The sequence below is a fragment of the Pristiophorus japonicus genome, chromosome 15 (assembly GCF_044704955.1).
Source record: "Pristiophorus japonicus isolate sPriJap1 chromosome 15, sPriJap1.hap1, whole genome shotgun sequence".
Taxonomy (NCBI): Eukaryota; Metazoa; Chordata; class Chondrichthyes; family Pristiophoridae; genus Pristiophorus; species Pristiophorus japonicus.
This window is the reverse complement of record NC_091991.1, coordinates 44361319-44433407: the sequence shown is the minus strand read 5'-3', so window position 1 is coordinate 44433407 and position 72089 is coordinate 44361319. Positions and strand designations below refer to the sequence as shown.

Below are 72089 nucleotides of genomic sequence, written 5' to 3'. Positions count from 1 at the left end.
CACAGAAACATATAAAATTCTGACGGGATTGGACAGGTTAGAGGCAGGAAGAATGTTCCCGATGCTGGGGAAGTCCAGAATCAGGGGTCACAGTCTTAGGATAAGGGCTAAGCCATTTAGGACCAAGATGAGGAATTCTCACTCAAAGTTGTTAACCTGTGGAATTCTCTACCGGAGAAAGTTGTTGAGGCCAGTTCGTTAGATATATTCAAAAGGGACTTCGATATGGCCCTTACGGCTAAAGGGATCAAGGGGTATGGACAGAAAGCAGGAAAGGGGTACTGAGGTTGAATGATCAGCCATGATCTTATTGAATGGTGGTACAGGCTCGAAGGGCCAAATGGCCGACTCCTGCACCTAATTTCTATGTTTCTATACTTGCAAACACTTGAGCTTTGTCTCTAGCACTGTGTGTTTGGCTGCACCATGGATGTGGATAGGGATGTTCATGCAATCTTCTCCTGTTAATTGTCTGGCTCTCCACCACGATTCTCAACTGCATGTGGCAAGGCTATTGGGTTTTTATCTGATCCATTGGCTGTGGAACTGCTTAGCTTTGTCTATACCCTCCTTTTGGTGTTCAGTGCGCAGGTGGCTGTATGGTAACTTCAGTAGATTGAGACTTCATTTGAAGGTATGCCTGGCACCCTGCTGCACCACATTGAACCATGGTTGGTTGCCCGGCTTGTTAGGAACAAGAAGAGCCCATTCGGCCCCATGAGCCTGTTCCAACATTCGATTAGATTATGTGTTATCTGTACCTCCACTTCATTTATTCACCTTTGATTCATATCCCTTAGGATTGTTGCCCAATAAAAATTTGTCGATCTCAATCTTAAAAATTTCAGTTGATCCAGAACCCGCAGCCCTTTGGGCAGTGAGTTCTCGATTTCCACTACCTTTTTGTGAAAAAGTGCTTCCTGATTTCACTCTTATATGGCCGAACTCTAATTTTAAGCTTCTGCTCTCTTATTCTAGATTCTCCCACCAGAGGAAATTTTTTCTCTATATGTACCCTATCAAATCACTTTATCATTTTAAACACCTCAATTAGATCACCCCTCAACCTTCTACACTCAAGGGAAAATAAAGCAAGTTTATGCAACCTGTCCTAATATTTTAACCCTTTAAGGCCTAGTACAATTCTGGTGAATCAGATTGTACCCCTTTCACGGCCGCTATATCCTTCCTGAGGTTCAGTGCCCAAAACTGAATACAGTGCTCCAAGGCTCTGCACAACTGAAGCATCACTTCCTCATTTTTAAATTCCAACCCCCTTGATATAAAAGCCAGCACTCTATTTTTGTACCAGAGCACTAGTTTTTAGTGATTTGTGTGCATGGACACCTAAATCCCTTTGCTTCTCCACAGCTCCAATCTCTCACCATTAAGAAAATACTCCGATTTGTCTTTCTTCGATCCAAAGTAGGTGACCTCACATTTCTGCATATTGAACTCCATCTGCCATAGTTTTGCTCACTCATTTACTCTATCTGCCCATTTGTAATGTTCTCCCATCCACACAACTTATTGTGCCTCCTAACTTTGTGTCATCTGCAAACTTGGATGTGCAACTATCTAGTCCTTCATCAAAGTCATCTGGGGAACACCTCTTATCACATTACAAATGAGTGACTTGCTAGGCCACTTCAGTAGTAATCAAGAGCCACCATATTCGGGACCGAAGTCACTTGCAGGCCAGATCGTTTAGGAGCGTCAGGCTCCCTTCCCTGAAGGATGCTAGTGAAGCAGTTGGGTTTTCAATGACAATATCGAGGTTTTAATGGTTACTGATGCTGGTGCACAAATTATCAGATTTATTTAATTCAGTTTCACAATTTGCCATGGGATTTGAATTCATTATCTCTGGGTTGCTTGTCCAGTATCATGACTACTCCACTACTTGTCAGTCATTATGTTGTTGGGAGGCTCCAAGATGACACAAGGGTAAAGATTGGAGGGAGAATTAAAAATGAGCTGATCCCTCAATTCCGAGTGGCTGGCTCAAGATAAGCATTGGTGGAGAAGTGGGATCAGGTTTCTTGGTTGCAGTTGGTGCATAGTGTAGAGAAAATAACACCTTTTGGGTGAGGGAGGAGTAGATGGGTGCATGAAAAGAAACTGTCATGACTTTTTTTTGTCAAGAAGCCCTCTTTCTCATTCAGTAGCTCACTAAATATGTCACAAGAGGCCTGCTTGTCAGTGAACCTGAAATAATGATACCCAATCAAAGGTTATAAAATGTCAAAGGCTGTTTTTTCTGGCTATGTGCTTGTCAGCAGCAAAATTGTTCGATTTCTGGATAATGAAATTAAGTCAAGTTACCTGTTTGTTGATTTGTTCTGAAGCCAAATTGGCAACCAGTTTATTATAGTTAAAATATTGCAAAATCTTTTTCAGGCTGCTCTCCATAAGCTTTGACAGAATCAACAGTGACATGACCGATTTGCAGTTTCTTTAAACTCTTGTATTGTTTATCTGTGGATTTTGATTTTTGTTTCACCCAACAATGAAAAACATGAAAGTGGATGAGTGTTCAAAAGTAAAAATAGATTCTTGGGGTGCATTTCACTATTTATTGGACCACAGAAGCTGGATAAATTAATGTAACTAGTGAATGTTTTGTATTGGGCCTACTATTATAGTATTTTGTTAGTTCTAATAGAAGCACCATTGGGCTGCCTTAGTCTGTACATGTACGTTGTCTTTTTCTGTCGCTTCATTTTTATGTTCTATTTACAGCGATTGGTCTGATTGGCAAGGTCATCCAATTTGTGCTGTTTGTCTCTTCTGTGAGAAGGCAAAAGATACAACTGAAAAACTGCAACTTCACATGAAGGTAAAAAAAATATTAGTGTGTAATTTATGTGATAAACAGTCACCAAACAAAACATCGTTAAGAAATATATGCCTTCATATTTATATTTAATTGAAAGCAACACAGTTACCTACAGGATTTTATTACATTCCCTTGATGACAGCAACAGCTAAACATCTGTCTCAATCAAATCAACGTTTTTGGGGTGTAAGAGCTTATATAAATGTGCAATGGTCGTTTCATCTAACTACAGTTCAATTAATGTTGTGAAAATGGGCTACTGTATTCCTTTAACTGACAACTTTTTCAGCTTTAATTATTCCTACCTTCCGTGAGTTGAGTTAGGTGAAACATTTGTGTATCTCACCCGGTTAACTAGCAACTTTTATTGTACGTATAAATTGATCATTTTTAATGGTATTTTTTATTTGTCTCTTTTTCTTCTCTGCCACACGCCATTTCTGTCTGAAAGGGTGCCAGGCAACTTGCTCCTAGGCCATTTAATCTAACATACTTCATTAAAAGTGACATTGGAGTGGCAGATAAGGGAAAGTTCTCTTCCAAGATCCCACCTAAAATTGTATAGGATCATGGTGAAAAATTACGGTAAAATTGGACAGTGAGATCATCAACCGCCTCGTTGACCCGAACGAGATTTCCATCTTGTAGGAACCGCCACTGACTACTCCTTGCCTTCCACACATATGCTAAGGAAGGCAGGGCCCAGATCCCTGGCAGATTTGCTTCTGTCCACCCCACTTGTTTCGCTTTCTGGGGCTGCCATGTCCAAGGTGACAATAGACCCTGGGAAGTGGTGGTACAGACACCACATTCTCCTGATGAAAGAAGAGGGCCTTGTGGCAGAATCCGACCAGGAGCCCACCATGCATATGGAATGAACCCCAATCCAGGAAAATGGGTCCGAGTTGGTTGGATACGAGGGGTGAGTGGAAGTGCTGCTCTGCTGGAGCTTCCCCCCGCCCCATCGAAACATCCGACAAAGGCATAAAAGAAACAATCAGCATGGGCAGACCCCACCATGTATCCTCATCCACCTATCCTCCTGTCCCAGGACCACCCTGAACAAGAGTGTTAAGTGCTGTACCTTGCAATCATGAAGCTGAATGACATATCTACGGAAAAAATACACGGCAACTTAGAAAACTGGAGAAAAGTCATAAAAAGAAAATCAATGAAAAGGGAATAAAATATGGTTAAAGAAAGCTGGTAATTGTTAGTTTAACATGTTGTGTATTAGTTAACATCAATTAAATTTTGTCCCTACTGTGAATTTTGAAATAATTTATATACATCAGTATTGTCATGTAATATTTTGTAAGAACAGTTAAAAAATAAAATAATTAATTTTAATATTGATGCTGTGAAGATATTAAAAGCAGCTAGCTGATTGGGAGGAAGGGAAGAGAGGAGGGAATTCGTAGGATTGTGGGCTATGTTCTTTTATCGCTCAGTCCTAGGTTTAAGTCCAGCTGAGACCTTTGTCTTCACCGATAGTTGTAAGGGTGTTGCTAAATGAGCTTGTGCAGTTTCAACCTAATTACTACTACACTTCAAACCACACCATAACATCTGTCCATAAATTAGCACTAAATTTGGAATCTCATTGAACAAGGTCCTGAAGGATTGCTGTTACACATTCAGAGAGAACCGTGCTCCCAGATATTACATTTTAAATGTTATCAAGAGCATGGCTGCAGCATCCACATCTCAGTACATTTAATAAACTCTGGATCATCTCTGCAGTAAAATCAGCTAGGCACTTCAATTAAAATACCCCAAAAATATACCTCAGTTGCACCATTTAGCTTTTGAAATGTAAATATGAAGAATCATTCTTTATTTTGTGAACTTAAAAATGTGCTTAATTTAAGGTAGTAGGAATTTTGTGCAGCATAATTGCAGGGAATTTTCAATGAACTGGTAATATGTTAGTTACGAACATAACATCTCAATTATGTTTCTAAAAATTAACTGCTTAAATGTATAAAATAGCATCTCAAAAAGTTGAATTAATGATTTGTTCTATCATTATTTATGATCCTAAAATAGAAGTTACTTCACCATTCCTCCTACCCTTTGTAAACTCTCTATTATCCAACATTTTGGGTTTAAGAAATCAGAACAAAGTAAAAATTAGCTGTTAAGTTAGAATCTAACTTTTGAACCCTATAACCTAAATAAGTATATTTTGATTAGTTGTTGTAAAATACATACATCTGACCTGCAAATATATTCAACTGTCATGGTTAACTCAAGAGTTCATAAACTGCTAGTCTGAAAATATCCCAACTGTTTGTATAATTATACATTATGTTGTACAGATGACTAAATATAATAACAAAACTGCAGACTGGATAACGATGATTTGTTTTGGCAATCACACAGATTCACATTTAACTTAGTAAATGTATTTGGAATTTTATTAGGGTGCCTTATTGATGCTTTTTTAATCTGAAAATATTTCCATTCTCACCTACTGCTGTTGTTGTTATTTATGTTCTTTGACTTTAAACTATCTGTCCTGTTTTGTAGGTGGCTCATCGCTTTGACCTTCTGAAATTGAAGTCTGAAATGGGTATGCGTATTTTTTTTAATCCATTATATTTACACACAGTATTCTCAATTTCATCATGGTGATATTTTCTGCTATTGATTTACTGACATTGGAGTGGTACAGTGATGAAACTTGTTGAAATATGGGACATAAGTGTTATGCTTATAATAATGTAATGTAACTGAGTACTGTAGACATGAGTAAGTGTGACCTTAGCTCCTTTATTCAAACTCCAGAGTGTTGGGACAGCATGGGAGGCCTGCTTATATACAATGCTCCCAAGGGATGCTGGGATCCCTTGGGACTCCCAACAGGTATGCCCTCTGGTAGCGGTGTGGTACAGGTTACCTAGGGTTGCATACATAACATCACTCCCTCCCAAAGTCAATAGTACAATTATTTACAGGGTGAGACGATCTGGGGCTTTTCACTCCCTTGTCGATCGTCTCGGTACAAATGCAGGTGTGGGTGAGTTGGTTGGTTCTTCGTTGGGCAGCTGGCCTTGCTGGGCTGCTGGGGATGGTGAGTACAGCTTCGTGGTCGACCGTGATGTCAGTTGCCACTTGTGTGTGTGTTGGAGGGTCGAAGTTGGTGGTGTCCTCTTCCGGTTGCTCGTGGCTGTTTATGAATTGCAGTTTGGTTTGGTCCAAATGCTTTCTGCAAGTTAGTCCATTAGCAAGTTTGACCTGAAACACCCTACTCCCTTCTTTGGCTATGACGGTGCCAGCAAGCCATTTGGGACCATGTCCATAGTTGAGTCCAAATACAGGGTCATTGACTTCAATATCACGTGACAAGTTTACGCAATCATGGTACATGTTTTGTTGACGCCACCTGCCCTCGACATGATCAGGGTGGACAAGTGAGAGCCTTGTTTTGAGCGCTCTTTTCATGAGCAGCTTGGCTGGGGGATCCCTGGTGAGCGAGTGGGGTCTGGTGCGGTAGCTGAGCAGGACTCGGGACAGGCGGGTCTGTAGGGAGCCTTCCGAGACACGTTTCAAGCTTTGCTTGATGGTTTGGACTGCCCATTGGATACGGGCTTGAACGGGGCAGATGTAACGTGCTTGATCCCATTGCGGGTCATGAATTCCTTGAATTCAGCACTGGTGAATCACGGCCCACTGTCACTGACGAGGACATCAGGCAAGCCATGCGTGACGAACATGGCTCGTAGGCTTTCGATGGTGGCAGTGGACGTGCTTACAGACATTATTACACACACAATCCATTTTGAATAAGCATCCACAACAACCAAGAACATTTTGCCTAGAATTTTCAAATGCATCCATCACCAAGAGCAAGTCTGCAGGCTGTGCCATTTCCACCCTGGTGGTGGGCAATGGTAGCCGACTGAGAGCATCAGCGCAGTTCTCTGCCTGGTCTGTGGCGGATTACATAGTTATATGACGTAGACAGCGTAAGCGCCCTTCTTTGGATGCGGGCAGAGGCATTGGTATTAATCCCTTTGCTCTCTGAGAATAGCAATAGGAGCGGCTTGTGGTTAGTTTCTAACTCAAACTTGAGACCAAACAGATACTGGTGCATTTCTTTCACCCTATAAACACATGCCAGAGCTTCTTTTTCAATCATGCTGTAGGCCCTTTCGGCCTTGGACAAACTCCTGAATGCATAGGCAGCCGGTTGCAATGTTCCCGATTCGTTTGCTTGTTGTAACACACACCCGACCCGGTACGGAGACGCATCACAAGCTAGCATTAGGTTATACAGTACAAGCAGTTTGTTGGAACATAACAGATTTCTCAAAAACAGCCTCTTGTGATTTCCCCCAGTCATCTCCCTTACATAGCAGCACATGTAGGGGTTCTAGCAAGGTGCTTAACCCGGGTAGGAAATTACCAAAATAGTTGAGTCCCAGGAACGATCGCAGCTCCATCATGGTCTGTGGTCTTGGCGCGTTCTTGATGACCTCCGTCTTGGCATCGTGGGTCTGATGCCATCTGCCGTGATTCTTCTCCCGAAGAACTCGACCTCAGGCGCCAGGAAAACATACTTCGAGCGTTTCAACCTGAACCCCACGCTATCTAGCCGACTTAGAATCTCTTCCAGGTTCTGCAAATGTTCGATGGTGTCGGGACCTGTGACCAGTATGTCATCCTGGAAAACTATGTTGCGCGGAACTGACTTTAGCAGGCTCTCCATGTTCCTTTGAAAGATTGCCGCGGCCAATCGAATCCCAAACGGGCATCTATTGTAGATGAACAGACCTTTGTGCATGTTGATGCAGGTGAGGCCTTTCGAAGATTCCGCCAGTTCCTGCATCTTGTCGGCCAAGGTCAGGTCCAACTTGGTGAACGTCTTTCCTCCAGCCAGGCTCGCAAATAGGTTGTCTACCTTGGTCCTGCAATGAAAAACGGTTAATCGTTACTTTATAGTCCCCACAAATTCTGACCATGCCATCGCCTTTGAGAACTGGAACAATTGGACTGGCCCACTCGTTGAACTCCACCGGCGTGATGATGCCTTCTCGTTGCAGCCTGTCCAGCTCAATTTCCACTTACTCTCGCATCATATATGGCACCGCCTGTGCCTTGTGGTGGATGGGTCGTGTACCGGGAACCAAGTGGATCTGCACCTTCGCCCCCGAGAAACTTCCAATGCCTGGCTCAAATATCAACGGGAACTTGCTCAGAACCTGGGCACATGAGGCGGCGTCGACGGACAAAAGCGCTCTGATGTCGTTCAAGTTCCAGCAGATTTTTTCCAGCCAGCTTCTGCCGAGCAGTGTGGGGCCATCCCCTGGCACGATCCATAGCGGGAGTTCGTGCACTGCTCCATCATAGGAGACTTTTACTGCTGCGCTGCCAAAAACAGGGATCAGCTCTTTGGTGTAAGTTCTTAGCTTGGTATGAATGGGGCTAAGTTTGGACCTGTGTGCCTTGTTGCACCACAGCCTGTCGAAGGACTTTTTGCTCATGATGGACTGACTCGCACCCGTGTCCAGTTCCATGGATACTGGAATTCGACTTTTCGCATGATCGGAGGACATTTCGTGGTGAAGGTGTGTACCCCGTACACTTCTGCCTCCTCGGTTCGAGTCTCTGGTTCAGCCTCATCCGCCATGGATCGATCCTCCTCTGCAACTTGGTGGTTTGCAGGGTTTGCAGCTCGTCTGCACATTCGCTGGAGGCGTCCCATTGTTCCACAGCCTTTGCACACATAGTGTTTAAAGCGGCATTGATGGGCTCGATGATCACCTCCGCAGCGCCAACAAGGTGTTAACTGCCTCGCATTAACGTTTGATGGCGGATTCTGGGTCATCTGAGGTCGTGCAGCTGCAAGCATGTACGTTCTGCCATATGCATTCCTGCCTGAAAACGACGTTACTTTGTGTACAGTACTTGCCGAAACCTCTTTATGCTGCAAAATTTGTTTCGTGTTATCGCTGGTGGACATAAATGCCTGGGCTATCGTTATGGCTTTGCTCAGGTTTGGTGTTTCAACAGTCAATAGTTTGCGGAGGATAACCTCATGGCCAATGCCAAGCACAAAGAAGTCTCTTCGCATTTGCTCAAGTAATCCATCGAATTTGCAATGTCCTGCAAGGCGCCTTAGTTCAGCGACATAGCTCGCCACTTCCTGGCCTTCAGACCATTGACACGTGTAAAATCGATACCTTGCCATCGGAATGTTTTCCTTTGGATTTAGGTGCTCCCGGACCAGCGTACACAGTTCCTCATACGATTTGGTTGTTGGTTTCACCGGAGCGAGAAGATTCTTCATGAGGCCATAGGTTGTTGCCCCACATACAGTGAGGTGGATCGCCCTTCGTTTGGCAACGTTCTCATCCCCTTCCAGCTCGTTGGCCACGAAGTATTGATTGAGTCGCTCCACGAAGGCCTCCCAATCATCCCCTTCTGAGAATTTCTCCAGGATACCAACAGTTCTCTGCATTTTCACATGATGTTTATTGTTAATTTGAGCTGCATTGTAACATTCTATGGACAGTAGGTATGTTTTGGAGCTGGAATATATTTTATCCTGAATGTGCTGGACAAATAAGTCCATTTTTTTCACTTTCCACAGGTTTGAACTTCTACCAGCAGGTCAAGTTAGTAAACTTTATTAGAAGAGAAATTCACCAGTGCCGGTGCAACAAGTGTGGGGAGACGTTTAGATCCAAAGCAGAAGTTGTAAGTCATATGACTGAAACAAACCACATTATGTCACTGCTAGACAGGTCTGCCTGGGATCAGCCACAGTAAGTGTTAAATTCAAATTGTTTAATTATTTACCAATACTGTTAACGCTGCAGAAATTTTCCGTTATCTTTTCAATGTACTTATTTATTATTCATTGTCACTGGGTCAGTATCCTGGAATCCCTTACTTGATATAATTGTAGGAGAACCATCACCACAAGGACTGCAGCGGTTCAAGGAGAAGGCTCACTACCATCTTTGTGGGGCAACTATAAATGGGCAACAAATGTGGCCTTTTATGTCTCCTATATCCTGAGAGCAAATAATAAAATAAAAATTAATGTTAACTAATAATGAAAATATTCTTGACTATAGTATTCTCTTCAAACAAAAAGAAAAAATATGCTAAGTTTTAAATGATATATGCTAATGTGCTTGCTTATAGTGGTAACAAAGCAACAATTAAGAATAGACCATGAGGTCCACATTATTTCATCCATCTTAAAAGGAGATCTTCTGTGCTCCAAACAAAATATTAAATTATTGTAGGTTTTTCAGCTCCACCACCCCACTCGAAAATATGTTCCATATATTGCTAACTCTTCATATGAAGAAGAACATCCTGGCATCAGTCCTTTTATTGGTTTGATCTTGTGCACTTTTATCCCAGTTTCAGTGTGAAGGACCATTCCTGGTTTACGTTTGTAATCTCTTTATCTTGTATACTTCTGTAAGTCACCTCCAGTCACATCCTCTCGGGGCTGAAAAGCACAAGTTTCTCCCGTCGCTCCCTTTCATTCAGTTATGTGATGCTAAAGGAACAGTCTCGTGGCTATTTTCTGAACCCAATCAAGGCTTGAATGTCTCGGTGGCCAGAACTGTATATGGTATTCGAGGTGCGGTCTGACCAGAGCACTAGACAGTCTGAGCACAGCACTCTTCAACTTGATTTCTACTGTTTTCTCGTTCAGAAATCAATTTGAGTTGTTTATTGCTGCTCCTCAGTGATTGGACATGTTGAGATTGAATCTACTCGAGCCTCCGGAGATCTTTTAACGTCATCCTTAATTATTTTGTCACCATTCATGGAATATTTACACCATTAATTTACTTCCTATCTGCAGCATTTTACATATCCATATAACATTTCACCTGTCATTGTTCCACTAACTCATTTTGTGGTCTTGAATTCTTTCCACAAATTCAATTGTTCTTTCTAGTTTGGCACAATAGCTAATTTGACCAGTGTGCAATGAACTTCTGAATCCAAATTATTAATGTGAATTAGAAATAGTAGTGATTGCCACATCCGTCCCTGACTACTGCACTGGGTACTTGCCCAACCCCCAGCCCACATAACTACTCTTGGGGAAGGCAATATTGTATTTTCTCCTATTGAGAATAGAGTAGTAAACCAAATTGAAGTAATAGAACATTTCAGATCTAGTTGTAAATTTAAGGCTGAAGTAAGGAAATGGAAGATAATTTAATTTCAGGTGAACAGACTTGAGGGAATGAAATTCTGTATAAGGAGGCCATTCAACCCATTGTACCTGTGCCGGCTCTTTGAAAGAGCTATCCAATTAGTTTTAAATGACAGCACAATTTATCCCAGAAGCAAGAAGAGTACTAAATGAGATTTAAAAACAGGGATGAAAGGGGAAGTAATGGAAGGCATTAGGGGAAAGAAAAGGTGTATAAAATTCTACACGTTATGAAGATTGAAATTACAGACAGAGCTGTGACCCTTGAGGAAAGTATTTGAGACTTTGATAAGGGATAGTGAGCATGAAGGATTATCTGGAAGGTCAGGATTTGAATTCGAGAGTCAACATGATACAGAAGGGGCAAGTCATGTCTGACCAATGTATTAGAGTTCGATAGGAAGTTTACAGATCTGCCGGATAACGGTGATGCAGCGGATGTTACCTATCAAGATTTCATGAAAGCATTTGGGACTGTTCCACATAACATAAGAAAAAGAAGCATGAGTAGGCTATACGACCCCTTGAGCTTGCTCCACCATTCAGTAAGATCATGGCTGATCTTCGCCCTCAACTCCACTTTCCCACCCGATTCCCATATCGCATGATTTCCCCAAGAGTCCAAAAATCTGTCTATTTCAGCCTTGAACATAGGGATAGAGAATTCCAAAGATTCCCAACCCTCTGAATGAAGAAATTTCTCTTCATTTCAGTTTTAAATGACTGCCCCTGTATCCTGGGACTATGCATGCCCCAATTTCTCGACTCTCCAGCCAGGGGAAACAACCTCTCAGCATCTACCCTGTCAATCCCCCTTAGAATTTTGTATGTTTCAATGAGATCACCTCCCATTCTTTTAAACTCTGGAGAGTATAGGCTCAATGTACTCAAAATCTCCTCATTGGAGAACCCTCTCATCCCAGGGATCAATCTAGTGAACCTTAGTTGCACTGCCTTTAAGGCAAGTATGTCCTTCCTCAGATAAGGAGCCCAAAACAGTGCACAGTACTCCAGATGTGGTTTCACCAAAGCACTGTACAATTGTGGTAAGACTTGCTTACTTTTGCACTCCAACCCCCTTGCAATAAAGGCCAACATGCATTTGCCTTCCAAATTGCTTGGTGTACCTTCATGCTAACTTTCTGTGTTTCCTGTATGAGGACACCTCCGAACACCAACATTTAATAGTTTCTCACCATTTAACAAATATTCTGTTTTTTTTATTCTTCCTACCAAAGTGAATAACCTCACATTTCCTGACATTATACTCCATCTGCCACCTTACCGCCCACTCACTTAACCTGTCCACATCCTTTTGCTGGCTCTTTTTGTCGTCCTCACAGCTTTGTATCGTCAGCAAACTTGGATACATTGTACTCTGTCCCTTCACCTAATTCATTAATAAAAATTGTAAATAGCTGAGGCCCAAGCACTAATTCTTGTGGCACCCCATTAGTTACAGCCCTCCAACCGAAAAATTACCCATTTATCCCTTCTCTTTGTTTTCGATCCATTAATCAATCCTCTACCCATGCTAATATATTACCCTGACCCCATGAGCCCTTATCTTGTGTAGCAACCTCTTATGTGGCACCTTATCGAATGCCTTTTTGAAATCCAAATATATTACATCCACCCTTTATCTACCCTACTAGTTACATCCTCAAAAAAATCTAATAAATTTGATAAATACGATTTCCCTTTCAGAAAACCATATTGACTCTGCCTAATCATATTATTTTCTAATTGCCCTGTTACCACTTCCTTAATAATGGATTCCAGCATTTTCCTGACAACTGATGTCAGGCTAACTGGTCTGTAGTTCTCTGTTTTCTCTCTCCCTCCTTTCTTGAATAGTGGGGTTACATTTGCTACCATCCAATTGGCTGGGACTGTTCTGGAACCGAAGGAATTTTAGAAAATCACAACTAATGTATCCACTGTCTCTGCAGCCACCTCATTTAGAACCCTAGGATGCAGGCCATCAGGTCCAGGGGATTTGTCGGCTTTTAGTCCCATTAGTTTCTCAAGTATTTTTTCTCTACTGACATTAATTACTTTAGCTTCCTCACTCATTCGTCACTTGGTTCCCGACTATTTTTGGCATGTTTTATGTATAATATTTGTTTAAAGTACCTGCCATTTCCTTATTCCCCATTATAATTTCTCCTGTCTCAGCCTATAAGGGACCAACGCTTACTTTTGCTACTCTCTCCCTTTTTACATACTTGTAGAAGCTCTTACAATCTGTTTTTATATTTCTTGCTAGTTTACTCTCATTTTATTTTCTCCCTTTTTATCAATTTTTTGGTCATCCTTTGGTCCCAATCCTCAGGCTTACTGCTATTCTTCGCGAACTCGAAGCCGACTTTAATCTAATACTATTCTGATTATATATGTAACTTGTATATACCCTGTACAGCCACCAGAGGGCTCATCCCCTGGAGTCCCAAGGGAACCCATAATCCCTTGGGAGCACAGGTACTTAAGGAGGCCTCACAGGTTGGAGATGCAATCTGGAGACCTGCAATACAAGACTACGGTCACACTTTACTTTGAGCTCACAGTATCCAGTTAGACTCTTCATACAAAACAATTCTTAACTTCTTTAGTTAGCCATGAATGAATCACTTTTCCCGTGAAGTTTTTATTTCTCAATAGAATGTATATTCGTTGAGAATTTTAGAATATTTGTTTAACAGACTGGAGCTTTCTCAGTAATTTTGTTTGTGGACTTTTAACCATAATGTTGGTTTTCCACATAAGTCAGACCCAGCTGATCAAAAATAGCTTATTTTAGTTAATGAGTGAGGGCACCATTCTTGCGGAATATTGAAGTTGAAGGAATACTCCAGTGACTTAGCTGTATCAGAATGAACCTCGAGTTTTAAATTAAATCTGTTGTTCTAGTTCTATGGGGTTTTTGTTGTTCATCAATTTCTTTGAATGAATAAGCACTACAATGAATGCATGTTAACTATATTAGATTGAACAGGGCATTTCAAGCCTTGTTAGGTTTTCTATTATGTTAAGTATTTGACGACCTCTGAACAAAACAACTAACAATGTATAATTGCAGTGGTGACACACTATCACTAATACTATTTCTAAGTGGGCTTTACGTACAACACTTTCCTCAATACAACACTTTGTGGGCCATATACAATATTGTCTATGGTTGTTAATTTATTATATCATGGTTAAAAGTTATTGTTTCTCTCTTTAGGTATTACTTTCCTACCTATGAAAATGATGCTCTGCTTTGCTCCCTGTCCGACTATGAGAGTGAATCCGTGGCTGACAACCAAACAACAAACATTCCCGTCATTGCAGAAGATATTTCAAATTTGCAAGCTTTAAAACAAAGCAGTGTTCTAAATCTTCTGCAGCATCCAGCTGCCAAGAATTAACATTCACCCTTACTCATCAAGCAAAGAAATATCCACCATTTAATAGTGGCAGCATCTAGCAATCTAGTGACATAACTGGGCAACATCAAAAGTAATATGACAATTTAATATGACAATTTAAGTATTGTGGTTAGCCAAGTTCTCTTTGCTCAAGAAAATGAAGCCACTCTGGTGGTACGATTGATGATGACTGATACTTGAAGCTGATCAGATCATTCATGAGCAACAGAATTTTAAGTGAGGTTAAATCACATCTCATTGCTGCCCTTGAGCTACTTTGTTTATACCAGAACAAAATACTTTTGAAGTAATTTATTTTATTGTAATTAGTCAAATCTTTTAATCCTTCCCATTGGGTTTGTGAATTGCTTCTCCCTTCACCCTAGATATGCCTAATGACATTTGAACGTGAAAGAATACTCCAGTTCCAGAGGAAATGCTCAAATAATATTTGTGAACTGCCAGACATTGAAATTAAAAATTATGTTTCAACTTTTTTTAAGCTTCCACTATCTCTCCCACATTTAGGGACAGCCATAGCTGTCACTTAGCAGAGTCATTTTTTGGAGTGGTACAGGACTGAGTGAAAAGTTATATTGAACAACAGAATGCTACCTTAAACATGCAGTGATTTAATAAGTTTAATTTGGTCTGTGAGCTCTCAGCTTACTGATTAACATGTTTGCATATATGCCTAACTACTACTTTAACAAAGTTGTTAACGCATTTAAATAACAATTGTTAAAATACCACAGACAGTAATCTATATATAAACAAGTTTAAATAACATAGAGGAAATTAAAGTAATTAGAGCTTTCATTCCTGTAAAGTTAAGAAGTACTGCCTATATGGTAGACAGCCTTCTATTGTAATAAAATGTTTGTCATTTTGCACTGTACATGGAAAAGTGTTGCATTTCTGTGTCATCACACGTCTGCAGCTGTGCTGTGGCATTCTGAAAATTATTATGGGAAGTGACTAATGGGCACATTATCCCAAAATGCAAATTGGTCATTGAAAGATTTAATAAACATAAGTAAGGTTTCTATTGTAATGTTAAATGTTATTTATTTGTGTCTTAGTATCAGGCAATTCAAAAGTAATGACTTTCAAGTGTTGCTTTTCTGAGTCTTTCCTGAAATATTCTTATGACAGATCCAAAAATGTAATACTTAAGTGGTCATGAATTTTCCACCTTGCTAGTTCAGTCAGTCCCAGATTTTTTTTTAAAGTGTAGTTGTTGTTCGTATTCCATCTTTTCACATTCAGCAAATCTGATGTGTGTGTTCGCAAACATGAAAGGTTACACCACAATTAATAAATACATGAAGCAGGCAGTGGTATTGGTTAGATACAGTTGTATGATCTTCAACTTTGCTTTAATAAGAACGGACTCAGAAGAAGTTAACCTAACAGTGGCGACAGCTTTTATATTTTAATGAAAGTTAAAGCAGAGAGTGCTTTACCAGGCTGTGATAGCAAGGGTTCCAGTGTTGTGATGTCAAAGCCATGAAATGAGGTTTGGCATCATGTTTTGCATAATTATTTTTAAAACCATTACGAAAGGAAACACTTGTAAATTTTAGGTACCGTGGTTAGAAATATGGAAGTGAAAGATTATGTTCAGCAAATTTGTTGTGGGATTAAAAAAGCTGCAGCCTCACTTGTTCTCTCATAGCTTGATGTAATTTAAAATTATCGTGTCTTCAATAAATTAAATTTCGTCCATCCATTTCTTGAGCTATGTTTTCCTAATACCAATAGTAACATTTTTTGTATTTAATATTAGTCTTTTGTAGAAAGGTCCCTCTGTCTAAACTATTACTTTGAAACATCTAGAGGTTTTTTTGAAATGGATGGATAAAAAGCATTAAAAACTGATGGTTTCATTTTTGTTGAGCTCTATTCAGTGAGCAAGGTCCTGATATTTTGCACAAATTCTCAACATCTGCCCGACTACAACCTTGGTTTAGCAGTATATTGTCTGAGACAAAAAAGCGACATATTGTTGGGCAAATTCCTATATTTTAAAGCGGTTAGAAAACTATCATAATGTATTCTCTAAGTTTCCTTGTACAATGATTTACAGATGCTAGAACTTTATACGATGTTTCCATTTTCAACGAAAAAAATTGAATATAGTATTCATTGTTTTCAGCTTCTGTTTTTGTTAGCAGCATAGAGTGACAGTTCTGCACTCCATAAATTTTCTTAAGATTCTGTTAAGCCTCTTTTTCCCACCAGGGAAACTCGAGATGCTTTTTCGTTTTGCATGATGAAACATATTCTTGAAATTAAACATAGATACTTTCAAAATTGAGGAGCTTGTGTATTGTCACTTTACTGCTCTTTACCACAGTATTCTCAGTTATACTTTACAGATGGATGATCATGGGTTTTGTAATCTCCCTTAAACCATTCTGTTTTGTGTGTGAAGTGAGGGAACAATATTTTCAAGGTTGGCTTAACAGTGGTTTAAAATAGTTTAATAACTTAAAACGTGTGCCACCTTAACAGAATTAATTGCATCGATGTATTGTGAAATCTTAAATTGTCTTTTGATTGTCTCTGATTTGTCATGCAGCTTGTCTTGACATCCAGTACTGATGAGTAGAAATTTCCTCCAACTAAATGTTAGGAAGATCAAAGCCATTGCCTTCAATCCCCGCCATAAACTCCGTTCCCAAGCCACCGACATCATTCCTCTCCCTGGCCACTGTCTGAGCCTGAACCAGATTGCTCGCGACTTTGGTGCCTATTTGACCCGGAGACTAAAACTACCTACTTCCACCTCTGTAACATCGCTTGTCTTCATCCCTGCCTCAGATCATTAGCTGCTTTAACCCTCATCCATGCATTACCTGTAGACTTGACAATTCCAATGCTCTCCTTCCCGGCCTCACATTTTCCACCCTTCATAAACTTGAGCTCATTCAAAACTAATTCGCTTTTCTAGCTTTCTCTCCTCCTTTAAGACGTTCCTTAAAACCTAACTCAACTGTCCTAATATCTCCTTATGCGGCTTGGTATCAAATTTTGTTTCCCGTGAAGTGCCTTGGGATGTTTTACTTCATTAAAGGTGCTATATAAATGCAAGTAGTTGTTGTTGAAAGGAAATCTATTTGACCACATTAAGCAACAGTTAATTAACTCATCAATTGTTCAACCTCCTTTATTGTTCATGTATCATAAATTTAACATTACTCCAAAATAATAAGAAAATTATTAAATATATAAAGCAGAGAGAAAAAAGTGCACTGCAAAAAGTGGTGCTTTATTATCACAATACATCAATACAAAACTATAAGAATGCAGAACTAGAACTATATAGAGCAACTCTCATTTAGAAAAATAAAGGAGAAATTACTTAAGTTTTAAATTAAAAACAATGAGTCATGTATTCTGGGCAAAACTATGGTAACATGATTGAGATATGAACTAAACTTAAGGAATAACATCTATACGCTCAATAATTTATGGAATAGACTGCCACCTAGTGCAGTAAATACTAACTCAGTTGAAGTGTTTCAATAGGAAATTACAAAATTACTAATTCTTCAAGTCGTGAGGCTATAGTTTTGGGGAAGGAAAAACATACAACAGAACCAAATGACTTGAGCGAGCTAAATGGGGCGAATCTTTTCAACCTTTCCAACTTATGTATTTTCTGTCCACTTTTTAAATTGAAAACCAGAAACTTTTCAAATGGAGGTTCTTTGGAAAGTATCACAGATTAATTTTAGTACCTATGACTCTAGGACAAGCTACCTCATGCAGGGAACAATCTGACTGCTGGTGCTACAGTGGAAGTAACTAATTCACTAAGTTGAAAATACAAAATAATATCCAAGGACAATGTTAACAAATCTATGACACAACCAGGTAAATCTTTGGAGTTCTAATTCTTAAATGCTTGACGTGGAGGCCCTGAGAAAGAGTGCCACTAGATTAATACCTAACTTAAAGGCTCTGAATTATCACATAGGTTTAGAGGCCTACTCTAGAAAAGCATTTGATTGAGGTCCAATAATTAAAGGACTGGGCTCCCATGTGAATAGACTATTTGAGTTCGATAGATTAGCGAGAACCAAGGGACATGGGTATAAATTACATAAGCATAGAACTTGCTTAAATATGGAGGAAGATTTTGTTTTTGCAGAGGGTCATTGACCTTTGGAGTAAGTTGCCGGCTCGTGCAGTGACTACAGATTCACTGCGGATTTTGAAAAGGGAGTCGGATGAGTTCTTTGCTGTGGCTGATGCACAGTATACAAAAGGTAGGTATAATATTGGTCACTGTCTCCTATTACTCGATTTGATTGCGGTCGGGTATCGGAGAGGAATTTACCAGATTGTTTTCCTCTGAATTGGCCTACAATTTTTTCTCTTTTTCTTTGTCTCTCCCAGGAGATTATGTGGCTGCCAGTAGGTGGGAGGAGGGGAAAGAAAATGGGGGCTATGATACTCAGTTGCACCGTGGCAATATGAGACTGTTTCGATGGAGAAGCTGGTCTTTTCCTGTCCGTCACTTTCGTTTGTTTGTATGAAAATTGACTCAAAGGGCCATTTTTTTCAATGTGGTTCCAGCCTCCAAAATTGAATTGATATAAGTAAAAGGTGATCTTGGCACGCATCACTTTTTACTGGAATAAAATGGTTTGTTTCAGTGTTCACATTGTCAGAGATGAAAAAAATGTTTAGACTAAAGAAATGGAAATTTCCCTAGATCTGGTGTCAGTCAAAGAATTGAAATGCACCCGGGCATTACAGGTGAACACTTCTTCCTTGTAAGTTATGGTAAAATATTTACAAAGTAAATTGGATTTACACATAACTGAATCTAAATGCAAAAATACATTGCATTAAATACAGTATTTTCCAATTGCTCGCAGACGCAAAGCAATATTTTCCAATGTAACTGGAATATTCAAATATGAGCTACATACTTGTTTTGCTTACGTGGCACATTTAATGATGGAGTATATGCCACTTGTTTATTGAAAATAGTTTCATTCGAATGGCAGGACGAGGTTTGCAAATGCACTCTCCTCATGGTCAGAGTTCCAGTATGCTGCTGAAACTGCAGAACTGACTTCACTTTGCTAATTTTTGGCAACTGGAGTAACAATTTTAAAAGTAAGTGGTAATGTTATGTCATATAACTTGTTTTATTGCTTTACACAAAAGCTATATATGAACAAAAAGAAATGTTATAAATCATTTTGAAACAGTTAAATCATCTAGGGTTCCATGCAAAGCTCTAATTCATTTCAGCTGCTGGGTTTAGCAGTTGTTAAGTGCTGTGCGGCTTTTCCAAGAATCACTTGTCGAACTGAGGAGGCAAGCTGAAGCGTACTCAATGTTTCTCCCAAATTCTTGATGTTTGGACTAATGTTCACAAAAATACATGCCTGAAAAAGAGAAATTGAAAACTTCAGTCACCACTGTACCGTAAACCAATAGAAAGTCAAAGAAAATGGATAAGCACATAACTTTACTCAAGGAATGTTTTGTTTGATTCCAGGTGTCTAGAAGCTGTTTATTACAAATTGACATTTTGCTATAACATTTCTGTCTCAAGACAATTTGATGCTACAAAAGATTCTAAATGAAATATGACCTTTTATAAACAGGTAAGTTCAAGAGATGATAGATAACGTTGGGTGGATACTGATCGTGGACTTTGGGTGCCTGTAACTTGACTTTAACCAAGCAAAGATCACCAAGATCTTCACACAGGAGAAAATGCATACTAAACAGTCATGGAAGAGATGACCTAAAGCATGTTAAATCGATAGGTTTTAAGAATGCTTTTAAAATTGGAAAGAACAGTAGCAAGGAGGAGGGTTTAACAACAACTTGTATTTTAGGGAATGTGAGAGAGATTGTGAAGGAGGACAGGATGCACAGAAGGCTCAAGGGGACAGGATGGAAGATAAACTTGAAGAGGCTGCAGAGTGAGGGTGTGATGAGGCCTTGGAGGAATTTGTAGATCGGGATGAGGATTTTGAATTTTTAATGTATTGGGAGATGGAGTCGGTGAGTGCAGTGGTAATGGGCGACCAAGACTTTGTATGAGAAGAATACCTGCCGTGGAGTTTCAGACAAGTTTGAGGTTGTGGAGAATGCACCTTGGAAGGTCAGCAAGGAAAGCATTGGATAATTTGAGCCTAGAGGTAACACAAACAGATAATGAGTTCAGTGGCTGTAGCAACAAGGCAGGGGTACAAGCATTCAATATTGCTGAGTGGAATTAAGTAATGGTGGTTAGGATATGGGATTCAAAGCTCAGCTCAGCTCTGGATCAGTTTATGTAGGAGTTGAATAAGATCAGAACTCTTTCTAATGTTCAACTGGAGGAAATTTTGGCTTGTATAGTTGAACCTAGATGAGCAGCTGGGGAGGGGGAAGGAGTTTTTGGCAAGGCCAAATAAAATGGTATTCCCAGTGTTCAACTGGAGGAAATTCAGGTTCATCTCTTGATAGCAGGCAGGCAATCTGGTAATACACAAAAATTGTCTTTGTAAAGCTAGTATCAAGGGAAGTAGCGGAGAGGTATAACTAGATATCGTCAACATATAGAAAGAAACTGACCCTTTGCATATGAATGAGATCACTGAGGGGCAAGACGTAAATGAGGAAAAAGGTACTTGTACATGCACCAGAGGTAGGAGGAAAAATTGTTGATGCCTCCAATGGGATACAAAGGAAAAGAGGATGTTGTGATTGACCATGTTAAATGCCACAGAATGCTTAAGGAGGTACAGTATGCTGTGTTCACAATACAGAGCATATTGGTGATTTTTGTTCTGGGGAGTTATGGTGCTATTGGCATAGTGGAACTCAGATTGAAAGTATTCACCATACACTGAACATCCACTGTTACATGGTAAGGGCACTGGCTATATATCCTACCCTTGTGTTACATAACATAAGAACATAAGAAATGGGAGCAGGAGTAGGCCATTTGGCACCTCGAGCCTGCTCCGCCATTTAATAAGATCATGGCTGATCTGATCCTGGCCTCAACTCCACTTCCCTGCCTGCTCCCCATAACCCTTGACTTCCTTATCATTCAAAAACCTGTCTATCTCCACCTTAAATATATTCAAAGACCCAGCCTCCACAGCTCCCTGGGATAGATAATTCCAAAGATTCACTACCCTCTGAGAGAAGAAATTCCTCTTTTCTATCTTAAATGGACAGCCCCTTATTCTGAAACTATGCCCCCTAGTTCTAGATTCCCTCATGAGGGGAAACATCCTCTCTGCATTGACCCCTGTCAAGACTCCTCAGAATCTTGAATGTTTCAATAAGATCACCTCTCATTCTTCTAAACTCCAATGAGTATAGGCCCAACCTGTTCAATCTTTCTTAATATGACAATCCCTTCATCTCAGGAATCAACCTCGTGAACTTTCTCTGAACTGCCTCCAATGCAAGTATTTCCTTCCTCAAATAAGACGACCAAAACTGTATGCAGTACTCCAGGTCTGGTCTTACCAACGCCCTGTACATTTGGAGCAGGACTTCCTGCTTTTATACAGCATCCCCCTTGCAATAAAGGCCAACATTCTATTTGCCTTCCTGATTACTTGCTATACCTGCATGCTAACTTTTTGTGTTTCATGTACAAGAACCCCCAGATCCCTCTGTACTGTAGCATTTTGTAATCTCTCTCCATTTGAATAGTAATTTGCTTTTTTATTTTTCCTACCAAAGTGGATAACCTCACATTTTCCCACATTATACTGCATCTGCCAAATTTCTGCCCACTCACTGAGCCTATTTATATCCCTTTGTAGATTCTTTGCATCCTCTTCACAACTTGCTTTCCCACCTATCTTTGTATCATCAGCAAATTTGGCTACATTACACTCGGTCCCTTCATCCAAGTTATGAATATAAATTGTAAATAGTTGAGGCCCTCGCACCAATCCCTGCGGCACCCCACTAGTTACTGTTTGCCAACCTGAAAATGACCCATTTATCCCGACTCTGCTTTCATTTAGTTTGCCAATCCTCTATCCACACTAATATTACCCCCAACCCCGTGAGCTCTTGTGCATTAACCTTTTGCTTGGCACCTTATCGAATGCTTTTTGGAAATCCAAATACACCACATCCACTGGTTCCTCGTTATCCACCCTGCTTGTTACATCCTCAAAGAACTCCAGCTTTACAAAGATAATATTTTTGCTCATGTCCAGTAATTAGAACCATTTTACAGCAGGTTTATTTTGTACCAACTACTTACAATTTTCCATAGAATCTGAGTTGAAAGTGATTACATGTAATGAGGATGCATAACTCCCTATTTGCCCTTCAAGAAACTGTTAATTAATGTTGAAATTGCTAATGTTGAGATTTCATTACCAATTATCTACAAATTAATTGACGAAGGCAACCATTTAATTTGTGGTCAGACTAACCAGATTGCAGCTTCATCTGCTGCCCTACCTGCCACCTCAATCTCTCCGAGGCTTAATATAATCAGTCATACGTTTGGTAAATTCATTATTTATCACTGAAGCTGGCCTCGAAACAAAGTGAAGGGACATTAGAGCAGCTGGATTAAATACTCTATCCCTTAATTATTCCTCAAAAAAAATTTTACAAAATTCTAAGGAACAAATTTATGTTAATTATACATTATTCAATAAAACTAATAATACCTTCCAAATAAAGCATTACCTTGGCATCTCTGCTAAGAGCTGGCTGAAGTAGCTGTGTAAGCTTGGAATTTCTATATGGCACATGAAGTGCATTATTCTTCAAGGCTGTAAAAACCTACAAGGTTGGGAGGATCAATAGAAACTAAAACATTTTAACAGTATCAAATTAATGCCAAAACATTTTGACACTACATTTCTCTTTTTAGGGCAAAATCGTAAATATGGCCAAATTTTAATGTCAGATAGTTCTGATGTGCCCTTGAGCAAATACGTTATTTTCCATAAAGATACAGGTAACGGAAAGCTGCATATCTAGATGTATAAAGTGAATGTAAATGACTTCAGTGTCCAAGTGGTCACTTTGCAGCCGATATCCAGTTTTGTCTAAAGGAGAATGTATGTGTCATTGTGATTTATTTCATTATCTTTAATACCTCAGCAACATCAAATAGAAATGTATCTCATTTGAAATGGCGAAGAAAAAATATAATATTTTTATAATGGATTTGCAATACTATTTAGCCCATTTTGATCTGGAACAATAACTTAAGCACATTTAATCAAGCAGACATTATTAAACCACCAACATAGCAACAGGAACTGGCTTATTACAGAAAGCTATTGTTTTATGTTTTTCTGGTTTGTCATGTCTCATCCTAGACTATAGGAAAGGTGAACATACCATCTCCACCAAAGAGGGAAAAAAATTAATCTAAAAAGATGACAACACATCATCATCATCATCATCGGCAGTCCCTCGCATTGAGGATGACTTGCTTCCACACCAAAAAGGGATGAGTTCACAGGTGTTTCAATGAAGGACCTAATATTCAAGTCCCGAACTACATCTTGAAGGGTGGAAAGATGCCTGTGCTTGGATTTTTCTAACGTGTGATGGCTGTTGCACATCAGCCACCACACGGGCTTTACCGAGCTAGGTCTTGGTCCAGTGATAAGGATTAACCAGGACAACTGGAGACTAGCTCTGCTGCACGGACCTAGTGCGCACACATATCGCAGTGTGGGCTGGCTCGTGCTGCCCCTGGGCACTCGCCTCTTCTGGGCCCCGAACTCACGCCTCTCCTGGACCCCGATCACGTCACTCTACAGGCTCTCGCTGCTCCTTCACCCCCAACTCCCTGCTCCTGCTGTACTTGCCCACGCTGCAAAGTTTCTGTTAATGTGGTCTCAAACATTGAAACCTTTATTTTGAACACTTTGCGTTCTTGGACAGACCTTTAGAAGTGGCTTAGTGAGTTGCAGTGAATGGTGAGACATAACGATAACCACGCAGTTGCGATGCGTGTAAAAGGAATGGTTTGGGCATTGTCAGGATGCTTTGTGGGGTGGTGCCAACCTGGCGCATCATGTGGCAGCCAGGGTGTACAGCATCAAGTGAAGTAAATGTGGCCATGGTGAGGCCATCCCTGACCTCCCAGGCAGCAATGTGGTCGAGTGCTGATGCCCTGTGTCCCATGCAGCATCAGTTGATTGCGGGGAAGGTTGGTGTTGGTGCTGCTGATGCTTCTGGTGTTGGGGCTGATCGTGATGGGATTCCGAGGACCAAGGTGAGAACGTTTTAAGGGCACCAATGCTGGTGCAATAGATGGTGGGTGAACTTGAGAAGACAGAAGCAATCTGTCAATGGTGAGAGAGGTTGTTCCAATGAGGTGATACTGGATAGAGAGTTTACTCCAAACACTTGCAACCTGCATAAAACTCAATCTGTGATCCAAATGCAGTAAGCACCAGCTTCTGAGCTTGGAAAGTGAACAGCTGTGAGATGGGAGCTTTTATAACATATTTGTAGTTGTCAAGTAATGAGATGGTTTCATGGCCATTCTACTCCTGCCCTGCTTAGCTGATGTGATCCTCAAGCAGCGTAGACCCTGTGGGTGACCTGGTAAACTCTGAAGGTGAGCTCAAAATAGTTCTTAATGGTCTGTTAACAAGGTCATAGTGACCTGAATTGCCTTCCCCGCCTCAGGTCTGTTCAACATTGACAGACCCTACATTTGGGAAAGGCGTGTGGCGGCGGTTTGACAGCGCGGTCCCGACCCGCTGTCAGAAAAAACATTTTCCCACCCGACACACCACCGATTGTGCCCGCTGTCCCCCCGAAAAATTTCCCCCTATGTTTCTCTTCTGCATTATGTACCTTATATTGTCACTGCTTAAAGTGGTGAAAAACAATTTACATTCCAAAATTTCAACTAATTAAGTTTCTTTTTATGAATATTTGATTAGAACAGCAAATCCAAGCCACCAAATCAGGTGAGTAACATTTTAAAACGTTGATGGTTTACATATAGCATTCTAACAAATACAAAAAGTATTTACTTGTCTAAGTGCAGTCAGGGATTTGTTAATGGCTGCTGCTTCTACAAGTCTCTGCCCAGTAGCTTCTGTTTTGGAGATATGCTCTGACCCTGCCAGATCACAGAGTGTGAGTGTGCCATGGTATCTGGCCCCAGAGACACTATCCATGCCAATTACACAAAGTGTTAGTATCAGATGAGAATGTGAACTGGAGATCGAAGGAAAAAGACATGGATATTAGAGTTTTCTAAAACCTGGTTGAATATCCTTTTCTGTAGTTGTGCATAACCATGTGACCAATTCTGAATTGACAATAAAGGACATTTATGCAGGTTGCAGAAAAAAAAATAAGTAACAAAGGAGGATCAAACTTGAATTAGTTCTGTAAAGTAAGTGTATGAGAACTTTAGTAATCACATTTCAGCTCATTCTCAAACCAAGCACATATCATTAGCTTAAAGTAACCAGTTCTGGTTTAATAGTGGAGATATTGAACGTAAGGATGGAGGAATATGTTGGAATTTCACGATCACCTTTGTGCTTAAGGAAGAAATGAAATAAATGTCATATGATGTGGTAGGTTGTTAATGGTCTGTATAAGGAATAGATTTGATGGACTCATTCTGTGCTTTCTTACATTCTTAACCCCTCAGCTGAATTAATTTTCTTTATATTAGCACTGTTTCCTCTTGTCAAGACAGTCTTCAATCCACTTAGAGAAGATGATTTAAGAGCAAGGTTGAGGATTTGGTACACAGGCTTAGCACTGTGGTGCTGGGTTTGAATCCCATCCAGATTGATGAGCTGAAAATCTCATTTGTCAAATGGCTGTAAAGATTCAATGGGAAATGACCTTGGAATGTCTCAACTCAGTTTCCAGTGGGCAAGAAACCAAACAGCCCCTAATTTGACAATTTAATTCAAAAAGACCACATGCAGGAAAAAAAATGCAGGAAGTGTTGAGGTTGGGGTTGAAGTGCATTATTGTGGCAGAATCGAGGGAGAGCATGTAACTGTGCTGTGCCTGACAATGTTTCATGCTGACACCAGACATCCATAATTAGAATGTATTCCATTTCCCATTAACCAACATCCCTCACTTCAAGGAGCACAAAATGCACCAAAAAATTGTAGAGCAGGGTCTCATCCCACTTATGTTTTTAAGAAACAGAAGCATGTTGTGGCACTCTCTAGAATGTGCAATAATCCACACCACAAAACTCTTAAATTCAGAATGTAATTTAACTTCCTTAATTGGGAGTCTATAGAAAATGAAAGCTGTTATTGAATACAATGAATGGAACATACTTGTAAAGTCAGCAGAGCTGATCTAACTGCTTAGTCTGGCTACTGGACGCTAAACAAGACTGTACTCGAAAGGGAGATCAGGGCAAGTCAAATCCAACCACCGACTTCAAAAATGAAAGAATTGAAGTTGAACGTTTGAGGTGAGGGCTTAATTGGGAACTTTAAAAAAAAAAAAAAAATGTCTCTGCATAGCAAAGATTCCATAGAATATCAGGAATGAAACTTATAGTTAAGAAGAGAGGATCCAAAAATTGTTTTTCTCTCCCATTGGAACAGAGGTTGTAATTGGGAAGTTAAAATACGTTTTCAAAATTAGGATCGTTTTTGAGAAGGCAAACAGCAATTGTTTATTGCAGTTGGCAAAATAGTAGCAAGAGGGGCAGGGCATAGATTGAGGGTTACCCTGTATTACGAAAAGAACAAAAGGGTTCGAATAATTGTATTCACACGGGAGTATTAGTATGTTTTACAACATTTGGTGTTTGAGGCTAAGACCACATTGGATAAATATATGAAAAGAGAGAATAAAAAACAAAATGGGTGTTAGAGTAGGCAGTTCCACTGCCGTAGGACTACCACATTAGCCTCCTTATGTGCATAAATTAATTCTATAACTCAGTGTAATTAGCACAAGAAGAATTGTTTGTCAGCAGTTCCCGCCCCCCCACCCCCCATTAAAAAAGCATTCTGTTGATTTAGCATAGTACATAAAATTACAGTATTGTCTACATTAACTAGTCATGTTGTTTATTTCAATTAGATAGTACCTCTCGGAATTCATCTCTGTGGATACAACAGTTCTGTTTTTGTTTCCAAGCTGCATCACTCTCCTAAAGTCACTTTCAGTTTTTACTTCAATCTCTCTTAATCCAGGGATGCTGACAGATTTTCCCTGGGTCATTATCTCCAAATGAGTATGTGGCTGTTTTGACAGAAGATCTTGAATTGCTTCATTGTAAATTTCTAGCATGGTTATCTGCAAGTGAAAAAGAATCCAATTTACAGAGTGAAGCTAAAAGGTGTTCTATATGTATTTTGTTATAATCTGAGGGCCTCCTATATCAAAATGTATACTATACATGGATTATTTTGGCTTCTGTCTCTAGAAACTGTGGTCGTACATCACTTGGACCTGGAGGGAAGCCTACCTTCCCGATTTATGTTAGGTATGGATTGGTTATGATTTAGTATTTTGTTCATATTGTATCAACTGCAAGTTCGAATAAAGTTCTGTTTACAGTGCAAATAATATTAGCAATGGAGCTGATGTAAAGATCTTGTCTAAAAGTTATTTTGCCACAACTAAATACATTGAAACATTAATGTTAGCATTTTTGTTTCGTTTTAGTTAGCAGCTGTTCCTTAAAATCCAGTCAATAAGCAATTTAAAAATAGAAATGGTTGCAAAACAGACTATGCCAAGCTTTTGATATTTATATTTCAAGGTCAATTCAGTCAAGAGATGAGAATCCAAGCTAACTTTGAACAAACACAGACTTTATGATTTGTTCTGTTAAATGCACGACTGCTAATTTTGAATCTGACTGTCTTTTGTGACCAACAAGCCACAGCGACTGGTGAAAGCGTTTGAATCTGTTCATTACGCTGACTTATCAGAAAGTAGTCGAACCAACCGTAAACTTGCAAGAAAATAATAAAGTAGACTAGCTAACATCCTTAGTAAGAAAATATTGGAAGAAAGGAAAGTTTGGATAAGTTATCTATAAAATGATATCTCACTAGTAGATTATAACCTATTATTCAGTCTTCTTGAGAAGTTAAATAAACAAAATTCTACTGTAACTGTAAAGCTGCTGTTAGATTATTTGCTAATTTGGCTGATGTTTTAAACACCGGTCTAATGTGATGCTCCTACCACTTTTGAAGATTAAAGTGAGATCTTATGGAAGCATAAAATAGTCCTAAAAGCAATTTCCAAACTGGATTGTTTGTTCATTTCTCTGACTGTGTTTTAGAAAGCTTATCTAGATCTCAAGGCAAGGATCGACACTCACAGGACTCAAGCATGAGAGTGATCTAAGATATGAGACTTAAAATAATCTTGGATAAGAAGATTTAAGAAGACCAAAAACTGTAACAGCTAGTAATCTTTTAACTCGTCTAGCTGCAAAATATAGGCAACATTAACTTAGACTGACAGCAGTTAATGTGTGTAGGAAGACAAGTCATCTAGAACGCACTGCAGGCATTTGGGTAAACTAAGAGAACTGATACTTGCATGCTGAGAAATTCTGAGCACATACAATTAATTCACATATACTGGTACAATTAAAACCCTAGTACCACCTTGAATGGGACTGACTGAGGCAAACCAATAGACTAAATAATATACTATCAACCTTGAATGGGTGGCGGAGTAACAATCCAGAGAACTATGGTATCAGGAAAGTTGTCTCCCTTATCATGTTTTAAGTGTGGACAAGAAAAAAGGAAAACACCTACGACAAAGGGTCATCGACCTGAAATGTTAACTCTTTTTCTCTCCACAGATGCTGCCTGATCCGCTGAGATTTCCAGCATTTTCTGTTTTTATTATGAAAGTTTGGTTCCTTGTCAAACAAATTAAAATTGAGCAATTATAGTTTCTGATGTGTTTGTCCAGTTGAATGTTCACTTGGAAAATAATCCACATCTTTCAACTGATGATTATTCTTATTAGTCATGCATGGTCATGTCCTCTGGAGGGGGTTTCCTTGGTGATTATGGAAGGTTTTTAAGGTCATACTTTGCCAATTCAAAATCAGAATGTTTGGAAGAATTTAGGGTGAAAGTTGGGAGGCTGAACGATGTTGTAAAGGCCTTTTTGAAGTAGGTCTTTAAATTCTGAAAGCATTTGAGTGAAAATGAGAAAGTTAGGTGTTTAATTGAACAGAAGTGAAGAGTGCAAAGTGTATAACAAGGTAACTATCAGTTTAAGTTTGAGCACAAAGAGAAAAGTGCAGTATACAAGTACATAACAACCATGTAATTGCCAGGTGGGTGTGCTAGGATCTGCAAATATGTTTGTTCCAATGCGCCAGTGCAGCCTTCGGCCGCCTGAGGAAAAGAGTGTTTGAAGACCAGGCCCTCAAATCTGCCACCAAGCTCATGATCTACAGGGCTGTAGTAATACCTGCCCTCCTGTATGGCTCAGAGTCATGGACCATGTACAGTAGACACCTCAAGTTGCTGGAGAAATATCACCAACAATGTCTCCGCAAGATCTTACAAATCCCCTGGGAGGTCGGGTGCACCAACATCAGCGTCCTCATTCAGGCTAACATCCCCAGCATTGAAGCACTGACCACACTCGATCAGCTCCGCTGGGCAGACCACGTAGTCCGCATGCAGACACGAGACTCCCAAAGCAAGTGCTCTACTCGGAACTCCTTCATGGCAAACGAGCCAAAGGTGGGCAGCGGAAACATTACAAGGACACCCTCAAAGCCTCCCTGATGAAGTACAACATCCCCACTGACACCTGGGAGTCTCTGGCCCAAGACCGTCCGAAGTGGAGGAAGTGCATCCGAGAGGACACTGAGCACCTTGAGTCTCAACGCCAAGAGCATGCAGAAATCGAGCGTTGACAGCGGAAAGAGCGTGCGGCAAACCAGTCCCACCCACTCCTTCTATCAACGACTATCTGTCCCACCTGTGACAGAGTCTGTGGCTCTTATATTGGACTGTTCAGCCACCAAAGAACTCACTTCAGGAGTGGAAGCAAGTCTTCCTCGATTCTGAGGGACTGCCGATGATGATGATGCATACAACCAAATGAGCTTTGATGCCTATTAATATCCTTGCCAAGCCTTCTATCTGCTTCTTCCACTCTAAGCATGAAATATTGTGATTGTGATACTTTCAAAGCAACCTGAGGTAATAGTAACGTGTCAAAGGAACATAGGGCATAGGTACATTAGACTTGGAGTCGGCCATTTCTCCCCTCAAGCCTGTTCCGCCATTCAATGAGATCATGGCTAATCTGTGAACTAATTCCATATATCTGCTTTGCCCCATATCACTTAGTTAATACCTTTGGCTAACAGAAATCTATCAATCTCAAATTTAAAATTAACAATTGACCTCTCATCAACTGCCATTTGTGGAAGAGAGTTCCAAACTTCTACTGCCCTTTGCATGCAGAAGAGATTCCTAACTTCAATCTTTAAGGGCCTGGCTCTAGTTTGTAGGCTATGTCCCCTCGTCCTAAATTACCCAACCAGCGGAAATAGTTCCTATCTATCCCATCATTTCCCCTAAATATCTTGAAAATTTCGATAAATCACCCCTTAGTCTTCTAAATTCCAGGGAATACAGTTGTTGTATATTTGTTAGATGTCATGGCACATCCCTGGATAGAATGAACTTTAGTATTGTGGGCTACACTTTAGATCTTCTTGTTGTATAGAACTCTTGGAAACAGTTTCTGTAAAGTTAGTTTCTCTGTGATATTGGTAACAATGATTCTGTTGCGCTTCTCACTACTTAAACATTCCCTGCACGGTCTAATCCAGAAAATACATAAAATATTAGCTGGAACAATTACAGTAATACACTAAAGAGTTGCAAACATTATAGACCAACCCTCTGGAAAAATGCAAAATATTAAAAAATACATGACTTTTTTTCTTTCTCTTTAAATTGCAACTTTAATCAGCTTCCCTTTAATGTTTGATTGTCAGAAAGGCCAACAGGCTTGCTAAAGGGCCTCGTTATCCTGTGGTGTGCATGGATAATTAGGGTCCTTCTAAAAATAAGCGAGAGTGAATAATACAGGCATGCAGCCGAATGACATAGAACAGTAGGGTGTGTATTAATTGGGAAGAAGCACTCGCTTCCCAATTTCCTGTCATCCTGCTCACCTGAATTCTATCAGTGGTAGCAATCAGCTTGTCAATACCTCGTGCGTATCTTTATTCAAACGCTTCATAACTGGAAAAACTTTTAAAATACTTTTATTTTCACATTGCATTGTAATATATATGCTTTGCTTTTCTACTACAAGCAATAAAATGTGAATGAACTGATTTTTACAAGTTTGTGCATGATGAGCATTTTAGAAATTGCAGAGTATATTTAAACAGTTTATTGTAGGAAAGCTGGAAAGAGCGTGGTTCACCCATCACCCCGGTACTCGCTGACCTACATCGGCTCCCAGTCCACCAATGCCTCAATTTATTTCTCATCCACATGTTCAAATCTCTCCATGGCCATGCCCCTCCCTATCTCTGTAGTCTCCTCCAGCCGTACAATCCCCTGCAAAATCTACATTCTTCCAACTCTGGCTTGGTGTACATCGTCCACTTCCTTCCCTTACCATTGGTGGCCGTGCTTTCAGTTGTCTAGGCCCTAAGCTCTGGAATTCCCTCCCTAAACCTCTCTCCTTCACTTCCTTTAAGACCCTCCTTAAAAATACTGCTTTTGACCAAGCTTTTGGTCACCTGTCCTAATGTCTCCTTCTTTGGCTCGGTGTCAATTTTTGTCGAACCCTGTGAAATGCCTTGAGATTTTTTTACGATGTTAAAAGCGCTATATAAATGCAGTTTGTTGTATGAGGCAAAGAAATCTTTGTTCTCCTAGATTCACTCATTTAATAAGATTTACACAATTCAAACAGGGCCGGTTCATAGGAACCATTATCTCCAAAAATATTAAAATCATTGGATTTTTTTTAAAAAGTGAAATTATATTTTTTTACCAATTTTGAAAACATTAAGATAATGATTACCTTTGTAGTATACTTGATGTTTTTTCTTTCCTGACATATTCGAAATAGTTCCCTGATTGACCTAAGTAAATGAACAATCATATTTAGTGATGGCCAGTTTAAACATATATCATCTTTTAAATTAAAGCATGAAAACCAGCTCATTGTACCTTTGACATAGAGTCTCCATGTAAAATAACTAACTTAAATCTCTTAAATTAACTAGTTTTAACATCAGCAAAACATTTTGGTGCTGACCTTATGTTCACTCCAGGATTACCTTCGTTACCCATCATTGTGTAAGTCTTTCCTGAGCCTGTCTGACCATAGGCCACAATGCAGACATTATATCCATCTACACAAGATGTGATGATGGGAAGTGTTCCTTCAAACACCTGCTCCTGAGATATTTCAACAACAAAATGAAACACTGGATAAATAATTGTTTTAGTAATCCTTCTGAATAATCTCCGATACATCTTGGATCTTCAGTTACAGGATCTTTTTTCATGACTCAAGTCCACAGAAGTGACAGCAGAACGGCTATTGTAGATACCAATTAGTGTTTTTGTGACTCCAGATTTCTGCATGTCAGGAATCCAGATGTGATATTGAATTAAAGGGTGAACTCAACTGAATAACATGCAAGCAATGATAATACACACATTATGATGTCACGTCTGTCTATTGGAAAAATAATACATCTAATGGATCCTGATATTTTTCTATTTGTATCGTGAAATAAATACAAATAATATATTTTAAAGTTTAGAATATGCCTACAAATAACAAGAGTTTGATTTACTGTGGATTGGGATGATGCAACACATAATGGTGTCGTAAAAACTGTGACATCTTCTCCAAGCACAGAAGAAACAAACATAATTTGTTATTGCTTTTGTTGATGCTGGGATTGTTTCTTTGGATTCGGTTACTCACTAGTCACAGAAAACACAGGGAACATTTTTGTGGCATACAAGAAATGTTGATCACGATATAGGAATACTGCAACATAAGTCTGAGTAAATGTTACTCAACTTGTTTCCAAAGCAGACTTTGGCACATATCAGTGGCCAAGAGAACAAGCTGAAAAAAATAAATTAACTGTTCATATCATGACAATTATTATATCTATATTGGGTTAAAGCTACAAGTATAGTTTTCCATTTATATCCTACATTTAAATAGGGGCAGATTATATAATAAACAGAAAATTAGATCAGTAGCAACTGTTTTACTTATTTCTTTCACTCCAAAGAAACACTTTGGATTTATACTTTCAAGATTCGTAAACTAGCAATATTTTCCATTATTGTACAGCTACAGGTGCAATAGCCTCTTAATGTTTGTGTAATTCGGTAATATGATTTGTAACAGAAAAGGAATTAGCAACCTTTGGGTTGCCATGTTCTGATCCATAACCACAATGGTAGAGTACCCAACTGTGGATTGGAAATAGAAGGAAAGAAAGATGTGCATTTTTATACCGCCTTTCACGACCACCGGCTGTCTCGAAGCGCTTTACAGCCAATGAATACTTTTTGAGTGTAGTCACTGTTGTAATGCCATGTTATTGGAAATAATGAAAACAACCACATTGTATAGCCAATGGGAGTGAATTACAGCAAGTACACTAGAATACTTACCTGGGTGGCAGTAGGTGGATAAACTTTATCAAAGGAGAACCACTTCCTGTTCCCATTCTGATTCACTGATATTTCCTCATCTGAAGGAAACTCCAGTATGGCCTGTGCCCCTGGATCCTGCCTACAGCGACAAAATATTCTGATATTTCCACAAAGCTCCTGCAGCTTGTTATAAAGCAATTTTTTTTGCGAAGCTTCCTTCTTGTACAAAGAACGTAGGTCTTCAATTTCTTGTGTTGATCCTGCTTCGATATTTTTCAACTTTAGTACAAGATTCACAAGTTGCTTTATTAGATGACTGATCTCAGATAGTTTAAGATTAAATATAGATCTAAGCTGTCTGTTGGAAATATTTAACTCACGGGTGAATTTATAAATTTCCAGTAATTTCTTTGGCTCTGACAAAGAACCAGGTGGTATCGGGATGGAATCGGAGGTCCGGCTTATTTTCTGCAAAGCCATGACTCTGTCGAGGGCTTCCTTACAATCAACTTCCAGCTCTGCTACTTTTCTGTTACGGTGCTGAATCATTTCAGATTGTCGACGGTTCTCCTCCAACAATTCTCTGGCTTTCTCATGGAGGTTTTCTACAGCTGTGTTGCTGTGCTTCAGTTTTTGTTATAGGTCATCAATGATTATGTCTCTTTCTATCAAATGACTTAGAATAAATATATGAAAATTGTTACTGGCCGCACAAAATTCACATTGACACATAATCATATATTTTGTACTAATACTATAGGCCCAAAATTGACTGTTAGGCCTTGCCCGTTTAATGTCAATGATATTTCGCGCTGCAAGTGCGAGATGGAATTGGTGAGGTGGCCTCTACAGTGCATCCTCATTTTCTTTTCACGTTGTTAAGAGGGTACTTAGACTTGAAATGACGACTTAATTTTCTGTGGCAAGTTTAGTTTGTATCTACTGTGCAAATGCAGGAACTTCACGCCACTCAATGCATTTGAATGGGGAGCCAGAAGCGACTTGCTGCTTTTGCGAAGCTGACGGGGGAGCGGTGCATCTCCGATAGCAATTTTCCATTTTCGCGCTTAATCGCACATCTGCCCTCGTCTGAAGTTGCTGTGGCATTTGCCCGTAAATAATGGTGGGTGCTACCAGCCTTGCCATTATTTTGACAGCAAAGTTTGAGCCTACATAATTTTTTTTTAGCACTTACTATCCAAACTAAGAAGTTATCCTGAAAAAGTAGAGCAGTACTTACTCATTATACCTGGTCTTTATTTGCTGAGGTCTGTTTTAAAAATCATCTGTAATCGCTACCTAAACAATTACAGGAAAGTTACTCATCACAGTAGCTCTCATTTCTCCTTCAGGGTTGGATTTCCGAGTTACACATTTCCACTTCTGAGTAATCTGCTGAAGGAGGATCAAAGAAATTGGAACCTGGAGTGATTCCACTTCACCGTTGTTTTAGTCTGTTTTTCAGCCATTTTATAAAATGGCAATTTTTAATAAGCTGGGTTGAATGTTGAAGTCAATAGCCTGGGGTTGGGGCAGAAAGTTCTCCAGGCAACACTCCACCACCAGTGGGAAGAGCTCAGCTCCCAGGATATGGCTGCAATGCTGGAAAATATTTAATGACTTCACTAGAGTTGTCAGAATTTTACCTCTCAGCTCAACTACTCTCTCCTGGCACCTGCAGCCACACAACTCACAACACTCCCCTCTCCCGGTTCCCTTCACCCTCCGACACTCACTGCACCATATTTCACTCTACCTCCTTCTTCTCCTATTCACACACTCTACACTTCTTTCACCGCAATTGTAATTTCACCACAATTATAATCCTCATACCCACCCCTCACACTGGACCATGACAGGCGCATTCTCAAAACTCGTCACATGGCTGACACTAACACACTTGTTTCTATCTTGCAGAAGAAAATTGTGCATAACATGAAGCAAAAGGAGGCCGAATCTGCCTGCACACCTTTTCCGCTCTGGAGGAGGACATGCTGGCCATCATGGGCAGGGGAAGAGTCATGGCGTGGCAAAGCTGGAGGAGACATTGAACAGGGTTTCTTCATACCTTATCGCTTTCTCTTCTCACTTCGATCTCACCCTACACACTGCATGACAAATTGTAGCTGCTTTCAGCAGCCACTCATCTCTCTCTGCTCTCTCTTCACAGTAAAAGCTAGCACTTGTTCCTTACTTTACATTTCAGGTACTGAATATGTTGAAGCCCCTGTGCTACTTCAATTCCAGAGGATCGGCCTTCTTGAAGATGCAGTGTTTTTTGATCTGACCCTAACAAACACCAGCTCAGAGAATACTGCCACATGTAGGTGAGAGGAGGGATCTTTATGTTCTGAATCACTGGCCACGCGTGCAGGAGCTATGGCAGGAGGATAGAAAGCCACAGGTGCCAGCTTGCCAGAGGACGAGATAACATACTAGCTCGACTGAGGAGGACTCGCAAGCTGGCTTTGTGCTCCCAAAGCCGGTGACAAGGCTTCGCAGATAGCATGGAAACGCATCTGTCCAACATGGAGTGATTGGTCAGCTCCATGAACATGTCAGTGGTGTCTATCGTGGTGGAGCCTCTGCTGACAGCTTCCGTGGCAGCGCTCACTGCTCCCATGGAAGCTCAGATGACTGCCATCTTGGCAGCGGGGGCTTCCAGAGCTTCACATCACTCCTGCACTCTGTTCTTGCGTAGCACTGTATGAGTGCTGAGGTGCAGTCCCAGAAGAGTAGTCTTGGCTCTTTTGGATAGGCACCTGCTGTCCTCTTTCAGGATAACATGCTTGCGCCCCTGCCACCCATTCCGTCAGTGCCCTTGGCGGTATCACATAGCCAGGTGGGCCAAACTGTCCTGGCCCACAATGAGTTGCTGCAGTCTGCAGCCAGGCCATCAAGGCCAAGAGCTGCTTGAGGTTACCCGCAGCAGCCTTCTAAAGTCCTGAGCGGCCTTCTAAGCTTCCAAGCTGTAGCCACTCAGAATACACGCCATAGGAACACTAGGCTAGCTAAACAAACAGGTTTCCACAAGGGTGATTCTTAATCATTCCTTTTAAATATACGCACATGAAATAGGGTTGTCTGAGTCATTTTCTTCACAAGATTTAGTATTGGTGTTAATATTTGTAGTCAGTTGAGGGCAAGATCCATAAGGCTGGACTGAAGGAAAGCAATCTCAGGATGGTAGTAAGGATGGTGGCAATAATGATTGGGAAACTTGGTGTATTAAGGATGGGCAGCATGGTTCATGTGAAGTTCTCTTGAATAACCTCTGATGGCGAGGGAGACTCGTCGAATCGGCTCATGCTCTTCCTCCACCTTCCCCTCCATTTCTTGTTACCAAGGTAATGGTAAGGGCTGGTCCCTCAGCGTCACAAAGTTATGCAGCATACAACCATAAATCTGGACACATGAATAGGACTGTCCTGCAGAGCTCATCCCAAGCGGTCCAGGCAGCAGAAGCATTCATTGAGCATGCCGTAGATCGTGTAATTTGATGTTAAAACCAGGCCTGAACTTAAAATTCTGAAACTGACACGTGGTCTACTGGAATCAGGTACCTCTTTTCCAGTAATGGCAAGTTTAGGTCAACCTGATGTCTTTGTAATACAGGCAAATAGCTAATTCTTTGTATTTTGGTTGCCTTAGAATGCAGCTGAAGGCAAGTAATTAGTTATAATAAAGTATATGGAAAACATTGGGGATACCATAATTACAGTCTAGCAAACAATACATCATGCTTTCAATCTATAGCTAAAATGGGCAGGAAAGGGATGCTTGTCCAATAATTATTCATTTAAAAGAATTCTTAAGCATGCACAAATGATGATTATTATTATTGTTTAGGTAGTTTGAATTGGAAACTAATGATTAACTCAAAGTGATACACGAAGGTTGAATCCTATTAGAAATGGAAATTCACTAAATTTGCGGCTGAGAAAACAGCTACTTTTTAGGTGGAATAGCAACAATTTTTTCATTTGCAATTTGGGAATTTACCAAATTTTATGAATCTTCATTATATTAAATGGTTACAGCCTTTTATTGATATTTTGAATGAGACAAAGGCAATAATAGTTGTGAATTCAAAAAATAAATGTTTGGATTGTAACTATTTCCCACGGACATACACTTTGCTAATGGATAAGTGCTTTAATACAACTGTAATTTATTTTTACCGGTAACCATTTTCTTCCTTGTAGTCCCTTTGGCTTTTGAATGGTAGCAATAAGCTGTCACCAAAGATTGCGAGAAAAACGGAAATGACTTCATCTGCATCGTAGTTGCACTGTCTAAGGGCTGCAGTGACTTCTCAGTGATCAGTTAGGCTTGGAAGGCTTTGCTAAAGTAAGAATGATGATACAATCGTTAGAACTAACTAAGAGGGCTCATCTTTTTGCACAGGTTAGAACAGATCATCTTTGAATTTAAAAGCACATAATGCATATCATTTTATACTACATTGTAAGTAAATTATTGGTTGCTATTGTGACAGCTAATGTGATTGCTGCTAAATTCCAAACACATTATTACAATGTAACTGTAAAATATGGCAAATATCACAACGCTAAAAGCTGATATCACGATGACGACAGAGTACATGGAGCTATAACAAGGTGACCTGAGTGTGGTCTAATAATATAACTTATTGATTATAAGAGCTTTTACAAATGCACAATCCTGGCATGGAGTCTTGCATGCTGCAAGCACACCTTGGGAATTCAGGTATGAAAATCAATGGCCCTGGAGGATTTTATCTCCCTTAATGTTATTGAAACAGAATATCCTGCTTTTACATAAGAAACATAAGAAATAGGAGCAGGAGTAGGCCATTTGGCCCCTCGAGCCTGCTCCGCCATTTAATAAGATCATGGCTGATCTGATCATGGACTCAGCTCCACTTCCCTGCTCGCTCCCCATAATCCTTTATTCTCTTATCGCTCAAAAATCTTTCGATCTCTGCCTTAAATATATTCAGTGACCCAGCCTCCACAGCTCTCTGGGGCAGAGAATTCCACAGATTTACAACCCTCTGAGAGAAGAAATTCCTCCTCATCTCAGTTTTAAATGGGCGGCCCCTTATTCTGAGACTATGCCGCTTAGTTTTAGTTTCCCGAGTGGAAATATCCTCTTTGCATCCACCTTGTCGAGCTCCCTCATTATCTTATATGTTTCGATAAGATCACCTCTCATTCTTCTGAACTCCAATGAGTATAAGCTCAACCTATCTTCATAAGTCAACCCCCTCATCTCAGGAATCAACCTAGTGAACCTTCTCGGAACTGCCTCCAATGCAAGTATATCCTTCTTTAAATACGGACACCAAAACTGTATGCAGTACTCTAGGTGTGGCCTCACCAATATCCTGTACAATTGTAGCAGGACTTCTCTGCTTTTATACTCTATCCCCCTTGCAATAAAGGCCAACATTCCATTTGCCTTCCTGATTACTTGCTGCTGTACCTGCATACTAACATTTTGTATTTCTAGCACAAGGGTCCAGGTCCCTCTGTACTGCAGCACTTTGCAATTGTTCTCCATTTGAATTATAATTTGCTTTTCTATTTTTTATGCCAAAGTGGATAACCTCACATTTTCCCACATTGAACTCCATCTGCCAAATTTTTGCCCATTTACTTAACCTGTCTATATCCTTTTGCAGATTTTTTGTGTCCTCCTCACAATTTGCTTTCCCACCCATTTTTTGTGTCACCAGCAAACTTGGCTAGATTACACATGGTCCCTTCATCCAAGCCATTAATATAGATTGTAAATAGTTGAGGCCCCAGCATCGATTCCTGCGGCACCCCACTAGTTACTGTTTGTCAACCGAAATATGACCTGTTTATCCCGACTCTCTGTTTTCTGTTAATTAGCCAATCCTCTATCCATGCTAATATATTACCCCCAACCCCATGAAGTTTTAACTTGTGCAGTAGCCTTTTATGTGGCGCCTTATCGAATGTCTTCTGGAAATCCAAATACACCACATCCACTGATTCCCCCTTATCCACCGTTACATCCTCAAAGAACTCCAGCAAATTTGTCAAACACAATTTCCCTTTCATAAAACCATGCTGACTCTGCTTGATTGAATTATGCTTTTCCAAATGTCCTGCTATTGCTTCCTTAATAATGGACTCCAGCATTTTTCCAATGACAGATGTTAGGCTAACCGATCTATAGTTCCCTGCTTTCTGTCTGCCTCCTTTCTTAAATAGGGGTGTTACATTTGCGGTTTTCCAATCCACTGGGACCTCCCCAGAATCCAGGGAATTTTGGTGGATTACAACTAATGCATTCACTATCTCTGCAACCACTTCTTTTAGGACCCTAGGATGCAAGCTATCAGGTCCAGGGGATTTGTCTGCCTTTAGTCCCATTATTTTACCAAGTCATCATCATAGGCAGTCCCTCGAAGTGAGGATGACCTGCTTCCACGCCAAAAAAGGATGAGTTCACAGGTGTTTCAATGAAGGACCTAATATTCCAGGTCCTGAACTACATCCTGAAGGGTGGAAGATGGCTGTGCATGAATTTTTTTAATGTGGGGTGGCCGTTGCACACCAGCCACCACACGGGCTTGACAGAGCTAGAACTAGGTCTTGGTCCAGTGATGAGGGTGATCCAAAATGACTGGAGACCTGCGCTGCTGCACAGACCTAGTGTGGGCTGGCCCGTGCTGCCCTGGCCCCGAACTCACTCCTGGGCCCCGATTACATCCCTCTCACAGTCTCTTGCAGCTCCTTTGCCCCGATCTCACCAATCCTGCTGTTATCTGTCTACGTTCCAATCACCGACCTGGACCTTGATGATGTCACTCTTCATTGCTGTCGCCCTCCTGCACCAGCTCACACTGCTCCCTGAAGTAGTATGCCTCCACGCTGCTCCCGAGGCCGCTTGCTGCTCCTTTTATGGCCCCGACCTGCCGCTGGTGTTCTCACGCAGGTCGGGGCCTCCACGCTGCTCCCAAGGCCATTCGCTGCTCCTTTTATGGCCCCGACCTACCAAGTACTTTACCAAGTACTACTTCTTTTGTGATTGTATTAAGTTCCTCCCTCCCTATAGCCCCTTGTTTATCCACTACTGGGATGTTTTTAGTCTTCTATCGTGAAGACCGATACAAAATATTTGTTCATAGTCTCTGCAATCTCCCTGTTCTCCATTATTAATTGCCCAGTCTCATTGTATGCCCTTGTTTTCAATTTGATACCATCCCTTATTTCCTGAGTTAGCCATGGCTTTCCTTCTCATTGGGATATATTTTTGCTGAGAGTTATGAAATATCTCCTTCAATGTCTGCTACTGCTCATCAACCGTCCCACACTTTAATCTATTTTCCCAGTCCATTTTAGCCAACTCTGCCCTCATACCTTTGTAGTCCCCTTTATTTAAGCTTAGGACACTGGTTTGAGATCCAACTTTCTCTCCCTGCAACTGAATTTGAAATTCAATCATGTTATGGTCACTCATTCCGAGAGGATCTTTTACTATGAGATCATGTATTAATCCTATCTCATTACACAGAACCAGATCTAAGATAGCCTGTTCCCTGGTTGATTCCACAATGTACTATGCAAGGAAACTATCCCGGATACACTCTATGAAATCTTCCTCAAGGCTACCCTGGCCAATTTGCTTTGTCCAATCAATATGAAGGTTAAAATCGCCCATCATTATTGCCGTTCCATTTTTACAAGCCTCCATTATTTCTTGATTTATATTCCGTCCAACAGAGTAGCTACTGTTAGGGGGCCTATGCCCACCAGCAACTTTTCCCCTTATTATTCCTTATCTCCACCCAAACTGATTCAACATCTTTATCTTCTGAGCCAATATCGTTTCTCACTAACGCACTGATCTCATCCTTTATTAACAGTGCTACCCCTCCTCCTTTTCCTTTCTGTCTGTCCTTCCGAATTGTCAAATACCCCTAAATATTTAGTTCCCAGCCTTGGTCACCTTGCAACCACATCTCCGTGATCGCTATCAGATCATACCCATTTGTACCGTCAACTCATCTGTTTTGTTACGAATGTTGCCTACATTCAGATAAAGAGCTTTTAAATTTGTTTCCTTACCATTTTTGCCTGCTTTGACTCCACTTTCTGATTCACTTTTATGTTTATACATTCCGTCCCTTCCTGTCACGCTCTGGTTTTCATTTTCCCAGAGCTACCCTGCGCTATTTCCTTCTCCTTATTCACCTGAACCCCCCCCCTCCCCCCCCCCCCCCTCCCACCCCCACTAATTAGTTTAAAGCCCTCTCTGCAGCCCTAGTTATTTGATTCGTCAGAACCCTCGTCCCAGCACGGTCTAAGTGGAGCCCATCCAAATGGAACAGCTCCCTCTTACCCCAGTACTGGCGCCAGTGTCCCATGAACCAAAACCCATTTCTCCCGCACCTGTCTTTGAGTTACGTTTTTAACTCTCTGATCTTATTTACCCTATGCAAATTTGCTCGTGGTTCAGGTAGTAATTCAGAGATTATCATCTTTGTGGTTCTGCTTTTTAATTTGGCCCCTAGCTTCACACACTCCCTCAGCAGAACCTCTTTCTTTGTCCTACCTATGTCATTGGTACCATTGTGGATCACGATAACTGGATCTTCTCCCTCCCGCTCCAAGTTCCTCTCCAGCCCAGAGGAGATGTCCTTAACCCTGGCACCGGGAAGGCAATACAGGTTTCAGGACTCACGCTCTCGGCTGCAGAGAACCATATCTGTCCCCCTAATGATACTGTCCCCTATCACTACAACATTTCTTTTTACTTGCCCCACTTGAATGGCCCCCTGTATCATGGTGCTGTGGTCAGTTTGCTCATTCTCCCTGCAGTTCCTGCTCTTGTCCACACAGGGAGTAAGAGCCTCGAACCTGTTGGACAAGAGCAAGGGCTGAGGCTCCTCCAGCACTACATCCTGAGTCCCCATACTTTCCTCACTCATAGTCACACCCTCCTGTCCCTGACCACGGATCGAATTTGAATTAATTAATCTAATTGGTGTGACTAGCTCCAGGATCGCAGCATCCAGGTAACTCTCCCCCTCCCTGATGTGTTGTTGAGTCTGCAGCTCGGACACCAGCTCATCAACACGGAGCCGAAGTTCCTCGAGCTGCAGACACTTGCCGCAGGTGTGGTCGCTGTGGACCTCAGTGAGGTCAACCAGCTCCCACATGCAACAGCAGTGACGCATCGTCTGCCATCCCGAACATATTTAACTCATTAAGTTTTCATTTTGTTCTTAATCCCAGCCCTTAATTCAAACCAATGCCACAGAAAAGCGAGAGAAACTCACCAGCCAATCACTTCCCTTCTTTCCTGTGATGTTACACTTTGATTCTAGTTCTTTTTACTTCTTGTCTTCAGCTGGGTTGGTGTTTGGGCCCTAATATCCCGCTGCTTGTGGTGCTGCTCCCGACTCACGCGCCCTTTTATTTGGGCCCCAATCTCCCGCTGCTTGTTGAGAAAGCCATTGTGGGAGAGTTAGGAGAGGTGGCGAGCATTATTCATTTCAAGCTAATAATTTTAGCTTGGGGGATACTTTGGAACCTCAACCATGACAGTAAATATTCTGTCACACTTGATAGCATTATTTGTGGACAATATATTAATAAGGCACGACTGTGCCAATACATTAATTATAGTATAGGATTTCTAATTTTCACTACTCATAGTGAAATTATGAACAGGTTCTTGAAACAAATGTTTATATTTCACTCTAGATAATGAACAGAAGAAATCTACCCGAAATGTTTTTTAGGATTCGTCTGAGCCATGTAAATTGTCCTAATCTGCAGCAACACAAATTGAAGTTTTGAAAGCAGCATATTATAGAATTCATTTTGCCCACTGTTTTTGTCGGTATAGATTTTTGGACAGCAGACCCTTATGTTTCGACTATGAATATGTATGACTGACGCAATGACATGTTAAAACTGTATTTATGGAATAGAATGCAAAAGATGAAAATATAGGCGTGGTGTACAAATGCAAACCTAACTTATGTACTGTTTGACTTGACGACATATTCATATTGTGGTCTGAGGATAGGAATACAGGAACATCAGAAAGTACATGGCCCCACTGGTTCCAGTGAGGCGGCGCCATCCCAAGCTGGTTGGAGACACCGGCAGCAGCACTGGGGATAAAAGGAGCAGCTAGCCACCGCACGGAGCAGTGCGAGCCGTCCTGAGAGCGGGGGACAAAATCAGCATATCTCTGAGCGAGGTCAAGGCCCAGAAGGTCGGGAGGAGCAGCGGGGTCCGGAGGAGCCGGGCCCGGGAGAGGCGCAGTGATGTCGGGGTCCAGGAGTGAGGTCAGAAGGAGCAGAGCCCAGGACAGGTGCTGCGAGGTCGGGGCCCAGCAGTGGGATTGGGGCCCAGGGAAGGTGCAGCACAGGCCAACAGCGAGGTCGGGTGGACTACACTGCACCCCATGAAACCCAGGGAGAGAGGACCTGTGGGAAGGAGGGAGAAGGACAGTAGGAGTAGGTTTGTGTGTGTGTACTGAGCTGATGTAGCAGAGCCTGGTCTCCAATCATCTTGGATATCCTTGCCATTGGACCAAGACCTTGCTCTGTCAAGCCCGTGTGTAGCTGCTGTGCAACAGCCACCCCACAATAAAATAATTCGCGCACAGGCATCTTCCATCTGTTAAAATGAAGTTCGGGACCTGAAACATCAGGATCCTCATGGACAAACTCAACAGCGACAGACCGGAACGTCGTACTGCTATCGTTGCCCGAAGCTCAGACATTTCAACGTAGATATCGCCGCCCTAAGCGAGGCTTGGTGGGCAGCGGAAGGCCAGCTCAAGGAGCAAGGTGGTGGTTACATTTTCTTCTGGAAAGGTAAACCAGAAGAGGCGCTGCCTCCATGGGGTGGGCTTCATCATAAAAAATGAGCTAGTTGGGCATCTCAGAGACTCCCCCTGCGGGATAACTGCCACATGACCCTTCGGCTCACCGTTGCGTGGAACCAGTGTGCTATGGTCATCAGCGCACAGGCCCCAACACTGGAAGTTACAGTCGAGAGCAATGAGGAATTCTACTCCAGCCTTGAATAATCCCTGTCTCAAGTCCCAATGGACAACAAGCTGATCCTCCTTGGCGACTTTAATGCCAGAGTTGGAAAGGACACAGACCTATGGGGAGGTGTGATCGGCAGAGAGGGGGTAGGAAAACCAACTCCAACAGTACCCTCCTCCAGACGAAATGCTTAGAACATGGCTTTGTCATAACCAACACCTTGTTCCATCAGAGAGACAAGTACAAGGTTTCATGGCAACATGCTCGCTCCAAGCACTGGCATCTGCTAAACTACGTCATCATCCAAGCGAGGGACTGGAAGGACATCTACATCACCCATGCCATGACAGGAGCTGGTGACTGTCAAAGCGGATTAGGTGGTAGTCCGTCTGTCATGTTCATCAATGTAGCCCAAAAACAGCGGCGGCAACAGAAATGATGCCCGCAGGAAAATCAACGCTAGAGCACTCAAAGACCCTGCTAAGAAAGTCCTATACAGCCAGTGTCTCTCAACCAACCTGATGACTCCCAGTAATCCAGAGACGCAGAGTGTCCACTGGGCCTGGTCTGTCCTCAAGGCCTCCATAATTAGCACCTGTGAAGAGATGCTCGGTCACTCGACCAGGAAACACCAAGACTGGTTCGACAAGATTCAGGAGCTAATAAGCCACAAGCGAAAGGCATTCTTGAATTGGAAACAGCAACACAACTCAAGAGCAAAAAAGCAGCTCTACTGAGACCCAACAAAAAACTCGCAACCTAAAGAACAGATGGTGGGTGGAGAAAGTGCAGGAGATCCAGCAACGAGCCTACAACCATGATGTGCGTGGATTCTTTAGTGCAGTCAAGACCACCTACGGCCCAAGCACGCAAGGTCCTACCCCACTGCGGGCCAAGAACGCAGAGATACTCATCAAGGACAGAGAGGCGGTTAGTGCCCACTGGAAGGAGCACTTCGAAGATGTGCTCAACTGAGACTCTATCTTCGACATGAGTGTCCTCGACTCCGTCCCGCAGCATGCTACCTGCCACCACCTCAGCACAACCCCAGCCCGGCATGCAGTTGAAAATGCCATCCAACAGCTGAAGAACAACAAGGCCTCAGGAGCAGATGGAATCTCTGCCAAGGCGGAGAAGCACTAATGGCTATTGCCGCGAATCCATGAACTCATTTCTCTTATTTGGAAGGAGGAGAGCATGCTCGGGGATCTCAGACACAGTAATTGTGACCATCTTCAAGAAAGGTCACAAGTCCGATTGTGGTAATTACAGAGGAGTTTCCCTGCTGTCTGCCACAGGGAAAGTCATCGCAACAATCTTCCTCAATCGTCTTCTCCTAGTGGCTGAAGAGCTCCTCCCAGAGTCGCAATGTGGATTCCATCAACTAAGGGGCACAATGAACATGATCTTCACCGCGTGTCAAATTCAAGAGAAATGCAGAGAACAGCACCAACCCTTGTAAGTGGCCGCCTTTAACCTCACAAAAGCCTTCGACACTCAACCATGAGGGATTATGGAGCAGCCTCCTCAAATTCGGCTGCCTTCAAAAGTTTTTCACCATCCTCCATCTGCTTCACGATGACATGCAAACCTTGATCTTGAACAACCGATCCACCACAGACCCAATTCACGTATGGACCGGGGTCAAGCAAGGCTGTATCATTGCACCAACGTTCTTCTTGATCTTCCTTGCTGCAATGCTCCATAAGAACATAAGAACATAAAAATTAGGAACAGGAGTAGGCCATCTAGCCCCTCGAGCCTGCTCCGCCATTCAACAAGATCATGGCTGATCTGGCCATGAACTCGGCTCCACTTACGCGCCCGCTCCCCATAACCCTTAATTCCCTTGTTGGTTAAAAATCTATCTATCTGTGACTTGAATACATTCAATGAGCTAGCCTCAACTGCTTTCTTGGGCAGAGAATTCCACAGATTCACAACCCACTGGGAGAAGAAATTCCTTCTCAACTCGGTTTTAAATTGGCTCCCCCGTATTTTGAGGCTGTGCCCCCTAGTTCTAGTCTCCCCGACCAGTGGAAACAACCTCTCTGCCTCTATCTTGTCTATCCCTTTCATTATTTTAAATGTGTCTATAAGATCACCCCTCATCCTTCTGAACTCCAACGAGTAAAGACCCAGTCTACTCAATCTATCATAAGGTAACCCTCTCCATCTCCAGAATCAGCCTAGTGAATCGTCTCTGTACCCCCTCCAAAGCTAGTATATCCTTCCTTAAGTAAGGTGACCAAAACTGCACGCAGTACTCCAGGTGCGGCCTCACCAATACCCTGTACAGTTGCAGCAGGACCTCCCTGCTTTTGTACTCCATCCCTCTTGCAATGAAGGTCAACATTCCATTCACCTTCCTGATTACTTGCTGCACCTGCAAACTAACTTTTTGGGATTCATGCACAAGGACCCCCAGGTCCCTCTGCACCGCAGCATGTTGTAATTTCTCCCCATTCAAATAATATTTCCTTTTACTGTTTTTTTTTTTCCCAAGGTGGATGACCTCACACTTTCCAACATTGTATTCCATCTGCCAAACCTTAGCCCATTCGCTTAACCTATCTAAATCTCTTTGCAGCCTCTCTGTGTCCTCTACACAACCCGCTTTCCCACTAATCTTTGTGTCATCTGCAAATTTTGTTACACTACACTCTGTCCCCTCTTCCAGGTCATCTATGTATATTGTAAACAGTTGTGGTCCCAGCACTGATCCCTGTGGCACACCACTAACCACTGATTTCCAACCCGAAAAGGACCCATTTATCCTGACCCTCTGCTTTCTGCTAGCCAGCCAATTCTCTATCCATGCTAATACATTTCCTCTGACTCCGCATACCTTTATCTTCTGCAGTAACCTTTTGTGTGGCACCTTACTTAAGGTCATCTCACCCTCAGTGAGCTCTCCGCTGGAGTGGAGCTAATCTACAGAACAAATGGGAAACTGTTCAACCTCCATCAGCTCCAGGCCAGATTCAAGGTCGTCCCAAACTCTATCATTGAATTACAGTACACAGATGATGCTTGCGTCTGCGCACGCTCGGAGACTGAACTCCAAACCATCGTCAACACCTTCACAGAAGCGTACGTTTATTAAGGCCCATGTTTAGTATGAGCCTTACACTAAACATCTGTAAGACAAAGGTCCTCTACCAACCTGCCCCCGCCACACTGCATTGCCCCCGATTATCAAAATCCACAACGAGGCCTTGGACAACGTGGACCATTTTCCATACCTTGGGAGCCTACTGTCGTCAAGGGCAGACATCGACAATGAAGCCCAACACTGCCTTCAATGTGCCAGTGCAGTCTTCGGTCACCTGAGGAAGAGAATGTTTGAAGACCAGGGCCTCAATCCCTGCACAAAGCTCATGGTCTACAGCGCAATAGTGATATCCGCCCTCCTATATGCTTCAGACACATGGACCATGTACAGCAGGCACCTCAGAAGAAATGCTTGAAGGACACCCTCAAACCCTCCTTCAAAAAGTGCAACATCCCCACCAACAACTGGAAATCCCTGGCCCAAGTCCGCTCAAAGTGGAGGAGAAGCATCCGGGAAGGCGCCAAACACGAGTTTCTTCACCAGGAGCAAGCGGAAACGAAGTGCAAACAACGGAAGGAGCGCACGACAACCCAAGCACCCCAACCACCATCTTCCCCACCTGTGACAGAGACTTGTAGGTCCTGCTTTGGACTCATCAGTCACCTGAGAACTCATTTCTAGTGTGGAAGCAAGTCATCCTCGACTCCAAGGGACTGACTAAGAAGAAGGTGGTTCCAGTGAGCTTTCCACCAATACCCCCAGGTTCTTCTCCTCTAGCTGACAGCCATTCATCTTATAGAAACGTAGAAACAGAGAAAGTAGGTGCAGGAGTAGGCCATTCGGCTCTTCGAGCCTGCACCGCCATTCAATATGATCATGGCTGATCATGCAACTTCAGTACCCCACTCCATACCTCCTGATCCCCTTAGCCGTAAGGGCCACATCTAACTCCCTCTTGAAAATATGCAATGAACTGGATTCAACAACGTTCTGTGGTAGAGAATTCCACAGGTTCACCACTCTCTGGGTGAAAATGTTTCTCCTCATCTCGGTCCTATATGGCCTACCCCTTATCATTAGACTGTGACCCCTGGTTCTGGATTCCCCAACATCGGGAACATTCTACCTGCATCTAACCTGTCCAGTCCCATCAGAATTTTATATGTTTCTATGAGATCCCCTCTCAGTTGAACAAATGCTTTGGTTCAGTCTTCACGAAGGAAGACACAAATAACCTTCCGGAAGTACCAGGGGACCGAGGGTCTAGAGAGAAGGAGGAACTGAAGGATATCCTTATTAGGCGGAAACTTGTGTTAGGGGAAATTGATGGGATTGAAGGCCGATAAATCCCCAGGGCCTGATAGTCTGCATCCCAGAGTACTTAAGGAAGTGGCCCTAGAAATAGTGGATGCATTGGTGATCGTTTTCCAACAGTCTAACGATTCTGGATCATTCCTATGGACTGGAGGGTAGCTAATGTAACACCACTTTTTAAAAAAGGAGGGAGAGAGAAAACGGGTAATTATAGACCGGTTAGCCTGACATCAGTAGTAGGGAAAATGTTGGAATCAATTATTACAGATGAAATAACAACGCATTTGGTAAGCAGTGACAGGATTGGTACAAGTTAACATGGACTTATGAAAGGGAAATCATGCTTGACAAATCTTCTGGAATTTTTTGAGGATGTAACTAGTAGAGTGGACAATGGAGAACCAGTGTTTGTGGAGTATTTGGACTTTCAAAAGGCTTTTGACAAGGTCCCACACACGAGATTGGTGTGCAAAATTAAAGCACATGGTATTGGGGGTAATGTACTGACGTGGATAGAGAATGGTTGGCAGACAGGAAGCAGAGACTCGGGATAAACGGGTCCTTTTCAGAATGGCAGGCAGTGACTAGTGGAGTACCGCAGGGCTCAGTGCTGGGATCCCAGCTATATACAATATATATTTGGATGAAGGAATTGAGTGTAATATCTCCAAGTTTGCAGATGACACTAAACTGTGTGGCGGTGTGAGCTGTGAGGAGGACGCTAAGAGGTGCAAGGTGACTTGGACAGGTTAGGTGAGTGGGCAAATGCATGGCAGGTGCAGTACAATGTGGCTAAATGTGAGGTTATCCACTTTGGGGGCAAAAATACGAAGGCAGAATATTATCTGAATGGTGGCAGATTAAGAAAAGGGGAGGTGCAACTAGATCTGGGCGTCATGGTATATCAGTCATTGAAAGTTGGCATGCAGGTTCAACAGGCAGTGTAGAAGGCAAATGGTATGTTGGCTTTCATAGCTAGAGGTTTTGAGTATAGGAGCAGGGAGGTCTTACTGCAGTTGTACAGGGCTTGGTGAGACCTCACCTGGAATATTGTGTTCAATTTTGGTCTCCTAATCTGAGGAAGGACATTTTTGCTATTGAGGGAGTACAGCGAAGGTTCACCAGACTGATTCCCGGGATAGCTGGACTGACATATGAGGAGAGACTGGATCGATTGAGCCTTTATTCACTGGAGTTTAGAAGGATGAGAGGGGATCTCATAGAAACACATAACATTCTGACGGGACTGGACAGGTTAGATGCAAGAAGAATGTTCCTGATGTTGGGGAAGTCCAGAACCGGGGGACACAGTCTAAGGATATAAGGGGTAAGCCATTTAGGACTGAGATGAGGAGAAACTTCTTCACTCAGAGTTGTGAACCTGTGGAATTCCCTACCACAGAGAGTTGTTGATGCCAGTTCATTGGCTATATTCAAGAGGGAGTTAAATCTAGCACTTCCGGCTAGAGGGATCAAGGGATATGGAGAGAAAGCAGGAAAGGGGTACTGAGGTGATGATCAGCCATGATCTTATTGAATGGTGCAGGCTCGAAGGGCCAAATGGCCTACTCTTACACCTATTTTCTATGGTTCTGTTTCTTCTAAATTCCAGTGAGTATAAGCCTAGCCGATCCAGTCTTTCTTCATATGTCAGTTCTGCCATCCCACGAATTAGTCTGGTGAACCTTCGTTGCACTCCCTCAATAATAAGAACGTCCTTCCTCAGATTAGGAGACCAAAACTGTACACAATACTCAAGGTGTGGTCTCACCAAGGCCCTGTACAACTGCAGTAAGACCTCCCTGCTCCTATACTCAAATCCTCTCACTATGAAGGCCAGCATGCCATTTGCTTTCTTTACTGCCTGCTGTACTTGCATGCCTACCTTCAGTAACTGATGTACCATGACACCCAGGTCTCGTTGCACCTCCCCTTTTACTAATCTGTCACCATTCAGATAATAATCTGCCTTCCTGTTTTTGCCACCAAAGTGGATAACTTCACATTTATCCACATTATACTGCATCTGCCATGCATTTGCCCACTCACCCAACATGTCCAAGTCACCCTGCAGCCTCTTAGCATCCTCCTCACAGCTCACATTGCAACCCAGCTTAGTGTCATCTGCAAACTACATATTACATTCAATTCCTTCATCTAAATCATTAATGTATATTGTAAATAGCTGAGGTCCCAGCACTGAACCTTGCGGCACCCCACTAGTCACTGCCTGCCATTCTGAAAAGGACACATTTATTCCCACTCTTTGCTTCCTGTCTGCCAACCAGTTCTCAATCCACGTCAATACATTACCCCCAATACCATGTGCCTTAATTTTGCACACTAATCTCTTGTGTGGGACCTTGTCAAAAGCCTTTTGAAAGTCCAAATACACCACATCCATTGGTTCTCCCTTATCCACTCCACTAGTTACATCCTCAAAAAACTCTAGAAGATTTGTCAAGCATGATTTCCCTTTCATAAATCCATGCTGACTTGGACCGATCCTGTCACTGCTTTCCAAATGGGCTGCTATTCTATCTTTGATAATTGATTCCAGCATTTTCCCCACCACCAATGTCAGGCTAACCGGTCTATCATTCCCTGTTTTCTCTCGCCCTCCTTTTTTTAAAAAGAGGGGTTACATTAGCTACCCTCCAGTCCATAGGAACTAATCCAGCGTCCATGTAATTTTGGAAAATGACCACCAATGCATCTACTACTTCCTGTAGTACTCTTAGGATGCAGACAATCAGGCCCTGGGGATTTATCGGCCTTCAGTCCCATCAGTTTCCCTAACACCATTTCCTGACTAATAAGGATATCCCTCAGTTCCTCTTTCTCGCTAGACCCTCGGTCCCCTAGTATTTTCGGGAGGTTATTTGTGTCTTCCTTAGTGAAGACAGAACCAAAGTATTTGTTCAATTGGTCTGCCATTTCCTTGTTCCCCATTATGAATTCACCTGATTCTGACTGCAAGGGACCTACATTAGTCTTCACTAATCTTTTTCTCTTCACATATCTATAGAAGCTTTTACAGTCAGTTTTTATGTTCCCTGCAAGCTTACTCTCATTTTCCCCCTCCTAAGTAACCCCTTAGTCCTCCTCTGCTGAATTATAAATTTCTCCCCGTCCTGAGGCTTGCTGCTTTTTCTGGCCAATTTATATGCCTCTTCTTTGGATTTAACACTATCCCTAATTTCCCTTGTTAGCCGCAGCTGAGCCACCTTTCCCGTTTTATTTTTATGCCAGACAGGGATGTACAATAGTTGTAATTCATCCATGTGATCTTTAAATGTCTGCCATTGCCTAGCCCCACTGTCAACCCTTTAAGTATCATTCGCCAGTCTATCCTCGCCAAATCACGTCTCATACCATCGAAGTTTCCTTTCTTTAAGTTCAGGACCCTTGTCTCTGAATTAAATGTGTCGCTCTCCACCTTAATGAAGAATTCTACCATATTATGGTCACTCTTCCCCCAGGGGCCACGCACGACCAGATTGCTAATTAATTCTCTCTCGTTACACACGCCAGGAAATCCTCCTGCACAGTATTGCTACCAGTTTGGTTAGCCCAATCAATATGTAGGTTAAAGTCACCCATGATAACTGCTGTACCCTTGTTGCACGCGTCCCTAATTTCCTGTTTGATGCCATCCCCAACCTCCCTACTACTGTTTGGTGGTCTGTACACAACTCCCACTAACGTTTTCTACCCTTTGTTTTTTCGCAGCTCTACCCATTTAGATTCCACATCATCCAAGCTAATGTCCTTCCTTACTATTGCGTTAACCTCCTCTTTAACCATTAATGCTATCCCACCTCCTTTTCCTTCCTGTCGATCCTTCCTGAATAATGAATACCCCTGGATGTTGAGTTCCCAGCCTTGGTTACCCTGGAGCCATGGTCCGTAATCCCAATTACATCATATCCGTTACCAGCTATCTGCGCAGTTAATTTGTCTACCTTATTACGAATGCTCCTCTCATTGAGACTCAGAGCTTTCAGGCTTGTTTTTTTAACACTCTTGGTCCTTTTAGAATTATGTTGTAATATGGCCCTTTTTGATTTTTGCCCTTGATTTCTCTACCCTCCTCTCTTGTTTTTCTCCTTCCTACCTTTTGCTTCTGCCCTCTTTTTACTTCCCTCTGCCTCCCTGCATAGGTTCCCACCCCCTGCCATATTAGTTTAAACCCTCCCCAACAGCACGAGCAAACACTCCTCCTAAGACATTGGTTCCGGTCCTGCCCAGGTGCAGACCGTCCGGTTTGTACTGGTCCCACCTCCCCCAGAACCGGTTCCAATGCCCCAGGAATTTGAATCCTTCCTCCTTGCACCATTCCTCAAGCCACATATTCATCTGAACTATCCTGCAATTCCTACTCTGACTAGCACGTGGCACTGGTAGCAATCCTGAGATCACTACCTTTGAGGTCCTACTTTTTAATTTAACACCTTGCTCCCTAATTTCAGTTTGTAGGACCTCATCCCGTTTTTTAACTATATTGTTGGTACCAATATGGACCACTATTACCCTTTCTCCTTCAGAATGCTCTGCAGCCGCTCCGAGACATCCTTGACCCTTGCACCAGGGAGGCAACATACCATCCTGGAGTCTCGTTTGTGGCTGCAGAATCGCCTATCTGTTCCCCTTACAATAGAATCCTCTATCACTATCGCTCTCCCACTCTTTTTCCTGCCCTCCTGTGCAGCAGAGCCACCCATAGTGCCATGAACTTGGCAGCTGCTGCTGCCTTCCTCTGATGAGTCATCTCCCCCAACAGTACCCAAAATGATGTATTTGTTTTGGATGGAGATGGCCGCAGGGGGACCCCTGCACTACCTTCCTTCCACTGCTCTGCCTGATGGTCACCCATTCCCTATCTGCCTGAGTAACCTTTACCTGCGGTGTGACCAACTCACTAAACGTGCTATTCACAACATCCTCAGCATCGCGGATGCTCCAGAGTGAGTCCATGCGCAGCTCCAGTGCCACAATGCAGTCTGTCAGGAGCTGCAGCTGGACACACTTCCTGCACACAGTAGTCAGGGACACTGGTAGCATCCCTGATTTCCCACATAGCACAGGAGGAGCATGACATGGGTCTGGGCTCTCCTGCCTTGACTTAACCCTTAGATTAACTTAATTTGGCAACAATGTCAAAGGTTTCCTACTGATAAGAAAAATTCCCTTTGTTTTTCCCTTCCCTCGTCTCCATACATTGTATTTGTCCACATTAAATGCTATTTGCCATTCACTAGCCCTTGTTCCCAATCTATCCAGTGTTCTTTGTATTGGTTTGCCTGTTCCCTATTGTTTGACACCCCCCCCCCCCACCCCGTCCTCAACACACACATACATTAAGTGTTTTCTACAAAGTTAGATCGCTTTGTTGCTGTTCCCAGTTCTTAGTAATTTATGTTCACTGTAAACATCAATGGCCCCAATACTGATCCCTGCTACCCATGCCATGTGATGCAACTTTATTCACAACTATCTTTTGCTTTCTCTGGCTTAGTCAATTTTCTATCTACCTGAGAATCCTGCATCTTACTCAATGCCGTCTTGCCTTCTGCACTAATTGCTTGTGTGGTAGTTTCAAAAGTCTAGCTGAAATCTAAATATATTACACTCTTAGAAATTTAGTTTCAACAAATTCCATGATGTCATCAAAGAACGACAGTTTTTTTACGCAAGAGCCCCCTCCCATGTGTCCAAGCTGAATCTCTCTCTCTCATTCTCTCTCTCACTTAGCATACCTTACATCTAAGTGTTTCATGAGTACATACAATCAGATTGACACTTGCCTTCTACAAGGAATAAGGTTTAAATATATTGAAAAAAACACTTGTCTTTGCAGTGTGGTTCCAGCCATAGACAGCAATTCCTCACTGATAATGGGTAAACTTCTTGGGGCCAAAATTCAGCTACCCAATAAGGCCCATTACAGCCCGTATGCGGCGGCCATGTGACGGAGTCGAACAGCCGATGATTTCTGGTTGAATGGCTGCCGCAAGCTAAATTCAGCTCGGGGGGGGTTTTCTGGCGGTCCCCACTTCTGCCCCACTGCCGCCCACTGGCCGTGCATGCATCATCAGTGCGCGCATCACCGGGACCCCCAACCTTCCGCCAAATTTAGCGAGCAAAATCTTATTGCCACTGAGCGGTGCACCCGACAGTTCTTTCTGTCAGTGCACCTTGTATGCTCTCTCTCTGCGCTGGCTGTGTGGCGGCCATTAAAGGTGAGGATCCAATGTCGCAGTTGCCATTTTTTTTTTGTCGACCGGACTATTGTGCCCCTGGGTTCAGCGGGGCCGCCAACAGGCAGCCTGACACGTCCTCTTGGGTGCCAGGCCGCTGGCCCGGCCGAAACTCTCCCTGGTGGTCTAATGTCCGATCGCGACTATTGGCTGATTATCTTCCCTTTAACAGAGGCGAGATAGATGTGATGCAGACGCGCAAGGACAGCATCACCGCTCCACTGTTGAGTAACAGCGACGGAGAATCCGTCCCACCTCCACTTCCGCCCCTCACCAGCACTTACCGCCACACTTCCTCCCCCGTTATGACCGACTTCATGGCCGATTGAAAAAAAGACAAAGAGCTAAATTTCCTGAAAGAGGGTCCTCTTCCGAAACGGCAGTAAAAAAACTTAAAAAGGGTAGGTGCACCAGTTTTCAGGCGAGGCTGAATTTCGGCCCTACTGTGTCCTAACTCGCACCAAGTCCCGCTCACCCACCACCCCTGTGCTCGCTGACCTACATTGGCTCCCGGTTAAGCAACATCTCAATTTCAAAATTCTCATGCTTGTTTTCAAATCCCTCCATGACCTCGCCTCTCCCTATCTCTGTAATCTCCTCCAGCCCCACAACCTGCCAAGATGTCTGTGCTCCTCTAATTCTGCCTCTTGAACATCCCTGATTATAATCGCTCAACCATTTGTGACCGTGCCTTCTGTTGCCTCGGCCCGAAACTCTGGAACTTCCTGCCTAAACCTCTCCACCTCTCTACCTCTCTTTCCTCCTTCAAGATGCTCTTGAAACCCTACCTCTTCCTGCCATAATTTCTCCTTATGTGGCTCGGTGTCAAATTTATTGTCTCCTGTGAAGTGCCTTGGGATGTTTCGCTAGATTTAAGGCGCTATATAAATACTTGTTGTTGAATTAGAGAATTATGGCATATATGCACTATGGACATATTTGTTCCTCTGCTTATGTATAATGCCTTTTAAAAATAAGATTTGGTTGAATATTCCTAAAGAAGCAGGATTATGAGAATCACACTAGGTACTGTCATTACATTGTTATAGTTTAAGCCCTTGTGCTTTCAATAAATCATATATGTTGCTCACCTTCACTTGATCCACACGACTTCTGATGAAATCCAAATTCATTTCCCACTGCAATGGCAAGATAAGCCAGGCTCCACAATCTGTATCAAAGTATTTACAAACATTTGTTCTCTCCTGTGAGAAATATAAAAGATTTGTATAGCTGAAGCTTTCAATTGGATAAGCAGTTTAGTTTCAAGTATTCATTAAGCTTCTGGCCTATAAAATTTCAGTAATATTAAGATTCATGAAACAAACATAATTTTACTTCAAATGTACATGTCATGACCATTCCTTTTCCTGGAACCCATAGACCTCCAGCATGTCGTTCATCTGTGAGATATGATGCAACCAGGTTTGGTTTGTTCTCGGTATCGGCTGAACTTGTCGGAATCTGCAATAAGATGTAACTGTAAATTATTTAAATTGTTGCCAATTTAGAAATTTCAAATGTTATTTCTAAATCCTTGAAGCTCAGAGTATATTAATGTTCAAATAAAGTAACTAATAAGGAAAACATATTTACACATCAGATAAATTTTCATTATTTACACCCCTGGTATAGAACTTGTATGTTAAGAACACATGTCAGGAATTTGGACATGCAATCCCAAAGAATTTCCAGCATTATTTTTATGGACTGAAAATTGTGGGGGTGAGATTTGAATGCCTGAATTCTCAAAACGTGTTTGTGATACACAAAACTCTGCACCAGGAATACTTAACCCAATTTGGCCTCAGTGATAAGGCAGCTGAGTCCTGTTTGCATTTATACTTTTCCAGTTTGTCCACACAGAGTAGTAGAAATCTGGAATTCTATTTTACCCCCTTTCTTTTTGTGCAACCCCCGCCCCCCGCCTCCCACCCCCACCAATCCTTATCGCCACTCCCTATTCAAGCCTATAAAGTCTGGTTTCTGACTCGCCCATGGTACCATAACCACCCTGGTCAAAATCACAAATGACAACCTGTGCCACTGCAATCATGGTTCCATTCTCTCCCTGTTGATCTCTCTTCCTCCTTCAACATTGTTCACTATTTCATCCTCCACCAAAGTGTCCCACTGGAGGTATGGCGAGAAATCGGCGGGACCCCCGTGTAATTTTGGCAGAGACCCAGTTGCATTAGCTAATTTCTGGGAATTTCCTGGTTTTCTTGCAAGGGGTAGAACATCCCTAACAAGGCAACCGATGGCTGGGAGATCCAGAGTTTCCACTCTTGGACCTGGAAGGGGACATGTGCAGTGGCATTGATTGGAGGTGACCGGCTCCCACAAAGTTATAAGTGAGCCAAACAGTTGTATCCAGGCCAGGCAACATGAGTAATCATGTTTGCATGTTGCCCATTGTTGCTTCCTATGTGTGATATTTTACACTTGAATTTCATCTGCCATTGTTTGGCCCATTCACATATTTTGTTTAACTCATCCTGTACTTTCAGGATTGATGCCTTCGATGCCACTGCCCCTCTGAGTTTGGTATCATGTGAAAATTTAACCAATTTGCATTGAACATCTAATTCCTTGCAGCACTAAGGACCTCTGATGAACTTCAACAACTTGTCACAGTTTTACTTTTACCCAAACACAACCCCATTTTTATTATAGTGGGTGAAGGCTTCATTTGTCATAGTTTTGTAAGATGTTCCTTGTATGTCCCGAACAAGGTCATTCTCCAGGGAAAATCAGAAGAATTTACTTTATTTCCTAGTAAATTTTGCGAAACATATTCCCATTTACATTTTTACATTTTTACATTTCTGTGCTATGTTGACCTAGCTTTCCCTCTTTGCTGCATTGGTGGCAGATAACCTGCCCTTACCTGCATCCCTAAAACAGATTATCATATTGCTCTTTGTCGGACTTTGCTGTGCTCAATTTGTCTGCTGCATTTTCTACATTACAAAAGTACTTAATTGGCTGTAAAGTGCTTTGGGATGTCTTGAGGTCATGAAGGTGCTATATAAATGCAAAACCTTTTCATCTTTTCCCTAACACAGGCTAATTTCCTAAGATCAGAGTAATTAAAATATTTACGATGGGTACTGAGGCCAGTTACGGCAGTGCGCCTGCTTTGAGGAAGAGGGGAGGGAAATTGCTGCAGTGCAGTGTAGCTGACAGTGCAGGCTGAAGGATTGTAAAAAATTACCGACAAGTTTACATTTTTGAAATTGCTGCTTTTTTGAATAATGCAGTTTAAAAACTCTGTTCATAGTCATAGTAGCCCTTTAATATTTGAAACCACTGTTGTGGGTCGTAACAACAATGGACACCAGGAAAATATGGCATTTCCTGTGCCCAGTGTTGCTAAGGCACAAATGATGGGAAATAGGTTGTTCGACATCATTTTTGCATCTTGTTATACTTCACCTGCCCATATTTGGGCGAACATATTATACTTCCAATGTCACTTTGGTCAGAAAATTTCCCTTGTGGCATTGGGTGCAAGGAAGCTGGTGGTATTGACCCCTGACTGATTTTCCAACCCTGCTCATGCAGGCCATGTAGATTAACTGGTATCTCGCAACAAGAAAATTTGCCTTAATGTTCTCACAAAGCAAATTCGGAATATTTGTATTCACTCCTGTGAGGTTTTTTTTGTGTATTATAGAATGTGCTTTGGAGTATGTATTAAATTAAAAATCACTACATTAAATTATTATTTCACTTCACTGAATAATCAAGTCACTTGCTGCAACATTAGCAGTGCAAATTTCATTAAAATAATTTTGGTACATTAATATTCAAAATGATCGTCGCTACAGGAAACATTATGTAGATTTAAAGTGCAATTATAAGGAACAGGCAATTGTATTATGATTACCAATTGTCAAAGAAATATGCTGCCATTATCATTTGTCATTCTCCAAGTTCACAATTAACACTTACTTGATATACAGATATCACATTTTGAATGAAAATATTTTCTTTAATTTCTGTTCCATACCTCATGCAATGTGTCGATAAAATTCCCTTCTTTATACCACTTTTCTGGAAATGGCACAAATCCCTATTAATGGAGACAATAGCAATTTTTCAGGTCCAGAAATATACAAGTTAGTGATTTTGTGAATATAAAAAGATACATGCAGCTTAAGTCTGTCATTGAATAAATAAATAGCACTCTGGTACTGTATTTTACCCAGGTGAATGGGTACATTACCAGTATGTGCATGTCTGTGTGTGCTGATTGTGAACGTACCTGTGGCCAAACCATTTGTGAATGTTCTGTTCCCAGTTTGCATTATCACTGTTAACAGAATATTATAGTTTATGCAATGTGAATGCAATGGGGCACTGTGAGCAAATTGTGCGCTTATTGAAGATTCACCTTCACCCACTCCAGAACATACAGGAATTCTTTTACGAGGAATTATGGCAACACAGAATTATCAGGAATTATTTCTAAAATCGATTATAAAAATAAACAAGGAATAGGCATGTGCTGTTTGCCTGTTCTTTGCTTCTAATCCTTCCATGAGCATAGCGGTGAGCTGATGGAAGTGTGTTATGTGCTTATTACTAACGTGTCTGAATATTCAGATTCTCAAATATAGTACCCATCCAGGGCAGTACATATTTTTTAACACATCGACATAATGAGGGGAATGAATATTTTCATGCATATGCCATGATTTATATACTCGCATACACAGTGACAAAAATCCAGACCCGAGCCTTGGAATAGATTTCAACCTAATTCCCACCTTTGTTTCATCCAAGTAAAGCTTGACGTTGTTCTGTGTGATGCAAGTGTAAAGAGTACCAGCATTGTGATGAAAATTCTCAAATGTCAAGGTCAATCCATCTGCTTCTGGGTTGTTGTTTTCAGAAGAATGGACCTTCAACAGAATCAAAATCAATCACTGAATGTGAATCAGACACACTTCATAGTCACGGTGTAAATAATTTCCAGGTAATACTTGGAATCATTGGGCTCAATTTTCCCCAAAGCTTTTTTTTGGTGTACTTGAAGAGTTATACCCATCTTTTTGGGGCCCAAGTGTGGGCACGATATATGCATGATGGGAAAGGTGCCAAAATACAATGGCCTGGATTTCCCTCTGAGTAACTGCCCATTTTGGGGTGGATTTGAGGATGATAAATGGAGTAAAATGTGCTTCTAAAGGCTACTGGTTCCAATCCACAATAAAAATCCACACTTGAATTATCCTCCCATAAAAAGAGCCCGATCTACCTCATCTAAACGTGGTCAGCCCATTTGCCCCAACCTCGGCCCCATTATATAAGTGGTGGTGGAAGGTGCAGGAAGGTATCTCTGATGCTCTGTCAAGGAGGCCATTTTGTGTGATTGAAGGCTAGTGCTACTTTGCCTCCATGTCGATCTCTTTGGAATTGCAGTCAGGACTTTTGATGCTGGTTTCACTCGGCTTTGCTGAATGTATTTCTTTGGATTGGGGACACCGGTTTCCCAATTAAGAGGAAGAAATTTGTTCCTGTAGGATTTAAAAGCCTGCAACAACCTTAAAGTGGCAGCAGCCTCCGGAAGGGACAGCAGGTAAATGTTGTGTTTTATCCTCTGGCTTTTGTCAGAATGTTCAACTGCAGTGATTTCTTACTTAAAGGCTTCCTTTTTTAATTTCTCTAGACTTCATTATGGCTTCAACTTCACACACTAATTGCTCGCAAGGAAGGCCTCAGACAAGTGGTGGCAGAAGAAGGCAAGCGCAGAATTTTTCAGAAACCGACCTGTCGATCCTCCTGGATGAGAACCACCAGAGGAGAGACTGACTGTTGGACTCAGACACCAGTGTCTTGTGGAAGAAGGTGGCAGTGCTGCTGAGTGCCACTTCTCGCTGTCAGGACAGTGGAACAATGCCCTTAAGAAGTTAATGGTTTGACAACAACAGCCAAGGTAAGAGAACTGCCACCTTTCCCTTTTCACTTTGGCAATGTGGAATCCCTCCGCTAATCACCCTCACTTCTTAAATCCTCGACTGCAGCTTGGAAAGTACCTGCAGCATACAAGTCAAGAGCTGTGCTGAATTTCACAGACAGTACCACTCTGTTACTTGATCAGAACTGTAACTCGTCATGGTGTCTCGGTCATCCAGGGCTTTCATAGTGAAACAAAGTTACCAAATGCAGAGCTCCTCACTCAGTTCCTTATAAGATCTGTGGGGTCTACATACTTATTCTGGGAGGGGAGATGGGGATAATAGTGGCTTAGCCTAATCCTTCTTTGATGCTGCCTCACTTTCCTTTCATCCCTTCTGTTTACCTCCTCCGCCATCAAGATAGAAAACCGGGAATCTCCATGAGGAAATCTATTCTGCTGCGTGGTATCCCTTACAGTGGGTGGTGGGTTGAGAATGTGCCGGTGACCTCCGAGACCCTCAGTCTGGCAGTTTAGTGCAGCTCAGCAGCTGCCCAAAGCAACAACAAAAAAGCCAAAATATGCCAGCATGGGAAATAGCAGAAACATTTCAGACAGTAAACACCTTTAAATAGGTCACTTCCACTGAACAGATCTGCTCATAATCTTTTAGTTATCTGCATATATAATTGCACTAATGGAAATTATATCTAATGGGGTGTAGATAATGGGAATTCTGGTTCCTCATGCATGTGTGTCATTTGCATTTGCACACCAATGGAAGTTAGATTTCGGAAATACTGCTCCCTCCCCAACTACCTCACCCCAACCAGACCAGAAATTTCAGCAGTCGAAAATAGGTTTAAAATTGGTGGAAACAGGTTCATCCAAAAATCGGACCCTCAAAATCAATGTAGATGATCAGCCACTATTTGTGTAAGTGTTCAAAAGTTGTGCTAGATTGCAAAATCAATGAAATATTTTCTACGAAACCTGCAGCATTATAAGGGTTTACTCAGTGAAATCTATGTGGAAAAGAAGGTCTTTCAAATTAATTAGGGCATTTCCAAATCCTAAAGTAGGTCTCTAGGTTCTTCTATAGCAATGCAACACACATACTATCACCAATCCTTTGATCTGTGAGATTCGCATCATTTATGCCAATTAGTATTAAATTTGGAGATGCTTTGTTTTATGCACTCGGGTGCATTTGAGCTCTGGTTGAGTCTGATGAAGTCACTGAATGAGCCTTAAGCATCAACAGAAAGATTATTTATTTTCTATAGCACACAAGCCTGGAGTGCAGATGTTAATGCAAAGTCCTCCCATGTTCTATGCTCTCTTGTAACCCCGTATGTCAACATAGTAAAGTGCAATTATGTTAGTCTCTGAGGTGGTATCATGATGATACAATGTTTTAATGAATCCTCAGTTTTGCGTCAGAACTTCCTAATATTCACTCTCTCAGGATTTCACTGAAGTTGATCTCGGGACTGGTAAATGGACTGGATTTATTGAGCTGACACGAAGCAATGCAACTCAAACTGGCAGGGAACGAGCCTGCAAAGCAGTGTTCAAATCATAAAAATCAGTCACCAAAGAGGAATTAAGGATTCTTTTTAATTTTTCTATTCAAAACATGTTTATTTATCAGACATTTTCACTGATATTAATACGACATTTAGCAACACAGTTTTCCATCACTTTTCATGCACCTTGAGTTTGATCAATTGCACCAAAGTTTGAGCACACTGGTATTTTACAATCTTTAATATCACAGAAGTACCCACAGAATCCAATAAATAAGTCCTTTTGAACAAGATTGGACTTACAGGCTTCTTGAAGCCATGCGGTTTTATGTTGCAGCAATCTGACGTAAACTGCATCACCTGACAGCAGTCTGCATACACAAAACAATTACTCGCTAAAAGGTTAATACAAAAGCAAAATACTGCAGATGCTGGAAATCTGAAATAAAAACAGAAAATGCTGGAAATGCTCAGCGTGTCCGGCAGCATCTGAGGAGAGAGAAATGGAATTAACTTTTCAGGTCGATGACCTTTCAAAAGGTTCAAAACATTAACTCTCTGTCTCTCTCCACAGGTGCACTTTGACCTGCTGAGTATTTCCAGTATTCTGTTTTTATGTTACTTAAAAGGTGTTTTAAGATGTGAAAGTACCACTACTTGCGGAAATTTTCAATTCTATGCATAAATTGATTTGTATAGAGAACTGTTGAATAGCAAAACTATTTAATTTGCGTTTGATCCATAATAAAGTTAAATATGTTGTGGATAATTGTTGAATGTTGTGGTTGGCCCATGGGTGACTCGTCAGATTTCTTTAATGTTTTTATGTGCAACCATTCCCTATTGCTGACCGCAGTGAATTGTCGAGAAATTGTGGACAGTTTTTCCCAAATGGAGTAGTTGAGGCGAATAGCATAGATGCATTTAAGAGTAAGCTAGATAAACCCATGAGGGAGAAAGGAATAGAAGGTTATGCTGATGGGGCTAGATAAAGAGGGGTGGGAGGAGGCTTGTGTGGAGCATGAACACCAGCATGGGCCAAATTGCATGTTTCTGTGATCACTTCTTTCAAGATGGCTCCTGGGCTAGCAGCTCCTTCTGCTCTTGTCATCAACTGTGTCCCTGGTCATCCATTGCCATCCTCTGCCCTATATTCCCCAAATCTCCTTTCTTCCATTGCTTAAAATACTCTGCCTCTGATTGTGAAGGCATTTCAGCCCAAACGACAAGTTCAAACTACAAGTTTAAAGCTATCCCTGTGGATTCCACTGCCCATCCCCAGCATGTCTTTGTTCTTACTGAGCTCTTTCAACTGCTGGATCTCTGAAGAAACTTGATTTCCATCACTGGATTACTCGCGAATAGGACTTTGTTGCTCTATGGACTGCACTGTTTTGATTCATCGGCTGTGGCTTTGCTCTGCTTTCAGTCACTTCAAGTCTTTGCTGCTGGATTCTTTTGTCAAATTGGTTTCCGGTCTCCAGGAGTTCCCTGGACATCTAGACTATGTTTCTGCTTTTAACTAACCTGGATTACATCACTACGATTCTCCACTGGATCACACTAAATTATACTGTAAGACTTACCTACTGTTTCTCCATCTCTGCTGCTAAAGATTATTTTTTATCTTTTGGCTCTGCTGGCTTCTAGCTAGCAGCTGCTGCTTCACTTGCTGTGTCCAGTGACTCGTTCTACCGGTTTTCAACCTTGCTGGTAGCTAGCGTGTGATTTTACTTTTTCTCCGCTGCTTTGATCTACGGCGACCTCCAACTTGCGTCAACTTCACTACCATCTTTCTGCACTGCTCCCCACACTCTTTCCTATGGCAACAACCTCAAACTCTCCACACTTCAAATAACTTCTGGACTTCACTTGCCTGCTTTGGACAGTGGTTCGTCGATGCTCTGTGTCAGCTGTGGCTCAGTGGGTAGCACTCTCGCTTCTGAGTCAGAAGGTTTGTGGGTTCAAGTTCCTGGAATGGGACTTGAGCACAAAAAATCTATTTGACACTCCAGTGCAGTGCTGAGGGAGCACCACACTGTCAGAGGTGCCGTCTTTCGGATGAGACGTTAAATCGAGGCCCTGTCTGCTTTCTCAAGTGGATGTAAAAGATCCCATGGCACTATTTCGAAGAAGAGCAGGTCGTTATCCCTGGTGTCTTGGCCAATATTTATATCTCAATCAACATAACAAAAAAACATTATCTGGTCATTATCACATTGCTGTTTGTGGGAGCTTGTTTGTGCGCAAATTGGCTGCTGCGTTTCCTACATTACAACAGTGACTACACTCCAAAAATAAAATTGGCTTTAAAGCGCTTTGAGATGTCCGGTGATCGTGAAAGGTGCTATATAAATCCAAGTCTTGCTTCTTTCTTTCTCCATGCTGGCCCCATCCGGCTTATGTCTGCTTTGTCCTTCCATGGGACCTCTGAATTTGACCCTGGTCTCCCTACTATTGTATCCCATTAATTATTACATTTAAACAGGCCCATGTAACCTGAGGTTTTCCCCTGTCCATTCCTGTACGCACTTTGGCTGCTGCTCCGGACCCGAGCCATTCAATACTTTCCACTTTTCCCTCTCTTTCCTTTTCTCTCTCTCCTTCCCTGACCGCACTCTCCTGTCTTCATGCCTCTTTCAGCTCTCTTTTCTCGGATACTCTGCCTTCCCAAATCCTTACTCCAATCCTTCATTACTCTTCAACCTTCCTACTCTCCTGCTGCCATCCCTGGCTTGACTCCTCCCTAGATAAGCCTACAGCTTCCTTCTATGTTTCTGTTGGCGTCCTACGAAGGGCCCATCGAGGCACTCGTCGCTGCCTCCTTACGAGCAGCAACCCCAATTGTTCCATCCTATTCTCTTGCCAACCTTCCCGCCCAGTGTGCCCACTGGGGGCTAATCTTGCTAATCTCCTCCCCATCCAATTCATTCCTCCCAGCGCTGACTCAATGGACACTGGCAGTGGGGCAGCGATCACCGACCCTCTCCGCATCTCCTTCCAGAATGTCTGTTCGCTTGCGCACAAGGCCATTGCCATCCATGATCTTATTGCGGATGATGGCATCGACATCATGGCCCTGATGGAAACATGGTTGAGGGATGATGACACCTTAACTGAAGCCTCCCCGCCTGGCTATACCTTCTACCACTTGCCCTGATCAAACCGCAGTGGTGGTGGTGTGGCTCTCATCTGCAAATCACACCTTGGTCTGTCCCCCTAATCCTCCAGCACTTTCTCCTCCTTTGAGCATCTCACCTTATTCCACCCCTCTCACCTCTCATTTAAAATTCTCGTTCTCCACCGTCCACCCAAGTACCATAAAAATGTTATTACCGAGATATCTTCACTGCTTTCCTCCCTCAGCCTCTGCATCGAGCGACTTCTCATCCTCGGTGATTTCAACCTCCATCTCGATTCAACATGCTCTTTCTCCTTTGAGTTCATTAGCCTCCTATCCTCCTTTAATCTCTCCCTCCTTGTAAACTTGCCAACCAATATTCATGGCCACCCCTCGACCTTGCCATCTCTCATGGCCTCACTACTCCCATCATGTCAATCGCAGATAAAGCCATCTCTGACCACTTCCTCGTATCGCTCTCTGCCCACATCCCCCTGCCACTGCCTTCTCCCCAAACCTCCCAACTTCTGTGTCCGCCCCTGGAAAAACTCTCTCCCAACTCTCTTACAATTGCACTTATGAACTCCCAACTGTCCAGCCTTTTGACCTTACATTCTCCATGATATTTCTGCAGCTACCGATCTGCTCAACCACACCCTCACATCACCTTTGGATGCCCTAGTCCCTATTAAAACAATTACTCTCTTTCACCCTGGCCATTCCCCTTATACAGCCATCATCTTTGCTCCCTTAAGTCCAAGGGACGGAGACTTGAACGGATGTGGCAGACAACTGGTTTAGCCATTCACTGCCAGATCTGGCTGGAGCACATAAAGCATTATCAGGTCCTGCTCTCATCTGCAAAAATTGCTCACTATTCCAGAATCATTCTGGTGTGCAAAGATAAACACCGGCTTCTATTCTCCACTACTAACCATCATCTTAAACCCCTCTCCTCACTCTCTACCCTCACTTCCAACAATAAGTGTGAGCAGTTCATGGACTTTTTTGTTTCTAAGATTGAGACCATCCATTCAGCTGCCTCTGCTTCTTTCCCCTTCCCCACTGGGCCAAACTTACTCCAAGGATCCCCCCTGCCCTAGCCCTGATGTCACATTTTTCTCCAGTTTCTGTCCGATCTCCTCTCATGACCTCTCCAAGCTCATCTTGTTCATGAGACCCACTTCCTGCTCCCTTGGCCCTATTTCCACCAAATTGCTGATCACCCAACTTCCTTTTCTGGCTCCCAGTTTTGCTGACATTGTTAACGATTCTCTCTCCTCAGGTACTGTCCCCTTCTCACTTTAATCTGCCGTCATCATCCCTCTGCTCAAAAAACCAACCCCTGACCCCTTCATCCTTGCAAACTACCCCCCTATCTCCAACCTCCCTTTCCTCTCCAAATTCCTTGAATATGCTGCCTGACCCGCTGAGATTTCCAGCATTTTCTCTCTTTATTTCAGATTCCAGCATCCATAGTATTTTGCTTTTGTGTCCTTGAACGTTTTGTCGCCTCCCAAATCTGTGCCCATCTTTCCCGCAATTCCATGTCTGAATCCTCCAATCCGGTTTCCACCCCGTCACAGTACCAAAACAGCTCTCATCAAAGTCACAAATAACATCCTTTGTGACTGTGACAAAGACAAACTCTCCCTCCTCATCCTTCTCGATCTGTCTGCAGCCTTTGACACGGTTGACACTTCATCCTTCTACAACGCCTCTCCTCTGTCATCCAGCTGGGTGGGACTGCACTTGCCTGGTTCCATCCTTATCTATCTAATCGTAGCCAGAGAATCACCCGCAATGGCTTTTTTTCCTGCTCTCTCATCATTACCTCTGTTGTCCCCCAAGGATCTATCCTTGGCCCTTTCCTATTTCTCATCTACGTGTTGTCGCTTGGAGATATCATCCAAAAACAGTGTCAGTTTCCACGTGTACGTTAATGACATTCAGCTTTACCTCAGTACCACTTCTCTTGACCCCTCCATGATCTCTAAATTGTCAGACTGTTTGTCTGACATCCAGTTCTGGATGAGCAGAAATTTTCTCCAATTGAATATTGGGAAGACCAAAGCCATTATTTTTGGTCCCCACCACAAACTCCATTCCCTAGCCACTGATTCCATCTCTCTTCCAGTTGTAATTCTATGTAAATTTTTCATTTTACTTACATTTAGAGATGTCTCTGCTGTGCTCTGAGCACATTGATACAATCGCTCGATTTCTTCTTGCTCCTCATCTTCCGCATTGCCGTACCCTTGACTTACTTCAGGGCTGTGCTGATCTTCATTGAGCTGCTCATGTGTTTGTATGCTGCTGTTCATGTCCGTCCCCGCACTGTTATTCACTGCTATTGTTCCACTGTGCCGATTCTCACTGGAGCAGTGTGGTGATGCCCAGCTGTTCTCAATAGTTACAAGCATATCCTGTGGCTTATTTACCTGAGGTTTTGTTGCTCCACTTCCCATGGTCATTCACTTTTCAAATAGAGATTTTGTTTCCATAAATATAGCCTACTTGTGTAATGCTCCAGCCACTCTGCAAAATATATTGATACAAAATCACCTATAGTTTAAGGAATTTAGAAAAAGGCAATCTTTTTAGTAACTAAAGATCTTTTCATCTTTCAAACGTACACCTTTTCTCATCTAACCTTGGAAAATAATTGGAAAGATATTTTCATAGGTATACTCCAAAAAAGTTTAACGTTGTGAGAGCATTATCCTCCTGATATTACTTATTAAAAAATCATTAAAGGATTAATTCATTTGATTTCTACTATTAGTATGGGATACTTTTCTGGAGCATAAGTATTGTGCCTTAAATGCGGTTCATACACTTGCCTATATATCTAACCAATATGGATATTAATTTCCAAACTTTGTGTTGTTTAAAATATATATCCGCCAAGGAAATCGATTGATGTTTACCCTCTTTACCATTTTAACAATTTGCAAAAACTTGAAATATCTTCTTAAAATCATATCCATCAGCCGGTTATATACGAGTAGTCATGCTGATATTACCAGAGTATAGTTTTGAATCATTCAGGTCAATGTTTACAATGCGAGAAGTGCAACTTAAGTAACTTGAAAATCCATGATAAATTGCAAATATAACGCTGTGTGACTTCAAGTGAATGTCATTGTGATTTAATTTATACATAAATAAAGTTGATCAGATTGGAGCCGTTATTGACTCATATATATAATTCTAAATGTGGCTCATCACTTTACAGACACCCAAAATACACCCAAATACTAAAATTCATTGCACACAACGCCCCCAAATTCACAGCACGTAAAATAAAGAGCTTTTAAACCAAATTATCAAATTTCAAATTGTGTAATTCCATGTTCGTTCCTTGGAATATTAACCTTACCTTTCCAGAACGGCGGGTTTCAGCGTTCCCTTGGAGATTGCTTCCGAAAATGTCTTGCATTTAATTTTCGTTCACTATCTCTCAGACTGTGCTAGAGTGGCAGAACCACACTGAGAACACGAGCTTTGCAGGATGAGTTATTCCGAGAGACGTTGGTGTGGCCGATTGTTTTTCACCTTCCTCAGTCTGTCATTCTGAGCGTTGGGATTGGAGCGGCCCGTTGCCTTGGAGTTTCGGGGGAAACGAGCTCCACTGAGACTCGAGATGAGCAAGAGCTGGGACAAGGTGGCAGGGCGAACAGGGGGCAAACGGGCAACAGGAGAGCAGTCAGTGAGCTGCAATACAACAAACCGTCGGCTCGGGTACAGGGAGGGAGAGAGAGACAGTCCAGAACACGCAAGCCCCGGATAATCAATACGTTTCAGACTGTACAATAAATAGCCATCGCTGGGATAGAGGGAATAACAATTGATAGCAAACTGCCAGTAAGGATACAGCCATATTATTTTGTGAGGCTGCAAAGCAGTTATGGCTGTGGATCAATGCAAAAAGCTGCAGTATACATTGAGTGGTGGATCCTGGTCAGCTGCCCAAGTGCACGAAAGCCACATAGTGCAAGAACATGTCTCACATTACTTCCAGTTCACACCAGCTGCCAATACAACTCCATGTGAATCAACATTTTAAAAGTGCCCAGGGAGTCCAATGAAACCTTTGCATGGAATATTTTTTGATATGAGGACAAAGTGAATACTGCTGCCCACTTTGTTATAAGAACATTAGAACATAAGAAATATTAACAAGAGTAATCCATATAGCCCCTCGAGCCTGCTCCGTCATTTAATACAATCATGGCTGATCCGATCATGGACTCGGGTCCACTTCCCTGCCCGCTCCCCATAACCCCTTACCGGTTAAGAAACTGTCTATTTCTGTCTTAAATTTATTCAATGACCCAGCTTCCACAGCTCTCTGAGGCAGCGAATTCCACAGATTTACAACCCTTTGAGAGAAGAAATTCCTCCTCATCTCAGTTTTAAATGGGCTGCCCCTTATTCTAAGATTATGCCCTCTAGTTCTCGTCTCCCCTATCGGTAGAAACATCCTCTCTGCATCCACCTTGTCAAGCCCCCTTATAATCTTATATATTTCGATACGATCACCTCTCATTCTTCTGAATTCCAATGAGTAGAGGTCCAAACTACTCAACCTTCCCTCATAAGTTAACCCCCTGATCTCTGGAATCAACCGAGTGAACCTTCTCTGAACTGCCTCCAAAGCAAATATATCCTTTCTTAAATATGGTAACCAAAACTGTACGCAGTATTCTAGTTATGGAATCATCAATACCCTGTATAACTGTAGCAATCGATCCTGTCTCTCCTCATATGTCAGTCCTGCCATCCCGGGAATCAGTCTGGTGAACCTTCGCTGCACTCCCTCAATAGCAAGTAGATCCTTCCTCAGATTAGGAGACCAAAACTGAACACAATATTCCAGGTGAGGTCTCACCAAGGCCCTGTACAACTGCAGTAAGACCTCCCTGTTCCTATACTCAAATCCCCTAGCTATGAAGGCCAACATAGCATTTGCCTGCTTCACCACCTGCTGTAAAATTCTCCCAGTCCTCAGGTTTGCTGCTTTTTCTGGCCAATTTATATGCCTCTTGGATTTAACACTATCCTTAATTTCTCTTGTTAGCCACGGTTGAGCCACCTTCCCCATTTTATTTTTATTCCAGACAGGGATGTACAATTGTTGAAGTTCATCCATGTGATCGATAAATGTTTGCCATTGCCTATCCACCATCAACCCTTTAAGTATCACTCGCCAGTCTATTCTAGCCAATTCACGTCTCATACCATTGAAGTTACCTTTCCTTAAGTTCAGGACCCTAGTCTCAGAATTAAATGTGTCACCCTCCACCTTAATAAAGAATTCTACCATATTATGGTTACTCTTCCCCAAGGGGCCTCACACAACAAGATTGCTAACTAGTCCTTTCTCATTACACATCACCCAGTCTAGGATGGCCAACCCTCTAGTTGGTTCCTCGACATATTGGTCTAGAAAACCATCCCTAATACACTCCAGGAAATCCTCCTCCACCGCATTGCTACCAGTTTGGCTAGCTCAATCAATATGTAGATTAAAGTCACCCATGATAACTGCTGTACCTTTATTGCATACATCCCTAATTTCTTGTTTGATGCTGTCCCCAACCTCACTACTACTGTTTGGTGGTCTGTACACAACTCCCACTAGCATTTTCTGCCCTTTGGTATTCCATAGCTCCACCCATACCGATTCCACATCATCCAAGCTAATGTCCTTACTATTGCGTTAATTTCCTCTTTAACCAGCAATGCCACCCCACCTCCTTTTCCTTTCTATCTTTCCTGAATGTTGAA

The 72089-nt window shown here is 42.1% G+C and overlaps 2 protein-coding genes across 3 annotated transcripts in view; one reads left to right on the top strand and one right to left on the bottom strand.

Annotated features, from left to right (window-relative positions):
- znf277 (zinc finger protein 277) overlaps positions 1-16766 on the top strand; it is a 92547-nt gene extending 75781 nt beyond the window's left edge. For both annotated transcript variants that reach the window (XM_070900386.1, XM_070900387.1), the window contains exons 9-12: positions 2743-2839; positions 5372-5414; positions 9438-9612; positions 14263-16766. In XM_070900386.1, coding sequence (XP_070756487.1) covers positions 2743-2839; positions 5372-5414; positions 9438-9612; positions 14263-14446 — 499 coding nt within the window. In that variant the 3' untranslated portion in view covers positions 14447-16766. The remainder of the gene's footprint in view (positions 1-2742; positions 2840-5371; positions 5415-9437; positions 9613-14262) is intronic.
- A 2950-nt stretch (positions 16767-19716) lies between these two features.
- LOC139281534 (kinesin-like protein klp-3) lies at positions 19717-68764 on the bottom strand. Its single transcript, XM_070901701.1, has 12 exons — positions 68468-68764; positions 60517-60651; positions 59757-59819; positions 57080-57205; positions 56833-56946; positions 34102-34707; positions 32714-32856; positions 32477-32537; positions 27516-27724; positions 25462-25648; positions 23141-23236; positions 19717-19857 (listed from the first exon to the last, which is right to left on the bottom strand). The coding sequence occupies exons 1-12, from the start codon at positions 68762-68764 to the stop codon at positions 19717-19719; spliced, it is 2178 nt and encodes a 725-aa protein (XP_070757802.1).
- Between the last annotated feature and the right edge of the window lie 3325 nt (positions 68765-72089).

Coding starts and splice junctions, on each gene's coding strand:
- LOC139281534 (XM_070901701.1), bottom strand. CDS start 68,764: ATGGGAAGTGGAGCAACAAAACCTCAGGTAAATAAGCCACAGGATATG. Junction 59,820..60,516: donor TTTACTTGGATGAAACAAAG/GTGGGAATTAGG, acceptor CTCCATTAATAG/GGATTTGTGCCATTTCCAGA. Junction 19,858..23,140: donor CTCTTAGCAGAGATGCCAAG/GTAATGCTTTAT, acceptor TCTCTTTTTCAG/GCATGTATTTTTGTGAACAT.